The 69833-nt window shown below is 50.2% G+C and overlaps 4 protein-coding genes across 7 annotated transcripts in view; 1 reads left to right on the top strand and 3 right to left on the bottom strand.

Moving 5' to 3' along the window:
• The window catches only part of ADNP (activity dependent neuroprotector homeobox), a 21877-nt gene extending 10372 nt beyond the window's left edge, over positions 1 to 11505 (bottom strand). Inside the window, exons 1-2 of one of the 4 annotated variants that reach the window (XM_036395493.2) lie at positions 11231 to 11505; positions 423 to 579 (exon numbers count right to left, since the gene is read on the bottom strand). The gene's annotated coding sequence lies outside the window, so the exon portion shown is untranslated. Of the gene's footprint in view, positions 1 to 422; positions 580 to 8604; positions 8723 to 9457; positions 9536 to 11230 lie in introns of those variants that run through there. The other 3 variants (XM_036395492.2, XM_036395495.2, XM_036395494.1) reach the window with 3 other exon arrangements.
• A 7256-nt stretch (positions 11506 to 18761) lies between these two features.
• DPM1 (dolichyl-phosphate mannosyltransferase subunit 1, catalytic) lies at positions 18762 to 24933 on the bottom strand. The gene is made up of 9 exons (XM_036395829.2): positions 24820 to 24933; positions 24001 to 24100; positions 23302 to 23335; positions 22820 to 22896; positions 22684 to 22709; positions 22305 to 22400; positions 21734 to 21802; positions 21336 to 21450; positions 18762 to 19227 (listed from the first exon to the last, which is right to left on the bottom strand). The coding sequence occupies exons 1-9, from the start codon at positions 24924 to 24926 to the stop codon at positions 19123 to 19125; spliced, it is 729 nt and encodes a 242-aa protein (XP_036251722.1). The 5' UTR covers positions 24927 to 24933; the 3' UTR covers positions 18762 to 19122.
• A 58-nt stretch (positions 24934 to 24991) lies between these two features.
• Positions 24992 to 27011, top strand: MOCS3 (molybdenum cofactor synthesis 3). Its single transcript, XM_036396002.1, has one exon. The coding sequence runs from the start codon at positions 24992 to 24994 to the stop codon at positions 26582 to 26584; it is 1593 nt and encodes a 530-aa protein (XP_036251895.1). The 3' UTR covers positions 26585 to 27011.
• Positions 27012 to 35585: 8574 nt separating this feature from the next.
• On the bottom strand, positions 35586 to 44933 carry KCNG1 (potassium voltage-gated channel modifier subfamily G member 1). Its single transcript, XM_036395557.2, has 4 exons — positions 44374 to 44933; positions 41223 to 41335; positions 39157 to 39961; positions 35586 to 38673 (listed from the first exon to the last, which is right to left on the bottom strand). Exons 3-4 carry the CDS (start codon positions 39913 to 39915, stop codon positions 37903 to 37905), a joined length of 1530 nt encoding a protein of 509 aa, XP_036251450.1. The 5' UTR covers positions 39916 to 39961; positions 41223 to 41335; positions 44374 to 44933; the 3' UTR covers positions 35586 to 37902.
• Between the last annotated feature and the right edge of the window lie 24900 nt (positions 44934 to 69833).

The raw sequence follows: 69833 nt of genomic DNA, 5'->3' as shown, positions 1-69833 counted from the left end.
ATTCAAATAAGTAATGCCATATTCCAAGGAATAACTTAAAGGGACATCCAACTTCAATTGCAGATCTTTGAACTTTCCCATCCCAAGTCAGGGTGTTTCCCCCAGTTTGTTTAGCATTCCAGAATCATCTCTCTTGCAGTCTAAACTAGCTTTCACTTTCACCTCTGATGGTTTTAAACCGACAGAAGAGGGAGAATTTTAAACTAGGAAACCAATTAATCTGCAGTGAAGCTGCCAGAGTGATTGAACCCAAAGCCCCCCAACCTCTCAATTTTTCTAGAATGGAGTTGGTGTTCCTTTAAGTTCAAAATGTCCAAACCTCAGAAGCAAACAGTCAAAACTATCCTTTTTTTGCCCATACTTTGGCAAATGAAAATCTTTACTCCTCCCCATCTCTGCAGTACTTCTGAAGAGGCATTTACCTCCAAAATGAATGGTGCTTGGGCGTCTCACACTCATTGGACAAGTTTCAAGCACAAGCCTCCAAAGCCAATTCTCCTTGCAGAACGCCCCCTCAGGGCTCCGTTACACCCCCTGGGGGAGCCCAAAGCCCGGGCACAGAGGAAGGCTCATATCCTGCTGGACAGAACAGAGAGCAGAGACAGGAGATAAGAGGCGTGATAAGGGCAGTGTCACATTGACAGGTACGAACCGCAGCCGTGCCTCGGCTGGGGCTGCAGCAGGTCTGAGCTCCAGGTTTGTGCCGATTCTGCTGGGGGACTCTGCGGGGCTCAGACTGAGCTCAGGTAGCCAGGTCAGACACCCAGCAGTGCAGAGCCTGGGAACGCTCCTCCTCACACTCCATCCCCCCCTGCACTGCTGCGGCTCATCCCCAGGAGCACCTCACCCGAGCCAGCAGCACCACAGCACAGCTGCACCTGGCACCTCGGGGACACTGCCAGCGTCCTGGCACCTCAGGGACACTGCCGGCACCCTCGGACACTGCCAGCGTCCTGGCACCTCAGGGACACTGCCGGCACCCTCGGACACGGCCACCACCCTCGGACACTGCCGGCACCCTCGGACACTGCCGGCACCCTCGGACACTGCCGGCGTCCTGGCACCTCAGGGACACGGCCACCACCCTCGGACACTGCCGGCACCCTCGGACACTGCCGGCACCCTCGGACACTGCCTGGGAGGCTCCCTACAAACAGGTCCCACCTTACATGACAATGGGACATCAAACAGGGCCCAGGCACAGCCCTGGGGACACACATTCCTCTGGTAAGCACTAAAGATTAAACCTGGCAGAGGAGGGGAGTTTGGGGAAATGGCATGTAAATGATCACACTTTGTGCGAACACTGATTCCTCTTCAAGTGACATCAGCCACGGACAGAAAGTCAGCCTTGCACATACTGGAAACGCAACAGGTAACGTTAGAACCACAAAATTTGAAACGACCAAATCTAAAGTTTACAAAAGCAAAACTTGTTGAGTCATTAATAATTACTCTGCCAGGGAGTAAGGCAATATAAATTGTTAGATTTAATCTCTTGATTACTCAGACAGAACAGCCTCAAGTACAGAGTGCTTTTCTTTGGCAAGTACACTTCCAAGACAAGACACTACAACATTTTAAGAAATTAAAAAAGACAACATTCTTAAACTACTTCACATGGCAGCAAACCTGAATATTGGAATATTGCGTGTGCTTTACTTAACAGCATCACCCATTCCCTCAGCCACCCAAAGAAGGGTTATGTTGTTTCACACTGGATCATTTTCTGACCAGAAGGCAGACTTTGTGTCCCTGTGTGTGTCCAACAAGTCCAAATGAACTCTCTCCCAGGGAGTCCTCCCTGCAGCAAACACACTTCTGGGTGAGGAGCCATCAGCCTCGAGAGCAGATCAGTGGCAATTACTGCATCAGGCTGATGACACTGAGCTCAGGGAAGTACTTCATCCCATGCTGGGTCTCCCAAACACTGAGGATCATTTCCCCGTGCTGTGCTGCTGACAAGGATCCCCAAGCATCTGGCATGCTTCTTATGTCATCCAAATGTCTTTGATTTTAGCCAGTATTGTGCCAGTATTTCAAGCTGAAGAAGTTACTGGTTTATACCTAACAGCCCAGGACAGAATCATACATCAGAGCTGGCAGCAGCTCTGTTTCCCTGGGCAAGATGAAACAAGACTTGGTTTCTTGATACTGTGTATTTTATTTCCCTACTCCAGCTGCTTTTGAAACAAGGTAACTTTTAACAATTTGCCCAGCAAACTGCCTTTCATAGCCTGCTCTAGAAGCCAGCCACCAAACAGATTTGCAGAGAAGGCTGGTAGTGCAACGCTAAGTGAAATCTCTTAAAATACAGGGAAAATATGCAAGAAAATGAACCTGTGGTTCCCACAGCAACAGAAAAGCTGCCTCTCTGTGTATGCAGGTTAAATGATGCTCTGTGGTGTGATGGTGTAGAATATTCTATATTCACATGAGGACAGTGATGGCCTGTCCCTGAGACCTGACAATTCCCAGACAGCTGAGCAAGGAACAGTGATAGATGGGAAGCACAAGGGTTATCTCAGGGAAGAGTGAGCAAGTGGAATAGAAGTATCAGAAAAAAAGGTAACAGAAAAAAAGGTATCAGAAAAAAGGAATAGAAGTATCAGAGAGAAGAGAGAATTTGGGAGAACAGAAACTACTGAGAGCCCTCCTGAAAGTAAGAGTTGCAATTAACTCTCTCTGCTCCCTGTACAGAGAGAGTGATTGAAGAGTCTCTTCCAGCACACCTCTCACTGGCTGACATTGAGAATTTTCACTTTCTTCCCCAGGACTCTTCCCTTTCCTCCTTACTGAAGCATTTCTGGCCTAGTTTTGCAAGGGCTGTGCACCCACACTCCTGGGAGGGTAGTGAGAGTTGCAGTTCAGCAGCACACCTGAAATGCCAGACACGGAGGGCTCCTTTGCCATGCGCTGTGATCCTGGGGAGGCTGTTTTGTAACAGTGGCGCTTCCAGCTGAGAGCCCTCCTCTCAGAGCCCTGCCCCTGGCCCACCTGCACGGGAAGCTCCCGCCCCAGGAGCAGGGATGCTCCAGCTGCTCACAGCTCAGCTCCAGCGGGATTTGGGGTGCAGAGCCAGCGCCTGCTGTGAGTGAGCCCCAGCCCCCCCGCTCGGGTGCGTACCCAAAACAGGACTGGGCACACAGAAGAGGAATCAACACAAACCCCGAGTGACGCCCTCTGGAAAGCCCAGCTCTAGAGCTGAGGATATCACACTGATGGAAAGCCCCAGCTGCAGGCTGCTACCTGGACAAAGCACTGTAAGACCTGAGCCATCTGTGCACAGCACACACTCCAGCTCTCCCTCACAGGCACACAGGCAGTTTGTTAACAGCCCCTCTGCCAAAAAGCCAAGGATTTAAAAACATTAAAAACCACTTCAGAGACCAGATCAGCAACTTCCAAAACCAGTTTGAAATTGTGTGTCAAAACAAAAGGACCATTTCACACCACTTCTCAGGGCATCCTACACAAACATGGCCTCAGGAGAGAAGTCCATCTAAAATGTGGTACTAAAGAAAACCCCACCTTATCCTTGGGAGGAAATTCTGAGACTAAAAACGTTTAACATCCTGTTTCAGTGGTTACAGGCAATTTTCAGCAAAGGTTTATGAAACTCTGGTTTATACCTTTTTGTTTGGGCTTGCTGCCTAGCCTCAGCTTGACTCTTGCATTAAGAACTCCCAACCTGCCATCCAAGGAAGAACTATGGAAGGCAGTTGTAGTGAAAGGAATCAGTAAGGCTGACACGCCTCAGTCTCCATTCATTTTTTATTTAAAGGCTATAAAACCACCTTTTGCAGTCCTGCAGACAGGGATCTCCTAAGTCATTCACACACTTCTCATTCTTGCTCAATTTCTGGAATTTTCCACTGGAGCCCGAAGCTCCATCTGGTGGGTGTGGACACTCACTGCAAAACTACTCAGGAATTAACTGTTTCCTCATCAACTTCGGTTCAGCAGGAGTCCTGGGCACTGTGGCATCTCTGTGCCCCAGTCTGAAATACAAAATGGTCAAATTTTGATTGCTCCGGGAACCCCAACTCCTTATTTCTGTTCTGACGAACAATCTGCTTCCCTAGGCTCTGCTGGGAACTCCTGGTGGATTTTCTGATTTTGATTATATAGGCTGAGGTATGTAAAGAATGCTGGTAGCTGCAGTTGAATGTTTTCTGAGGGATCTTTTCAACACACCTGATAAAGGCCACATCAACCTCTGGTGCATTCTGAAACGCACTTTGAAATCATGTTCATTCTCTAGGGCACAAGAAATCCTGAATTAGAGACACTCATAGCTCCAGAATCATGCTTGCACACCTCCTGCCATCTTAGAGAATATCTTTTGTGGCTGTTCAAGACCTCCACAGATAAATGTTTATATGCACACAACATGGGCAGTTCAATCAATATTCAATACACATCCTCAGTGCGAGAGCCGGGCTTGTTCAGGGCTATTTCTAAAAGATTTTGGTGTGAAATGCAATAAAGCCTGCACATCTTGCAGAAATTTGAAATCCAGGCTGGAGATCATTGAAGCACAAAGGATATTATTTGCTTACACCATGATATCCACACCTCAGTGATCAGGAAAAACAGCTGCATGAATATGCTCTATAATTCCAAAATAATCCTCATCTAGACTGTAGCTAAGCATGAGCAATCCCAGAATAAAAAGAATTTTAGAAACAGAAGCATGATTAATGAATGAGCAGTTACCATTTAAATTAAATCAAGAATCACCTTTAAATTTTCAATCCAAAGCTCACAAAAACATTTGTGTAATTAAACAAAGCAGCACAGTGGTTGCTGTAAAACGTGTAAGAACAAAGCAAATAATCAATATACACGTAATTTATGATTGGATTACACTGACTGGGAAACTGCAGCCAGATTGGACTGCAAGTGAAAATGGTCCCCTGCCCTCTGTGTCATGTTTCCTGACATCAGCATTGTGTCAACAGCCAGAGCAGAGCCCTGATACAGCCAGAGGAGTGGTTTGGGGCAGAGCAGCTCCTTCCCTCACCCAAACAGCAGTGCTGGGCTCCAGCCAAGCCCCGGGGCAGCAGGAAGCAGCTCCAGCCCTGCCCTGGCAGCTCCCACACACACAGACACAGACACAGCTACACACAAACACTCACACACAGGCACAGATACACACAGGCACAGATACACACAAACACAAACACTCACACACAGGCACAGATACATTGACACACAGATACACACACACACAGGCACAGATACACACAAACACTCACACATAGGCACAGATACACACAGGCACAGGCACACATACACACAAACACAGATACACATGTACAGATACACACAGACATAGATACACACAGACACACTCAAACACAGATACACACAGACACAGCTACACACACACACACAGGCACAGATACACACAAACACACACAGGCACAGATACACTCAAACACAGATACACACAGACACAGAGATATACACACAGACACAGATACACACACACTCAAACACAGATACAGACACAGCTACACACAAACACACACACAGGCACAGATACACTCAAACACAGATACACACAGACACAGAGATATACACACACACACAGACACACACACACACACTCAAACACAGATACACACAGACACAGCTACACACAAACACACACACAGGCACAGATACACTCAAACACAGATACACACAGACACAGAGATATACACACACACACACACACTCAAACACAGATACACACAGACACAGCTACACACAAACACACACACAGGCACAGATACACACAAACACACATACAGGCACAGATACACTCACACACACACACAGGCACAGCTACACACACAGGCACACTCACACACAGTTACACACACACACAGGCACAGCTACACAGGCACAGGCCCTCAGGTATTCACACCCAGAGCGCAGAGCAGCCCTGCTGTGCCCTCAGCACACAAACCAGCACACAAAAGAGCACAGGGATACTTTCCCCAGCTCATCCCCAGCCCCGCCAATGCACGCTGTCTCAGACAGCAGATCCAGCAGATACTGGAGGGATCTCGCCAACTGGCTGCATCTGAGTTTTCCAAGGGTAAAAATAGGCACTGAAGGAGGCTGGTGCCGCTTGTTTTCCCTTGCCTTACACTTCACACACGCGAGGCACAAACGCTGCCATTCCAACACGGGGAAAGGCTGTAAACAAGAGCTTCAGCTCAGTCTTCCACTGCATTTCTTACCTCTCCCTCTCTGTCTAAGCACAGCTCCCAAGGGCTCCAGTCCCTGCCTACATTCCAGTGTTAGCCCACCTCAGCTACTGCTGGCTCCCATCTGCCTCAGGAGCCTTCAAAAGGCAAAGGGCTTCATAGCAACAGCAGCAGCAATGGGAAACAAAACAAAAAAGATCACAAACTTGAGTTTGACTATTTAGGTGAAAAAGCATTTTAAGACCACTATCTTGCCCACTTAGACTTCCAGAGCCATTTTGTCCCCTGACTGCTGCTGCTATGAAGCTGCACCACCAACAGCTTCCTTGGCCCAGCTGCAGCACGAGCACAAGCTGTGAGAGCCAGAGTCCCATCAGAAATCAATGCACACAGAGGGAGAACAGGGTGAAAGAAAGCATTGGCTGAGACCTGGGAGAGGAGCTGGGGCAGGGAAGAAACAGCCAAAGGTGAAGGCAGGCTTGAGAGGAGGCCCTTTCCTCCACCTGCAGCCCTGGAGGAGTGGGAGTGCTCCCTCAGGGAACAGCTGCTCACACAGTTGCTTTATTTTTGTTTACTGTTAAGTGTTTTAGATACAACTTGAGAAGTAGATGTTAAATGAAAGATTTTTGCCAAGTGATCTGCATACATCTGCAGGTGTGATGTGTCCACAAGGTCAACTACACAGGCCTTGACTCAACAGCTACTGTCAGTTTTCATCTAAATAATCCTTAATGCCACCTTAAAAAAAACCAAAACAAAACCAGTAAGGATATAATGGCGGTAACTGAAAGTGACTCACTGCAGAAAAAATGGTATTTACTCCATTCTTACTCCAAACCATCAACCCTCATTCACATTCAAGAGCACTACAGGGAAATCAGAGACACTAAATACAAGCTCCAGTTTGCCTTCTGACACCAGAGCTGCCGTGAAGCTCTGAACAATGCAGTTCTTGCCTGGAGGCACACGGCCCTCAGGTAGATAAACAGGAGTTACACCCTCTCCAAAGCCTTTATTCAAATCTGGAGCACCCATCTGATTCTAAACCAGACTTCAGTTCTTCCTGAAAGCTCCAAAGGAACAGGCCAATTTGGCCATCCTGCCTAGGAGAGCAAGGGCATTCTTCCCAAACGTGTCAGGTGAGGCAAAGGAAACCTCCCACATATCCTGAAAGTATAGGATTTCTTTTTAGTAAAACTAAATTAACATCAACAAGAGTTCTTGTTTTCCAATGCAGAGACTCAGACACCTTTCATTGTCATCTCCATCTCTTACACTATCAAGAAACACCACTAACAACAGATTTATTTATATGAGCAGAACTATCTCCACATTAAAAATTATCCTGTTACAATTATGTTCATAGGAACCATTACCTATATATATATATATGTGTGTGTGTGTGTAAATCTGGGCACAGAGCAGCTCTTGACTCAATAGAACAAAAAAATTGGTGTGATGCTTGTTTAGATACAGGCCAGCATAGTCAGCTGCTGCCTTTTTAAACAAGCATGGTGCATGCATCTTAAAGAAAATAATCCTGCTACATGTAGCATTACTAATGTACAATCTCAGCTGCACTAATGACTTTTAAAAAATTGTCAATTTTACCCATGCAGGTAGAGCAGCTCCAGTGGCACCTGTGAAACAACACTGAGCAGCTGCAGCCCCAGAGCTGTTCCCTGCCTCTCCTGGCACCTCTCCCACAGTCTTTACACTAGTCCTCCTCAGATCTGATACTGCTTTGTTCATTCCCAGACAGAATTTTGTCTCCCTTAAACACTTCAAGTAGTGGAGCAAAGATGACTTTCCCTTTCTGAAAATAAAACCCCACAAAAACCACCCCAACACATTTCCTATGAAGCTGCTAAATGTTACTTGCAGCTACCTCAAAACAAACACATCAACCCAGGAGCACCATCTTTGCTTCCACAAAATCACTTGTTTCAATTTCTTTCTTTGCATCAATCAAATCAGCTGCCATCTTAATAACAAGCTATAAAATACATATTTGGACCATATCTCTTATGACTACTGATAAGATTCTGATACATTTCCGTATTCCAGGAATTCTACTGTAAACTTCAATGTTTACTTTCAGTATTTATGTTATTACAGAGTGGCAAAGCTGAGCTGGGAATAATCAGCTGTTATTCACCCTGAAGTGTGTGAGCAGCCCCAGAACAGTGTCCTGCCTTTCCCTCCAGCTCACAGTGCTCAGAACAGCACAGGGACTTGGGCAGCACCAAGTGAGAGTTCACACTTAACCCACAAACTGTGGCAAGAACAGGGACCCCTGTGTTGTTATTGGCAGGGAGAACTTCTGACCACTGGCAACTTCTGCCCTGCACACACAGAAAATCCATCCCGTCCCTGCTCTCAGCCTGAGGCGCACACACACCTTCCTGGGGGCTGTGCTTGTGCAGCTGATGCTGAACGCCGCAGGGCATGAACTCTCCAAAACAGTCAGGAAGTTCCTCCTCAGTCTTCCTCTCCCGTGAAGACTTTTCACTGCCAACTGTGACTCCAGGTCTGTCTCACCTGCAGGCAAAGGAGTCACCTTTCACCTTCCCCTGCACACCCAGCAGCAGCAGCCACCTCCCTCAGCCTAACACAAGTGCACTGCAGGCTCTTCATGACAACACACCCTGAAGCAGAAACAGTGCTAACCTAAAGAGATGCCTTCTACAAACCCTTCTGATGGACCAGCACTTCAATTCAAAAAAAAAAAAAAATACTTTTAGTAATGGGGCACTAAAACGGTATTAGTTTTCAATGATCTCAGAGATGTCCCCTGGGAGCATCTCATGTCTGTTGGATACCAAAAAGTCACTCTTGAATGCTAGCTAAGAAATAATGCTAAGTTGAGCAAAGGGCAGCTAACCACCAAAAACAGTGCAAAACCATCTAGCTTAGTGTCAGTTTTGGAGAACAGGTTATTTATTGTGTGTCAAAAAGGACATCTCTAGCTAGACTGAAGGTGGAAATATTTGCTGTAATAATCTTCAGAAAAGGTAACCATTATGTTACAACTCATCAGCATCTGATGTAATTCTTTTAACAATTCTCTTCTGTTGTCTCCTTTAAGATTTCAGCACATACCATGGTAGATGTTCATCTACTGATATCAAATTACTGCCCAACATCTGCAACTGCACATCTGCAAAGGAACCAAGCTTTGGTTTGGTTTGTTATTAAAAGCAGGAAAAAAAAGGCTTTTCTGTTTCTTAAACAGACTGATCCATCTTTCTCACCTAGAAGGATGACAACTTGTGATTATGAGTTTGCAGAGTCCTGAAGTGAAAGTTTTCCAAGTAGGAGACCCTGCAGGAGGGAGCACTGCTGAGGCACACTGCTGGCACAGCAGCCAGCTAAGGTCGGTCCGTGCTACCCTGACAGGCGGGAATCCTCTGCCTCTGTTACCTCAGACCTCCAAACAGAAATAGAAAATAGCAGCAAAAATAAATAGAAACACAGCTAGGGAGATAAACCCCACAACTTAAGAAAAAGGGGGCTTTCTCTATAACGAATGCAAACCTTTTTGACCTACCAAACGGCCTAAATACACCCAACAACCATCAACACCTGGCAGCGCCCAGTTCCGGGGGCTCTGCCCTGCGGTCCCAGACAAAGCCCCTCGAGGCTCGCCCCACAGCGAGGGCTGCAGCCCCGTTCCCGGAGTCGGGACAGCCAGCGGGCCTGGGAGCCCGGCCGGGCGGTGACAGGGGCCCAGAGCCCGGCCGGACAGTGACAGGGGCCCAGAGCCCGGCCGGACGGTGACAGGAGCCCCGGCCGGGCGGTGACAGGAGCCCAGAGCCCGGCCGGACAGTGACAGGAGCCCCGGCCGGGCGGTGACAGCAGCCCAGAGCCCGGCCGGACAGTGACAGCAGCCCCGGCCGGGCGGTGACAGGAGCCCAGAGCCCGGCCGGGCGGTGACAGCAGCCCAGAGCCCGGCCGGGCGGTGACAGCAGCCCAGAGCCCCGGCCGGACGGTGACAGCAGCCCAGAGCCCCGGCCGGACGGTGACAGCAGCCCAGAGCCCGGCCGGGCGGTGACAGGAGCCCCGGCCGGACGGTGACAGCAGCCCAGAGCCCGGCCGGACGGTGACAGCAGCCCAGAGCCCGGCCGGACGGTGACAGCAGCCCAGAGCCCCGGCCGGGCGGTGACAGCAGCCCAGAGCTCGGCCGGGCGGTGACAGCAGCCCAGAGCCCGGGCCGAGCCGCCCGGTGCCCGCTCCGTCCCCCGCCCCCCGCCGCAGCGGTGCCCGCCGCGCAGGGCGCCCCCTGCCGGCTGCCGCCGCGCAGCGCCCCGGCCGGGTTGCGGCGCATTCGGGGGGGCCGGGGGTGTCACGCCCGCGGCCGCTGCCCGGAGGCACCGGGGGTGCGCCGAGCCCCCGGCACCGCGCACGCACTGCCACTTGTCTGGGAACCCCCGCCCGGGCTGCAGCCGCCGCGGGAAGGGGGTGCGTGGCACGGGGGTATCTGTCCGGTGCGGCTGCCGGGCTCCGGGTTTGGTGTCCCCCGCCTTTGTCTCAGCACCGGGTGTCGGTAGCTGCGGCCCGGGGCAGGGATGGGTGAGGCAACGGCGCTCCATCCCGCGGCTGCGGCTCGGGATGGCAGCGGCGGATCCCGCCTTTTCCCGCGGGCAGGGACCCCTGGGCTGCTCCCATTCATCGCATCCCCGGCGCCGCTCCAGCACCAACTCCGCCGGCGGGGCCCGGTGCAGCTGCACACCGGGATGCCGGACGCGGCCGGCAGCAAGCGGTCCCGCTCCCTCGGGCTGCCGGGACACGTCCGTGTAGGGAAGGGAGGCGGCCGGGGCCGGCGGCGGGGAGGGAGCAGCGCCGCGGTCCCCGCAGCCGCCGGGGCTCCTCAACATGTGTGCGGGCGGGGAGGGGCCGCTGCCAGCTCCGCACGCCCGGTGCGGCGGGCAGGGCGGCGGGCACGGCGCGGGATGCCCGGGGGAGGGAGGGGGCGGTCGGGCGCTGTCCCCGCCCGGGTCGCACCGCGGACCCGCGCTCGCACCTACCTGACCGGGCTCTCCTCGCAGCGAGGGCGGGCTGGGGCGGGGGGGGCCGCCGGACCCTCCCCGGCGCCGCCCGGTCCCGGGGCGGGCGGGCGGAGCGGAGCCGCCGGCGGCGCGGGGGAGACAAAGGGGGAAATGACGGGGGGGGGGGTGCAGTGTGCGGGGCGGGCGGTGCGGAGCGGCCCCGGGGGCGGGGGCGGCGGTCACTGGGCCGGGTGCCCGGGGCGGGGGCGCGGGCGGGGGCAGCGCCCGGGCCCCTCAGACAATACAGCCGGGTCCCGCTGCCCAGAGCCTGCCCGGGCCAAGATGGCGGCCGAGAAAGAGCGGAAGTGACGCCAGACCCTCATTAGCATACGGGACTCATTGTCCGGCGGGAGGGGAGGGGGCCGCGCCCCGGGGGGGCGGGGGAGCCCCGGGGGTCCCCGCGGGACCGGTCCCGCCGCTCCCGCGGCACCGGGCGGTGACACGGCCCCGCCGCGGGGGGGCCCCCTCGGGACGCACCGGGGCGGCCGCGGCCATGGCGGCGGCGGCGGCGACGGCGGCGGGATCTACCCCGGCCCCGCTAGGAGGCGCCGCGCCCTGCGGCTGGGTCCGGCGCGGGGATCCCTCCGCCGCGCCCCCGGCCGGGACTACATCCCGTCCTGAGGGGCCGCCGCCGCCGGGGCGGGGGCGCGAGCGGGGCGGGGCACGTGACCGCGGGGGGCGCGCACGTGACCGCGGGGCGGCCCCGGGAGCGCGCACGGGCCTCGTGCGGCGGCGGCGGCGCCTCCGGGCAGCGCCCGGGCCGGGTCCGGGCCGCCCACCCGGGCCCCGGGACAGCCCCGCCCGGCCCCACGGGCCTCCCAGCCGGCCCCACGGGCTTTCCACCCGGCCTCGAGGCAGCCCGGGCCCGCCGTGCCCATCCGTCGGAGGTCGCGAGGATGCTGAAGGGCCTGGAGCATCTCCGTGCTCAGGAAGGGCTGAGGCAGCTGGGGCTGCTCAGGCTGGAGAGGAGCCCAGGGAGAGGGGCCTCAGCCCTGGCTGTGTCTGTGTCTCTCCCTGGGTGCAGGGGGTCAGAGCAGGCCCAGGCTCTGTTCCAGACCCACCGATGGCCCCAGAGCCACAGGCAGGGACTGATCCCAGCGATTCCCCCTGCACAGGAGGCAGAGCTGCTGCCCTGGGCAGTGCCAGCCCTGAGCAGAGCCCGGAGAGGCTGCGGGGTCTCATTCCAGAACGGTGTGGACACGGTCCTGTGCCATGTGCTCTGGGCTGGCGCTGCTGGAGCGGGGAGCTGGCACCGCCTGAGCTATCGGGCCCCTCCCAGCCGGACTGGCTCTGGCTCTGGCTCTGGCTCTGGGCTTGTGCCCATCGCAGCCTGGCCGGGGCTGGGGGGCCCAGCCCAGGGAGGGGAGGAGGCGTCGTGTGAGGCGATGGCCATGAGGGAGCCTCGCTGGGACACCCTGCCCAGCGTGCCATGGGCTGGGACAGTGGCATTGATCGGGAATTCTGTGAGGCCACACAGGAGCTGTGTGATTTGTGCGCTGCCACGCTCTGAAATCCAAATTCCTCACAGAACCACAGAATGTGCTGAGCTGGAAGGTGCCCACCAGGACCATTGAGTCCAACAACTGGCCCTGCACAGGAATCCCTCCGTGTGCCTTCACGTTTTGGGTTAACACCCTGAGAACAAGCAGCGCCCAAAGGCAGGGCTGCGATCTTTCTGGTGAGCCCTGTGCACGTGTGCTTACACACGCCTGTGCAGAGCCACTGGACATCCCATTTTGCAGCAGGAACATTGGATCGGGACAAGACCCCACATGCAATTCTTCCTTGTGGCTCACGACACTGCTCAAGATCTCTTCAACAAACGAGGATGAATTCTAAAAAGCCCTCTAGGAGTGGCAGGGATGGATGGCTCTTGTTACTTCAGAAAGAAACAAGCACTTGGAGGAGGAAGTAAAGTGTAATTCCCTTCATCCTCAGTGTTCACACCCTTTCTGGTTCAGTGACACACTGGGGCTCAGCCTCACAGTGCTAGAAAGGAAATTTGATTCCTTTCCTGAAGTATAGAAGCAGAGAAAAGTTGTCACCAATTCTTTAGACTTCATGTAACTTAAAGATCTCTTGCATTTTCAGGTGACTGGTGTCCTGACAATCTGTACATGCTGTTTATCACAATTCACTGAATTAGTGTTTATGAAGACTTTGGTGACATTTTATTGTGTCTCTGAGGCTGCTTTGGGACTTTCTGGCTCAGTGGGACATAGAAATCCCCTGCTTGTCACTGCAAGTCACAGCTGGGTTTCAGTGGGTGCTCCCATGGCATCTTCACATCAGTGGTCATAAGAGTCAGGAAGCCACAAAATCCTTTTACATGGGAATATAAATTAAAAAAAACCAGGAAATACACAAAACTTTAAACCCAAAGCTGGTGCTTTGGGTTAGGGTTAGGGTTAGGTGCTTTGGTGTTAAGGAGACCCTAGAACTGAGGTACTTTGAGAGCTCCCTGAGACACGTGTGGAATCTGTCTCCAGGAAGGAAAGCAAAGAGAGCTCGTTTGGTTTTCCTATAACAACATAATTCTGCCTTCCAAGAGTAGATACTTTTCCTCTGATGGCACAATTATTGAAGCATGTTATTGAAGCATGTTGGGAAACATTTTGAAACGTTGCTAAGTCAGCACCATATTCAGAATCTCTCAGTTGACTTCATGGCTGCTTGAGCCAGTCTGCTCCTGCCTAAAATACACAGCCCCAAACCTGAGCACCTTCCTATTTCAGCACTATTTTATTTGTGCCTTGCCACTGACCACTTTTTAGCCATCACTTAATACAAAAAATACAACAGCTGCAGAAGAACCACCCACAGACCTACTCTAAGGGCTGGAGTAAGCAGGAGTGTCTGAAGGTTGGAGGAACTGGGAGTAGTGGGACATGATAGTGCAGCTGGATATAGGAATGATACTTGAGAGGTATTTAAGGGAGTGAACACAGCACAAAGATCTCTGCAAGGGACACAACAGCTCAAGCACAGAAACCTGGAATCCAGAGAGAACTGAACAGGCTGTTGGGCATCATTCCCTGCCCTGCATTCTGGGAGCAAGTGAAGGCATCTGAGTAAATTTGTATCTTGTACATACTTATCAGAGGACAAGGTAAGAGAAGGTTGGGATGGAGATAGAGGTGGATAGAGAGTTCCCCCAGAGCAGCAATATCAGGGAGTTTCCAGCTGGAAACACTGCCAGCCATGATGTTGGTACTCAGTCCATGATTACAGTGTGGAAAACCATTTGAGAAGAGTTTAGAAACTGGAGTTTGGCCTGGGAGGGGGTGAAATTAGACCCAGATAGAAAGGAGAGTGTCGGGAGGCAGAAACGCTCAGTGCACAAGAGGGGTGGTGCAGGCAGAGGTTTTTAGGCTGGGGAGAGAACAGGAGGGAAGGGAGACGTGGCAGCAGAAGCTGGAGCAGCGGGAGCCACTGCCTGCCCCGGGGTAAAATCTGCAATGGCAGGGCTGGGAAAATGGGGGAAGGATGAGAGGGGTGTGAAAGCAGTCCTGAATGATGGACAAGATCTTGTTCTCATTCAGCTCAGGAGAGTTCTTGTGCTGGTTTGCAGTGTGACAGCTGTCAACAGAGAGCTGGGGAAGAAAGATGAGAATTTACAAAGTTTGTGTGAAAAGATTGATGGTAAAGTTAAATTCGAGCAGTGGGGAAGAAGGAGAAAAGGAATCTTGATATCATTTTTCTCCTATGTGTAGAGAGTGAACAAAATTAAACAGAAGTTGATGCTAATAGTCTTAATCTACTTTTTCTGTTGCAGAAGTGGGTATTGTTTCTCACAATACAGCCACTAGAAAAATCAGTAAAATCGCTGCATTATAAGAGACGAAGCACTTCACACCGGAGGGGAGACAATTAGCACTCCCAAGCTGAATAGGTTTAATTGCACATGTGTGGTGCTGCTGCTTCAGGTCAAAACTGCCCACATTCATCCTAGTACTAGCTCAGGAGCAGTGTCATGCTTGGGTTTTATTCAAATACAAAATAATTAGGACAACTATAGATGGTTTTACACACAACCTAATTAATTATATAATAAATACAAGTAAGTTAATCAGCATTAGGACCACTGATCTCACAATGATCTTTAAGACCCACTAAGCCACCCAGCTCCTGTGCTGCTCAGACACCTGCCAGCACTGGTGCCAGTTTCTGTTGAACAGTCAGTTCAGGGACAACTTCCCACTTTATGCTCTCTGCTTTGTTGAAATCCCTCTCAATGGCTGAGCTTTCAGATCTAGTTTTGGATTAAAAGGTGCAATTCGTTTTTCTCCCTCTGGTTCCAATATATTTCCCCCTGAACAGTAACAATCAGTCTGTAAGAAAGTTTTTAATTGCCACAATGCCTGGAGAGAGAGGGTAAAATGTGGCAGGAACAGAGGAGATGATGCTCGAGGTTGCTGTGCTTGGCACTAGTTTCTCTCTTTGCCCTGTGGCTCCTGCAGCATGGCCCAGGGGAGCTAATAAACATGTTCCACAGCAAGGAAGGGGCTGATAAGCAGTCCTGGCCCCTGCACAGCCCCTGCTCCTGCTGATCCTGGTATCTGCACTTGCCTCAGCTCTGGAATGCCAGCACTGAAATGTGTCACTGAAGTCATCCCTGCACTGAACCCAGCAGGCAATCTGTCACTGAATTCATCTCTGCCAAGATTCCCATCCAGGCTTGTACTTGGGATCCTGACAGGCCCTCAAATAAATATTATTGATTAGTCATCATTATTTTTTACTGTTGATATGCAGAAGGTTGTGGAGCCTTGCAGTTGGATTTCTACGTAGTCCACTGGAAAATCTATTTGATTGTAGTGTTGTTTATATTGGCAGTGAGGCTCATCCGTATTGCAGGCTGAGGTTAAAGTCTCAGATTTTGTCAAAAACCCAAAGCAGAAGTGAAGCTGACTCCCCTGAACCTCAGAGCAGACAAATCCTCACCAAAGAGAGCAGCTAGGGATCTGGGACTGACTCTGGATTCACATCTCAGAACAGAAATAAGCAGAACCTGGGCTCTGAGTGGATGTCCCAGCTTCAGCACCATCCTGGGTCACAGGGACCGAACTGCTGGGCCTTGTGCCTGACCCCCTAAACCCGCTCAGGGACAGGGAAATCACAGTGCCAAACGTGAGTTACCTTCTCCCCTGCGTGCAGCGTGCTGCAGCCCTGCTCTGAACTGATGGGAGCCAAGCAGCAATTAAAGCTCCTGCTCCTGCCAGATGATTGAGTGCTTGCAGACACAGATTCCTGAGAAAGTATAATAGAGAAAGTGCATTAGCAGAGTATTTGTGCCTTCCTAGGAAATGAATATGGATGTAATTAAGAAAAGCTGATTTATGTGGAACTGTAAAGCCAAGGACATAAAATGAAAAATTCTCAGTAAATGTCAAGTCAGTGTTTTGTGGCGGCCAAAACAAGGCAAGGAGAGTATTGCAATGGTATTAAGGAACTGAGAATTAAAATGCCACTATATAAATCCCTAGTACATGAATATTTAAGACATTATATGGAGTTCCAAGCATCTGATCCTTAAAGATTATAGAAGTGCTGTTCCACTCTAGTCTGTTACTAACATTTTGAGAACAGCAAGATCACAAGGCTTTCTTTTGCTAGGAAAAGCCAAATGGTTTCCATGGTGTGTGTGGTGAAATGTCTGTGTGTGCAGATCCCAGTAAGGCAGGAAACCCTGGATGTTCCTAATGCTTCCTGTGCCCATGGGATCCATCGATTACTTCCTTCAGAGCAGCTTCCTGGAGCAGGTGGGTGCAGACTGAGCCCAGTTTTTCTAATTTCAGGCACTATTGTGGTGTCTGCTCATGTCCTGATGCCATGGAGCCCTTGGGTTTGTTCCTTTATAGCACTTTTTTTCTTGATCAATCCATCACCTTTAAGCATAGTGAGAAATGTCACCTATTTACCTGAAACCTGACTGCCCTGTCACATTCCAAACTTTCACACACTGCAGCACACAAAATGCTCCTGCACTGTGCCCCTGACTGATATGTGCAAGCACCTTCCTCCAAACGTGATCTCATCCATAAATGAAGGAATTCTACCAGGTAATTTTCATCATTACAAAAGTAGCCATGGACCTTCTAAAAGCTGAACCCTAATTCACAACAGTCAGGTGATGAATAATTCATACACTGGACTTCAGTTATATATCCCTACATAAAAATGAGGAAAAGATGAACTTCATGAGGCTTAATTTGCATTCCAGGAAATGATCAGCATTATGTAAATTAAAAAAAAATCTAAACCCTCATTATTTGGTCATTAAAAATTTTCTAACTATTTTTAACTTAAAATAAGGATTTTTTCCTATGAAACCTTCAAATGAGATATAAATAGATAAAACCTACTTACTGCAGATTTCACTGACCCTTAAATCCAGAGATGTATTTCTGTGTACATGATTGCTCTGATTAGTCTGCAGCCAATGAAATTGTATATAATTTTCTGAAAAAGTACAGGCAAATGTCACAAAATGTACAGTTCAGTCACTGTGATCCAGTTACATGTGGATTCAAAATCTGCATCTTTTATTATATGAAAGCAAATTCCATCTGTAGCATTTGCTTTGGGCAGTCAGCAAAGAAGAAAGGATCAGAATCTGTACAGTCCCACTAGAGAACAGAGGACTAGCTCCAAAGCTGTCCACTAGAAAATAACCTTTATTCCAAGTTTTGTTGCATCATTTTTATCAATGTGATGACTGTGAAATATAAATTTATCATTTATCTACAGACTTTCTACATTTTTTCTAACATTAACAACTGCATCTAGTGTGTAAAGGAATGCAGACAAACATGAGCAAAACAGGCAGCATTTTTAAGATACTTGTTGCTTCCCCTGTCCCACCATTAATTTTCTGATCCAGGTGTCCACAGACTCCACAGGTATCCACAAAAAAAAAATATTTTTAATATAGATATATAAAGCCATTATTGGAATAATCTCATCTTCCTCCCCATTGCACATCTGATTGCAAGAGCTTCATCATTTCTGAGTTCTGGCTCTATCAGGCCAGAATAAAACAAAAACTTGCATTGCTCTGTTTGTACTTCCTTCCTCAGGATCTGGAGCAACTACAGCCTTCACTTTGCAAACTAGAACTTGACATCAGGAAAATCTGATTTTTCTGCACTATCTTCCCTGAGTGAATGGGGTCTTCTGTTCCCCTAAACCTGGTGAGGTCCCACTTCAGACTCTAAATGGGTTTAGTTGCTAAAGAAGGGAAGGGGAGGGACTCATCTGCTTCTGAACAAACACACAGAATACAGAATTATTCCATGCACATGGCTCCCTTTCCTAGCCAAGGAATATTCCTTCTCCCCAGTCTAGGCACAGACCACTGAGCTCTGAATTCTCTTCAACTGCCCCAGCCACGAGCACTTCTTTGGAGCTGCTTCATGACAAAGTGTACATGTGCTGAGGGAAAGGAAGGACACTCATTAGTACCTATTTAAATTAATATCTACAAACCACAGAACAAAGACAGGACACATTCCAGGGTTTTTTGGTCCTTGCTTGTCTTTATTTCAAAATTATCCTTAGCTTCTGCTGAATAATGATTCATTTCCAAATGCAAAAGATCATTTAGCTTTGTGTTCTTTATTACAATTATTCTTACAAAAATAGAAAAGCATTAGCCTTTATTAATTTTTAGTTTAACACACAGTCCATTTCTGTCGGAAGGAGCCTTCTGGGCTGCAGAATGTTTGATTTATTGTTGATGGTGTTTAATTGTTAGGTCATAGCAGGTCTCCTGGCCACCACACAAATAATCAAGCTTTTGCCATTATATGTTTAAATCTACACAGACATCAGAAAATGTTTGTCTAACAAAATTACTTTAGGATGAACTCTCAGGTTGTAGCAAACAAGGTCAAGAGCCCCTTTAGGAAGGAGACAATTTCGTTGCCTCCCAGTTTGGATTCCCCATAGACACGGTCCACAAAGGAGATGGGAACCTGTTGAAACAAGCAAAATTGGTTTTGAGGTTCAAAACCGAAACCATCAGAAATTCTGGAAACAAAAGAAGGCCCTTTGAGCTGGAGCTTGTTCAGGCATGGGGAGGAGGCAAGCACCAGGCTGGCTCCTCTGTGGCAGCTCTCACCAGGGCCTGCAGTGGTGCCCCACAGCTGGGGAGTGTGGAATGACTTGGGTTATCACCTTTCAAGCTGATCCAAGGACATTACTCATGGCTGGATGATCCACCCAGGCAGAGCACACCAACAGCTCTCAAAGCCTGCAGCATCTCCTTGTCAGCCAAACTCAGAGCCTTTGAGGCAGTGCCTCGGGAAGCACAAATCTGCCCCAGCACAGAACAGCTCAACCTCGCCCTGGCTGCGAGAGGACTTCAGAACATGACAGTGCCTATTGTACACAACCCGTTTTTATCAGTCTTTGGCCATTTTATAGATTATCTGCAGCATTTACAGGCATTTGACACATTAATTTTGGTCTCCTTCACAAAGTGACACTGTCCAGATGAACTCACTGCTCACGAGATGTTGGGAATGTTCTGCTTTCACTCCTCTGGGCACACACAAGGGACACGTGACAGAGCATTCTGCCAACCCTGTGTTAGAATATTCAACCATTTCCATAATGTTTGTCTGCAAAATTGAAATACTTCAAGAACTAAAATAAAGAACTGCAATTGTAATAGGCACTAAAAAACTGGCTTGGTGTTTTGCTGGCAGTGTCAACCAGAAATCATCTGGCAAGAGGAACACACCAATCCCCAGCCCTCTGCACGTGTGCCAGAGGGTCTCTCACAATTCCAGCAGGTCAGGCCAAGAGAGGAAAGAGCCCAGGACAAGAAGATGGGAGGAAGATGCCCAGAAAGGCAGGCAGAGACTCAGCAATGACTCTGCTGTCTTAGCAGTGTCACCTGGATGATCCCAGTGACAATCCTGGCAACTCCACCCAGCTGGACTGCAGGAAATGGGCAGAAGTCACTGAAGATAGAGCCAGGGCAGGATGGCACAAGTGGCATTTCCTGACCAGGATGAAGAATAGTTAATATCTCATCTAATGAGAGGACTCCAGTGTTACCCTTCAGCACAGGAATTGAGCACTGAGCTGTTTCTGGGCTTCTGCCTTCCTTGCACAAGAGGTTCCCCCATTGGTCTCCCAGGCTCTATTCCATGTGCTGGAGGACACTGCACACCTGGTGAAGTACAGCACAACAGGAGAGATGTGTGTGCAACTCTCCAGGTACAGCCTGTGTGAGTTCTCATCAGCCATTTATTTTAAACTGGCACAGCTCAATCTCAATTCTCAACTTTGCTGAAGAAGTATTTTTCCCTGGGATGCTGTTCCACAAGCAAAAAAGGTGGGAGAAAAGAGCTGCTTTGTTGTGAGGAAATGCTCTACCCTGTGTCGATGGAGAAATGCCACGTGTGAAGTTTAAGAAGTACAAGCACCACAATTCTCTGACAATTCATAGTCCTGGAAACAAGCTGAAGAACTGGCTCTGAGATTCTCCTGCAGAGAGATTCCCAGTGAAGCATCTCTAAAGATGCAGCAAGAGCAATTCAATGAAATAAAAAAGGCAGCAGGCTGCTGGAGATAGAGAATCTAACAATTGCATGGAGTTTTTTCATTGACCGTAGACAGCACATTCAAGGAGTTTAGAAGCAGAAAGTTGTGAGAGCTGAAAAGTTGGAAAATAACAAGGCAATAGTTGACAGAACAAACCTGAAATAGAATCAGGCTGCTGAAAAATGAAATCATTTGTAAAGACTTGAGTAGAGATGTCTGTACAATAGGAAGCAAGGGAGAAAAGGCTCAGAGCAGCTTTGTGGTGTATTTTGACTTCTTTCCCTCCTTTGAGGAACCTTGTAAAATTGTGTGCTACTGAAGGAATGGCAACAGGAAGAGGGGAATAAATAACTGCACTTCAGTTATTTATTGCACTTCAGGTCTGGCATTCACCTAACAAAGCTGAAAAATACAACTCTACACATGTAATTTCTTGGTATAAATTTACCACCTTGGCTGCTTCTTGGCAGTAGCCAGAAGTCAGCAATGTGTGTGCCCTGGAAGGAAGCACAGTGCACCCATCCCATACCTCTCCAACAGTGAATCCCAGCTGCCGAGCCCGGACAATCATCTCCATCTGGAACACGTATCCTTTAGAAACACACCTCTCCATCAGCTTCTGCAAGACCTCTTTCCTGTACAACCTGTAAACGATTCCAAAGGAAATAAAGCCTGGAGCCCAGTTTCTGGAACACAGAAATCCAGACAAGAGGAATCTGAACTGCAATCACTCAGCTCATTACTATTTATAAACTCTCTAACGAGGTCATGGGAGCAGCAGTTCTTGCAATCTAATCCACTGCTCCTTCCACCCTTTCCAAACAGATTTCACAGTCCACAGTAAAGAATGTCTGTTCTTACTCCAGTTCCTCGTCCAGCAGTTTTCTAATTTCCAATAAACTTTAGGAATTGCAAACCAGACCCTACCTGAAACTCCCTGTTAGATCTGATGCCCCTGGTCTCAGCAGGACCTGAGTCAGAAAATTGGCTCCACGACTGTGAAAGAAAACATCGATGTCAGAGTTGTTTAGTACAAGAAGATGGACACTTACTCCAGCCATAAAAACCAGGAACAATCCAGATCCACCTCCAGATCAGACTGCAACACAGCTTGTGCTCCAGATTCTTTGCAGGATAAATAAACCACCATGAACGTCTGCCTGTTCCCTGGGAGGGACAGGAGCATTCCAGCTGGCCAGGTGAGGGGTCCCTCACTCACACCTGCCAGGGCTCAGCCTCAGCTTGTTCCCTGGGTGCCTGTCCCAACCTGAGGCCACTGTTCCAACCCCTCTTCCCAGCCCACCCACGTCATCCCAGCCCTCCTTGGTGGATCTGAACCAAGGAGCTGCCAGTGCTGGGTGCTCCTGGTGTTCAGTGGTGCAGTGCCCAGCAGGGACAGCACTTCTGGGGACTGGGGAGCTCAGCTTACAGGGATGCAGTACTTGCAATTATTATTCACAAGTAACAAATTTCTGTGTGAGAGCTGAAAAGTACTAACCTGATTAACTTTCTTTTCAAATCCCAGCCATACACTCCTCCATTTCCTTTATATCTTGTTCCAGATACAATATCAAAATTGCCTTCTTTCTGCTTTCTGTAAACAATTGGTTTTATCAGAAAAACTGGAGGAATGTTTCAAAGTTCAAATTTCAAAGTAAGAACAATCACTCTTTCAGTACAAAATCTGTATTTTACAAACTTCTGAACAAATAAGAAGAGACGAAGGGTGGCTATGAGCATTATTCAAACTGTTCTCTTATAAAGAGCTACTTCAGGGAATCTAATCATTATTTTTTACCCACTATGGCACAGAATTTCATGAACTGCCTCATAAATAATTTATAAAGATCAACTTTCATACTATAACCGGCACCTACCTGATAAACTCTGGAATGAATTTTGGCTGAAATGAAAGAAAGACAGATCAGAAAAAAGGGCAGGGGTAAAATAACAGCAAGCACTGGAAAATGCATTCCAGCAGACTGTACCAGAGCAGATGACATGCAGCCTTACATGGTGGGAGAGGTCAGCATCCATGATAACAATGAAATCCCCAGTGGCATACTTCATCCCATGAATGTAAGCAGTGCCTGATGGAAACAGAAACAACTGCCCTCACTCTTCTGACACAGAAATGCACAGAGAAACTTCACCTGAGGGTGGGCCACTACTTGAAATGTCATTTACAAAGCAGCAGCTGCACTCAGGAGCCTCAGGAAACAGACTGGGCTCCAAATCATCCCCAATCCTTCACCCCCTGTCCTGGGCTCAGGGGTCAGGGCAGCACCGAGGATCTGGTCTGAGGTTCTGCTTTAGAAACACACTGGGATTTTTATGTGCATTTTTTAAGCTTGCTTGTTTACAAACAACTTGATGAAAATGTGTTTCTGCTTTTGGGCTTTACTGTGATTTTTTCTGGACCTTTACACACTGAATTAAAGTATACAGCAGATTCTTTTATTTGCTTTTACTTATCAGAGTTAATAAGAACTTACCCAGGCCCAACTTCTTTGCTCTGGGTCGCAGAAGCTACAGGAGATATAAAAAACACATAAATGACTTGACATACAGTTTTAAAAAAGACTTTGAAATTTTCTATATATTTTTTTTAAAACAATCTTCATACATGCAACTTAGTCCAAAAATACTTAAAAAAACTTGGCATTCACACAGTAACAGATTGGAAAAGTATCTGACTGCCACTAAGTAAATGACAGCATCTTGTATATAGCTGAGGGTTATGCAGTAATATATTGCATAGATAAAAAAATAAATAAAAAATTCCTGTTCTTGAGGAATGCAATGAGACAGATTAAAAATAAATCATAAGCCCAGCCCAGCTTTCATCTTTCCAATTTCCTTACTCCTGCAGTCAATTAAAATGAAATTAAATCTTATCGAAACCCCATCTTTCCCTCAGGCCTGCACCAAGTGCAGCAAACCTCAGCAGTGATTGCTCAGGAGCACACAGCAATGCACCACGGACTGACAACGTTTTGCAAACAATTCACGATCTGGCATATTTGGTCAGAATGAACTGTCCTGAGCTTACACTTTGTCTAAAGTGGTGTACAACAACTCAAGATGGGAAGAAAGGGCAGAATCCAGGGAATCCATCCCAGTTCTCAAGGACTTACAGTACTTTCCAATACAAAAAAAAAATAGAAAAAAAAATTACCGAACACACAACTCACTATTTTATCTGATCCATATATTTTTTCCAGCTGCTGAGCAATTTCCTGTGTCCCATCCGGGCTTCCATCATCTATGATGATAATTTCGAAGTCGATCCCACTGAAAGGAGAACGATTTCCCAGTGAGCAGGCGGGGCTGCCCAGGGAGGGTTGGAGTGCCCATCCCTGGAGGTGTCCCGAGAAGGGCTGGAGGTGTCCTGGGAAGGGCTGGAGGTGTCCTGGGAAGGGCTGGAGAAATCCCGGGAAGGGCTGGAGGTGTCCCGGGAGGGCTGGAGGTGTCCCGGGAAGGGCTGGAGGGGTCCCGGGAAGGGCTGGAGAAATCCCGGGAAGGGCTGGAGGTGTCCCGGGAGGGCTGGAGGTGTCCCGGGAAGGGCTGGAGGGGTCCCGGGAAGGGCTGGAGAAATCCCGGGAGGGGCTGGAGAATCCCGGGAGGGGCTGGAGGGGTCCCGGGAAGGGCTGGAGGGGTCCCGGGAAGGGCTGGAGCGGTCCCGGGAAGGACTGGAGGGGTCCCGGGAAGGACTGGAGCGGTGCCGGGAAGGACTGGAGGTGTCCCGGGAAGGGCTGGAGGTGGCACTCGGGGCCCGGGACACGGTGGGGATGGGGCACGGCTTGCACTGGATGTTCTGGGAGGGATTTCCAACCCCGTGACGGGCGGCTCGGTGCGGGTCAGGGACACCCGTGTGCGCACGGAGGTCGGCACTGCCCTCGCTCACTCCATGGCCGGGCATTCCCAGCGCCGCAGGCACCGCTGTCACTGCGCGGCCCTGCCCGAAGCCCGCACCGGCAGCGTTTATCCCTCTCCGGCCGTGCGCCCGGTACCTGTCGCTGAAGGTGCGGGCCAGCAGCCACACGACGAGGGGCAGGTTGTCGCGCTCGTTGTAGGTGGGCAGCAGGACGGAGACGCGGCCGGGGCCCCGCGCCGCCATGGCGGCAGTGACGCGGCGCCGCGCCGGAAGCGGCGGGGCCGGCGGCGGCGGCGGCGTTGGCGGCCATGGCGGGGGCAGCGGCGGCGCGGCTGCGGGCCGAGATCCGGCGGCGGGAGCGCGAGCTGCGCGGGCTGCGGGAGCGCCTGGCGGCCGAGCTGGCGCGGGGGGACACGGCCGAGCAGGAGGAGGACGGAGAGCGGGAGCGGGACGAGGCAGCCTGCGGGGCGCGGCAGCCCTCGGCGGCCGAGCCGGCGCGGGGGGACGCGGGGGATGCCGAGGATGAGGATGGAACCCGCGGGCTGCGGGAGCGCCTGGCGGCCGAGCTGGCGCGGGGGGACTCGGGGGATGCCGATGAGGAGGATGAGGACGACGAGGACGAGGATGAGGATGGAGCCCTCGGCTTCCCCGCGGAGCTGCCGCCGCTGCCGGCGCGGTCGGCGCTGAGCGCGGCCGAGATCCTGCGGTACAGCCGGCAGCTGGTGCTGCCCGAGCTGGGCGTGCGGGGGCAGCTGCGCCTGGCGCGGAGCTCCGTGCTCGTGGTGGGCTGCGGCGGGCTGGGCTGTCCGCTGGCGCAGTACCTGGCGGCGGCCGGCGTGGGCCGCCTGGGGCTGGTGGATCACGACGTGGTGGAGACGAGCAACCTGCAGCGGCAGGTGCTGCACGGCGAGGCGCGGCGCGGGCGGCCCAAGGCGCGCTCGGCGGCCGCGGCGCTGCGGCGGCTGAACTCGGCCGTGCAGTACGTGCCGTACCGCGGGGCGCTGCGGCCGCGCTCCGCGCTGCGCCTCGTGCGCCAGTACGACATCGTGGCCGACTGCTCCGACAACGTCCCCACCCGCTACCTGGTGAGCGACGCCTGCGTGCTGGCCGGCAAGCCGCTGGTGTCCGGCAGCGCGCTGCGCCTCGAGGGGCAGCTGGCCGTGTACAACCACCGCGGCGGGCCCTGCTACCGCTGCCTGTTCCCCCGGCCGCCGCCGCCCGACACCGTCACCAACTGCGCCGACGGCGGCGTGCTCGGCGCGGTCACCGGCATCATCGGCTGCTTGCAGGCGCTGGAGGTGCTGAAGATCGCCTCGGGCATGGGCTCCTCCTTCAGCGGCTACATGCTGATGTTCGACGCCCTCGAGGGCAGGTTCCGCAACATCAAGCTGCGGCCGAGGAGAGCGGACTGCGCCGTGTGCGGGGACAGCCCCAGCATCACCTGCCTGCAGGATTACGAGGCGTTCTGCGGCTCCTGTGCCACGGACAAGTGCCGGGCCCTGCAGCTGCTGCCCGGCGCGGACAGGGTCTCCGTGCAGCAGTACAAGGCGCTGCTGGACGCGCGGGCCCCGCATGTGCTGCTGGACGTGCGGCCGCCGGTGGAGGCGGAGATCTGCCGCCTGCCGCACGCCCTGCACATCCCGCTCCGCCGCCTGCAGGACAGGGACCCGGCGTCTCTGCAGCGACTACAGAAAAGGATTTGCGAAGAAAAGCAGAGAAGCGATGACCAAACCCCTCTCCCTGTATATGTTGTGTGCAAGTTAGGAAATGATTCCCAGAAGGCTGTAAAAATTCTGCAGGAGTTACCTGCCGAAGAATTCGGTTCTGTGTTAGCTAAGGATATCAAAGGGGGGCTCATGGCTTGGGCCACTAAAATCGACTCAACCTTTCCTCAGTACTAGAATTTTAAATGACGAAAAAACCACATATTTTCAGAGTAAGTTCTATAGGGTTCCATCTCTCTGTAATGGCTATATCACATGGAAAAACCAGACAGAAATACCATACTGCTTTTTTATGTTACCTTTTTTTCCTAAGAAAAATGCTTATTTTTGTAGCTGTCTGATTATTTTTATAAAAATGTAAGTCTGTCCATGAAAGTGGAAAGAAATGTTGGTTCTGTGGAAAGAATTCCTTGGTTATGATTTAATAGTAAAAACTTGGCATAACTACTGACTTGTGCACGTGATGATTGAGAATATCCTAATTAGCAATTGTAACCTGGAAAACAACAAAACACAGGAATCCTGTTATTACTCAGTCTCTGAAGTGCTTAACAAATTGAAACAGTGCATGAAATGAATAAAAAATAATTACTGTTAATCACTAGCTGCTCTGTAGCACTATCAATCTGTGACAGGGAATTGCCAGGACAGCACTAACGAGACCATGGTGACCAACACCTTTCAGTTCTGTGTAGGAGCCGTGTATATTTATGGACTGGAACAGTACCAGGGTGTTAAGAACTTCCAGAGCCATCCATCCTCCTTTGTGGGATGGCGAAGCAGTGATTCCCCAGCTTGGATAGAGAAACTGAGGTTAATTGTTAATAAGACATAAGTTTGACCCCGGAAAGTTGGTAAAACAGACAGAAAATGCTTTTATCAGTGCTTAGAAGATTGGAGAGATGGAGAGATAATGAGGAGGTGAGAGAGGGCAAGATTAGGTATTTATCCTCCCTCCTGCAAGGACAGAGACCTGTTTGCTGAGTTTCCTCCCTGTTGCTGTGGCAGTGGCACCTCCCCAGTTGGATTTGCTGGCTGGCATGAAGAGCTCTGCACATCTGGGGAGTGTCTGTACTTAACTGAATGAAAAGAAGGAGAAATAAATAGCTTCTCACCAGAGCTGCCTGAGGCCTCATCACCTCAGCATAGCAATTATCTCCTTATATTAATTAAGGTATGGATTTCTTTACTTTCTGAGGAGGAAAGAAACACCTGTCATGACTAATCTTCACATTGTACCAGGGGGAAAAAAGGAATAGTGCCATTATAATTAGTAGCTGAAAATGTGTATTTTGGTAAAATAAATTTGAGAACAGCCACACTCCCAGCTGCATTATAACATGCCATGGTTCTAGCCTTGTGAATAACAGCACTGGATTTGTAAACAGAGAGTCAGATCTTGCACTTTAGAGGACAGTGAAAACATGAAAGGCCAGGACTTCAGTGTTTGTGGTGTGTGCCCAAGAGTTGTTGGGCTGTGGAGGCACAGCTCAGTCACTGATTGGGACTGGATTCTGGGGTTTCCTCTTTTGGGAATTAGAAACCAGGGGGACTTGTTGAAATGCCTGAGCTGGGTTTACATTTTTGTGTCTTGACTGTGATTTCTCTTCACTGTGATGTCAAGAAGAGACTGGAATGTAAAAGGCAGCAGGAGCAGTGATTCTGTAATTCCTGTGGTGGGTGCTGGGTCACACATCCCTGTGCCCTCACAAAGGCATTCCTTCCAGTCATTCCAAGCAAGGTGAACCCAAGGACGTGGAGAGAAGGGAAAAGCTCTTGGATTCTAAATCTGAGTGTGTAGAAATTGTGTGTGAAGTCTCTTCCCTTGTTCCAGGACAGTTTTGCCCATGTGTTCTCCTGTAAATGCAGTCCTTGGCAGTGCTGGACTCTTTGAAGACAGGCTGAACAATCAAGGATCATGAAGTCATAACTAAGCCCAAACCATTCTTATTATTGCAGGCTTATCTTTTGTTTTGACTTGCTTTAATTCTTCAATTCCAAACACGTAGTGGTGTCTCTGTTCACTGGGAGAAGCTCTCCTTAGAAATTCTAAAGAAGCACTAAAATTTATGATTTGCATTGCTGCCAAGGCCCTGTAGAAAGGCTGGGGAGTGCTGACACTGTGGATGGAGGGGAGCTGCTTTGCCAGGGGGCTCTGAGCGTGGCTGGGCTCTGTTGTCAGGAGGGAGGAGGTCAGGACAAGAGCTTGGCCTTTGCCCTTGATGGCTTGGGGTTGCATTTTCTAATGAAAACTTCACTGTTCAAAGCAAAACTTTGCATTAGGTCCTTAAAACACTCCAAGCATAAGTTTATCCTTTTTTTTAAATGTGAAAGTTTTGAGCTGTCCTTTGTGAAACTACAGCAAGAATAATGTGAGGGTTGTGTGCTAGGTGGCACTGCAAGTTAATAAACCACAGCTCTCCCGAGCTTGAGAGATGCAATTCAAGCTTAGCAAGAGCTGAGGTCCCTTGTACAAATCCATCATTGTGCAGCTCTTTTGAAAAAGACACCAGGGAAATAAAAGAAAATGGAGATGAATATTAAAATGGAGATAGATGGATGAAGATAGCAAAATTTGGAGCAATGTAAACAACAAAAAGCACCCACCAACTGATTTGTGGCATTAACCCTTTGTGGTTTGTGTTGCTCGGTTAAATATAACAGCCCTGCTGCTCTACCTCACTCTGCAGCTTCAACATCTTGGTGGGGAAATAGGTACAGGGCAGGAAAAGAAGCAGAGAAAAGCAGAATAAGGCAAAAGACAGAGAAGAAATGCAGTTTACAAAGTTTTATTCTGCACTCCTCTGGTGCACATCACTTTCCCCCCAGTCTCTGCTCTGTGTGTGTTTGTTGAAATCTTACTCCAGTGAGCAGGTTCCAAGGAACCAATTTAACAAGGAAGTTCTAAAAGTTGTAATAGCTCAAATTCATGGACTGTGGGACCTGGACAAGGCAGTGGGGCCCTGCACCTGCTCTGATGGGAGCACTGACAGAGCTGCACCCTCTGTGCTCCCCTGACAGCAGCAAGGCAGCTGAGACACTGCTCCACCACAGGAAAAGAAAATCACCTCTGTTTGCCCATTCTGCAGGCTTTTAGCCTTGACTGTGCTCGTTTGATCTTGTCTTTACAATATATTCCATGTGACTGGTTCAGAGCCAACTGAAATGTACCTGCACATGGTGCTGCTTTGCCCTCTTGTTCTTTTCATTGCAAAGTACCTGCAATTTGCTGTTTCCTACTCTTGCTAAGAACAAAAAATAGCTGCCCTCCAAAGTGATGGCTGTCATGTGAACCTTGGCAGAAAAGCAAGCTGCTACAAATTCAGTCTAGTCCTGCTGTGGTACAACTTTTCCAGCCAGAGAAGAGACTATTCCTGGTCTGCATTAGGGATGATTGAAATGAAGGTGTCCACTGGGATCAGGGTACAGCTGACAGGCTGTGACAGAGCTGTGCCCAGCCCAGCCTCTGTCCTGGCCCTGGCCCCCTCAGCTGGGTGCTGCTGTCCCTCAGGGTGCTCTGGCACCCTCAGCTGGGTGCTGCTGGCCCTCAGGGTGCCCTGGCACCCTCAGCTGGGTGCTGCTGTCCCTCAGGGTGCCCTGGCACCCTCAGCTGGGTGCTGCTGGCCCTCAGGGTGCCCTGGCACCCTCAGCTGGGTGCTGCTGGCCCTCAGGGTGCCCTGGCCCCCTCAGCTGGGTGCTGCTGGCCCTCAGGGTGCCCTGGCCCCCTCAGCTGGGTGCTGCTGGCCCTCAGGGTGCCCTGGCACCCTCAGCTGGGTGCTGCTGGCCCTCAGGGTGCCCTGGCCCCCTCAGCTGGGTGCTGCTGGCCCTCAGGGTGCCCTGGCCCCCTCAGCTGGGTGCTGCTGGCCCTCAGGGTGCCCTGGCCCCCTCAGCTGGGTGCTGCTGGCCCTCAGGGTGCCCTGGCCCCTTGCTGGGTGCTGCTGGCCCTCAGGGTGCCCTGGCCCCCTCAGCTGGGTGCTGCTGGCCCTCAGGGTGCCCTGGCCCCCTCAGCTGGGTGCTGCTGGCCCTCAGGGTGCCCTGGCCCCTTGCTGGGCTCGCTGGGGAAGGACCAGCACAGGGATGTTCCTGCTGGGAGAGGAAGCTGTGGTTTGGCTCTCAAGGTGTTCCTGCTGTTGCTAGGAGACCAGATCCCTGCTCTGAGGAAAGGTTATCTCCAAATTTAAAATGGCTGCTTAGCAAGTCGTCTGGGAAATGAAGTCTCTTGGGCAAATGGGCATTTACCTGCTCGGGAGCAGGGGAAGGAGTCATGGAACCACAGGATGGTTTGGGTGGGAAAGGGCCTTAAAGCTCATCCCATCCCAACCCACCTTCCACCAGCCCAGGTGCTCCCAGCCCCAGTGTCCAGCCCGGCCCCAGACACTTCAGGGATCCAGGGGCAGCCACAGCTTCTCTGGGCACCTGTGCCAGGGCCTGCCCACCCTCACGTTAATAAAATCTTCCTTATCATTAGTCTGAATCTACCCTTTTTAGTTTAAATCAATTCCCCTTGTCCTATTGCTCCAGGCCCTGCTGAAAAGTTCTCATTTTGTGAAGCACACTTCTAACTTCACCATGTGAGGGTTTGAAATGATCAAAAAATCATTAAAGTGTTTAAACTTGCTCTTTTTATATGTATGTCTGTGGACACATATGTATGTGCAGAGCCAGAGGTGTATTCCGCATGGGGGACAGAAATGTTTTGGGCAGAATTTATTGAAATAATTTCCAGGACTTGCATGTTGTCATTTCAAACACCCTTCTGAAGCTCTGCTCTGTTTCACTTTACTGCTGGAGTAGTGGGAGGTAGCAGGTGTGACAGTGACTGGAACTCATTAAAACTCTCTACAGCTGCCTTGTCATCTTCAATTAGATGAGTATCTTTTTTTTTAATCACTTGAATTAGATTCTATATTTTCTTTTATAAATAAAACCATAACTTACCAGGCTGCTCTTGCACCAGTGATGGCAGTATTTACATTGCCCATGTGACCTGGAAAATCTTCAGTCACACAAATTGCATTAGCCTTTTGAAAAGTATCACTTGTCATTATTGCAACCAAATAAATGCTGCAGAACTATTTCCAGGAGTTTCCCCCTTGCAGAAGTGATGGTGATGGCATCTTCATCCTCGTTTCCTTGCACCTTGGTGATGGCATCTTCATCCTCCTTCCCCTGCCCGCTCTGGAAAGGAGAGGCCGTGGCTGCAGCGCAGTGGATCGAATGTTTTCATTTGGATTTTAAAAAGAACTTCCCAAAATACTCCATGCACCCTTTCGGAGCGGGCCGGTGCAGGATGGAGCCTTAGGACAGGAGTTTGCCGGGAGCGGCCCGTAGATGGCAATGTGAGATCCTTGCATAGGGCATGCTCCTGCAAGGATGGGAGCCTGTCCCGGACTCACAGCCCGGGTTTGGGGTGCTTCCCAGCGATTCTTGACTCTTCCAGCAGCACGGAGCCCCCTCTGGGTATTTGGGGCACTGTCCCTCTACTAGTGATAAATACAATTATACCCAATACAGAAAACAGCCAGAGCTGCATTTACAGGGAGCACTTGTCCTTTGGCTTTGCCTGTCAGGAACGTGCAGAAATGTAATTGTACCTCATCCCAGCGTCCCAGCATCCCAGAATCCCAGAATCCTAGAATCCCAGCATCCCAGCATCCCAGCATCCCAGAATCCCAGCATCCCAGCATCCCAGCATCCCAGCATCCCAGAATCCCAGCATCCCAGAATCCCAGCATCCCAGCATCCCAGAGTCACTGAGGTTGGAAAAGACCTCCATGAGATGCTTTGCAGCCTTAACTTTGCCCATGGATGTTCCCCACAAATATTCCTCTCCAAAATTAAAGTCACCTGCAATTGTTCTGTTGGGTTGGGTTTGCATGTGGAAAATATTTATTATTGATTCCCACAAATGTGCTTTTCTTTATGAGTGAAAGAAACTGAGTCATCTTTTCCTTGGCTGACCTGGAGCTGCCAGCACTGTGAGAGTTATGGATGATTCCTCTCAGCTGCTTTGTGACATGAGGAGCATCACTAATGAGAATGAGAGCAGCACTCCAATTGATCATTCAGCAATTCTGTGTCAAAACTTCATTTCTCTATAGAATTAACTATAGAAATCTATGCTGGTGCCTCCTTTGTTCCTGAGCTGGGCACCATTAAAATGATATTGTTATCTTTAACAAAAAGATAAACATTATTATCTTGCCGACCACTTCACTTGCATGACTGAGAGCTGTCAAATGAGCTGTAAAGTTTCTTAAAGAATCCCAATCTGCAGATGATGGCTGGGAATTTCTTATATTCCAGGTCAGTCCCTTGAGCAGGCTAATTATTGTGGTTTACAGCCCAGGTTTTCTGGACCCACACTGAATGTAGGAGTTAAATTATGACCCTAATTAAGGGTGGCTGCAAAGCTGCTGTCATTAATGAGGGGACCTGACAAAGGAGGTGCTGAGAACTCAGCCTGACAGAGTTACACAGGTTTCTGTGCCCTGCCTGCTTCTGGTGCTCCAGCTCCTGTCACAAGGGCTACAGGGACAATGAATGAATATTTATAAAGTGTAGCAAATATGCTCTAATTACCCTAATTGGCCTGCTGTGGTTCCAGTTACGGCAGAACTTAATTTCTGTTCAAGTGACATTTGCTTCTGGATTAGTTCCTGCAGGCAAAGAAAAAGTAAAAGTCTTGCTGAAGAGGGCAGAAGATCCCCTGATATCCTGATCCTGCAGTTCCTTCCCCATGCTCCTGGCAGGCTCATGGCTAAGAACACTCCTCATCTCGTTAGGGATTTCTAGGGAGCGTTTCAGAGATGTGAGGCACTGGGAAATGACAAAGAAAAACAATGAGCAAAAAGGGAGGGAGGACTAGTTTTATTATTAAAAATTAATAGGCCAAACTCTGAACACCTTCAGGGTGGCAGCGCACAAAATTCTCCTTGACTTTACTGGTGGTGTAGAAGTGTATCTTTATTGGTGGTGCATGGTTCTGCAGAGTGACCGACAGAGGAGTCCTGTCCTGAGGGCTCCCACAGAGCTGCTTCCATTCAGGGAACACCTCTGCCATCTAACCTGGCCTTCACCCTCCTTTGGCTCTGCCCATGACCGTGTCAGGAAGGCTGAGATCATCAGGGATGGTTGAGATGCCACAGAGGGTGTGAGTGGGTAAATCCAGTGGTTTGCAATTTCTGCTGCAGCAAGAGAACTTTGGAGGTGCATTTTTGTTGACGGGGCGACATTCACCTGCTGAAAAGATGAATGACTCTAGTTCCATGCCTTCAGATCTTTTGGGATTCTGTAGGCTGCACTCTCTGTGTCTGGGATACTCCAGATCCACCAGCTCACGGGACTTGGGATCTTTTCCTCCCTGTATTTTGCTACCACTGTCATATTTTGGATAAATGGATATTAAATCCACTGTCAAATCTTGCATGAGGTAGCCAACAGAACTATTAACACGGAAAAAACGGGCCATGCAGTATTGTACCAACTCCTGGTAGTAAGTGGTGAGTAGTGACTGTGGAAATGGTGACACCTGTGACACCCCAGCCAGAGTCAGCTGCTCAGGGCAGGGGTCGATGGCACCGACTGGTGTGAGCAGGGATTGATGTCATGGTCTTCAAAGTCACATTTGACACTTCTTTTATTTGTTTCATTTCTAATTATTCTAATTCAAATTCCAGTTATTAAACAGTCAATTCACTCTAGAATTCAATTCACTTAGATTAGTCAACTCACTTAGAATCATCTACTTCAGTTTTCAGCCTGTTGCAAACCCCAAAGAGGGATGTGAAATTTTGCAGCAAACAATGTTGCTTTGCACCAGGCTGAACCCCCAGTGAAATCCTTCCCACACGAGTCAGGGATGTGTGGAGCACACCAGGTTTCCTTCCAGACGTGCCTCTGACCATGTGGGAACCCGTGACTCAGCCCTGCAGGAGGTTTTTGTTTAATTAGACATTGCTAAAGCCTCTGACTGTGGAGCTCTGGGGTTCTGGATTACACTGGGAACATTGGGAAGGGTCACATGGAGACGAGCTCTGAATATTCCCTACAGAGAACTTTGGAGGACCTTGACCTGCAGTGAATGTGAGCACAATGAGAATGGCTTCAGCTCCTTCAGCACCTTCCTTTCAGCACCTTCTCTGCTGTGCTCTTAGAGCAGCCACGTGGCTCTGCCTTCATTCCTGTGCTGCACCCACCAAGGGGCTTGTGTTGGTTTTGAGGCAGGAGGAGGCTGGAAAGGGAAGGATTTCGGGGAAAGTAATTTAATGTGCCACCTTACCTGGAAATTCTGCTTTCAACAGGCACTTTTCTTTCTCGGTTTTTATGGATCCTTTTTGTTCTCTTCTGAATTTGACAGATTCTTTGTTAAAATATTTTAAAGTTCTGTCCCAAAGAGCTGTGACTGTGATTCTAGGAACAACATGCACGGAAGAGGTGTCCCTGTACAATCTCATACCTGGGTTTTCCTGCAGGGGGATAATTTCCTTTGCTGCTGCTTTCTGGCCCTGCTCAGAGCCCAGCTGTGCCCCAGCCCCACTCCCTGTGCCACCCTCCACCCCTCTGTCCCTGAGGGAGCCTGGGGACAGGCAGGACAGCCCATCACTTCATTAATCCAAGGAGTGCAGCTCCAGCTGTGGGATTCCAGCAGGCCAGACCCCCAGAGCAGGAATCAGAGCAACGCCAGCCCCTGCTGCTGCTGCTGCTGCTGCTGCTGCTGCAGACAGACTCTGCCCTGCTGACTTCATCAAAGCACCCGATGTGCCTGCATTGGAGCTGTGCTGGCGGCTGCACACGCTGGGAAAAGCCAAACAGGAGTGACAGCCCTCAGCTGTGTCCCAGGAACAGCCAGCTCTGAGCCAAGCCATCATTTCTATGGATTTGACTAAAAACCCAGACAACAGAGGGCAGAGAGGCATCATCTCTGAGACCCCCAGGAAAGCAGCACTGGGGCTGTGCTCTGGGGCCTCCCAGCTGGATTTATTTAGCACAAGGACCACAGCAAGAGTTCCCCCTGTAAAACACACCAGGAGGGTCACAGCCACTCAGTCACACACGCTGAGCTGGTCACAGGCACCTGCTCCACACAGGGTGGCACATCCCCAACAGCTTCCCTGGCACAGCCTGCAACGGGCAAGGTGCTTTCACAGCTCTGCTCAACCAACACCCAACTCCAGGGTGATGTTTTTATTTTATTTTTATTGGACAAGGGCTTTAGAATCAAGCTCTGGTTGTGGGATAAAAAAAAAATTAAGTGATACATGAAATAAATGAGCACTAATGTAAAGACAGTGAGAAAATGGATGGCCCTACAGCATTTATTAGCTAGCAGAACATGGAAATGAGCTTAGGTTTTATTTGGTAAGTCTTGATTTCTCCCTATATTCACGTACAGCTCCTTATTTATGGCTCAGCCTGTCAAACACATTCTTAGATAAGCAACTGTTGCTCACAGGACTAATCTAATTACCAGTTCTTTTTATAACGAACGCTGACACAAAGGTAGAAGATGCATAGCACTTGTGCTGGAGCCAATGCTCCAGATGATCAAACAGTTCTGAAATTTCAAAAAAATGGGGAGAAGAATTTTTTGTCACGATGTTCCTGTTTTTTGTCCAACTCTAATTAAAGATGAAGAACAAGAGTGAAAAGCTGGTTCATTTGCAGCTTTGGCACAGAGTTAATTGCCAAGAGTTTAGACTGGGTATTTTAGCACTCTGCAGTAATGTTCCATAGGCACATTTCCCTACCACAGGCTGGAGAATGCTAGAGCCCTAATTATTTGTAAAGTGCATTTTAAAAGTTTTGGAATTTTCCTTCAGGAACAAACATTTCAGAACAGCTTCAAATTTTGTACGTATTTTAAAGACATTTGAACAGAAAATCAGCGTGCTGTAGGTTTGGCCAAACGGCACAGACCGAGAAACTGATTTTACTTTTTTTGGAAGGACAACGTTGTGTCCTTGGCCTTCATTTAAACCATAAACCAATATGCATTCTGACGTTTCTTGCAACCTGCTTCAGAAATGCCAATAAGAAATAGTATTTCTGAAAATTAAGACAAAGAAGCACTGGTCAGTGTGATGGGGACTTCTAAATTCCCCAAGTTCTTAACTGCCTGTAAGTAATTTCACTGAAAAAGAGTGGGAATTGGTGAAACTCTTTAAATCAGCTTTTCTTTACCTCTAAGCACACATGAAATCAAACAAGTGGATTTAATTAGTTTTTAAGTTCTGGAGTTTTTCTCCTGAGCTGTTCTGCAGGTCAGGGTCAGTCCCTCTAAAATAAAGGGGGTCTGTCATGAACATGCACAGAACCTGTGCCAAACCTGTGTCCCTGTGCTAGGGACAGAGCCTGGACCGAGATGAACAATACCTGGTTGTGCTTTAGGCTGTTCATTGCTTTCCCTGTCCTGTTTAAAACCCTCCCCATTACCAGCAGGGGGGTACTGATGGCAGAGCTGAAGTGAATCCTGTGCTGAGCCCCTCCTGACAGAGGACAGGGAGGCACAGAGCTCTCTGCGCTCCCCTCCACAACTCAAATCAGATTTTCTGCTTCCCTCACTGGCAGCTTCCCACGGGCACAGAGCTCCTGCTCCTGCCACACAAGTGACAGCTCGTGGGAAGGGTGGCCCCAGTTTGCCCAGCAGCGCTGGGGTCCCTGGAGGCTGCCCTCTCCCAGTTCCCCGGCAGAGCTGAGGGAGGGTGAAGCTGGGAACAGATGGTGGGGAAGGCTGGCATCTCCTCATGCATATTTCACTGGGTTTGCAGCTAGTCACCTCTTATAATAACATCAAGTGCTACAAAACTCCAAGGCTTTGTTCCTTGGAATGTTGCATTCGATGGCATCGGATCAATGCTGTAACATCAATTAAATTTTGAAGCTGGTGAGCTCTGAGTATTTACATCTTTAGCAAGGTTAGGCTATAAGCAGCTCGATTCCTCTGTTCTGCTGTGGTTAGGGCTGACTTGCAAAGAAAGAGCTGGTTCTGTGCTGAGTGACGAATCTTACGTGACGTTTTGTAAAAGCACAATGGGACAAACATCTGTGGTTATTTCCATTACCCTCTAAGGCGTGTTACTGGGAGACAATTCAGCCATTAATTCTGATCTATTTACATTATTTATATACAAGAGGAACGAGAAAAATGGTAGCCTGTTTAATGATTATGTACATTGTGATTCGGTTGGAAAAATGTGTATTACAAATGGCAAAACAGCCTGTCAAGTGCATAATTATATGTTGCTTTTTTTTGTTGTTGCCAGAGAAGTTTTAATTCCTTAAATCCCACTGCATGATCTCAGTGAAAGTTCTGCCCTATACATTATATGGGGGGAAGGAACAGCATAATAACAGACCTCTTTAACCACATCAGGCCCCGGCTAGAGCCCCTTCTCTTCATTTTAATTTGAGGATTACCTTTGTAAGGTGCTTCCAGAGCGAATCGAAAGATGGAATCTGATACAAGGACAGCAAGAGAAACAGGAACGTAAATTTCACTCATTGTCCCTAGTCTCGGAAGAGAGAGTGGTGAACAAAACCTCACTGCCTTGTGACTCATTGCTCATCTGCGACTTGGCTTTCAGTAAGAACTGTGCTCTCCTGTACATGATCCTCTCCTGCTCCTGCTTCAGCTCCAGGTAGGAGCGCGAGAAGGTGTGGAAGATGGAGGTGACTGGGAAGGCCATGAGGAGGATGCCGCTGAGGATGCTGCTCAGGGCCACCACCTGCCCAGGGATGCTCCTGGGCACCATGTCCCCGTAGCCCACGGTGGTCATGGTGATGACGGCCCACCAGTAGCAGGCGGGGATGCTGGTGAACTCCTGCGAGTCGGCCATCTCGTTCTCGATGACGTAGAGCAGGGGCGCGAAGAGCGCGATGGCCACGCACAGGAAGAGCAGCAGCAGCCCGAACTCGCGCGTGCAGCGCCGCGCCGTCAGCCCCAGCGTCTGCAGCCCCAGCGAGTGCCGCGCCAGCCGCATCACGTACAGGATGCGCAGCGCCCGCAGGATCCGCAGCACCAGCCCCACCTTGTCCAGGTAGATGTTGCCCGAGCTGGGCTTCTTGGAGCCCTCGGAGCCCGTGTCCACCAGCAGGGTGATGTAGTAGGGCAGGATGGCGATTATGTCTATCAGCGTCAGCGGCCTCCGCAGGAACGCGAACTTGCTCCTGGCCTGGATGAATCGGAGCAGGAACTCCAGGGAGAACCATGCCACACACACGGACTCCACAATGAAAATATTGTAGCACATCTGGGAACACTCACCCTGCGGGAAAGAGGAGGAGATTGTAATCGGCTCTGGGTAATAACTGTTTTAGTCGGTGCGGTGACAGGAGGAGAGGCTTCTGTGTTGGTTTTTTTAAACCCAAAATATTAAAGGAATTGAAGCTGTTGCTATGGGGAAACACGTTGGCAGCTTGGAACATGCTAAATGCAAAACTTAGAAAGGCTCTGCTTATTCCACAGAAGATACTGCTCGGGAATTTCAGGCTTTCTAAGTAGCAAATACAAAGTCTAACAAGGTAATATACAGAAGAGTGCTAAGAGAATTTCCTTTGGACATAAAACTGGATGTGGTTAATTCTCTTACAACTAATTGAAGAGTCATGTAACATTTTAAATATTCTTCACAATATTTCCCCCCTCTAAAGACAGCTGCAAAATCCCCATTGAAGTCAATAACCTCAGACCTTGTACTTGCTCTGCTCTTCCCAGCACATATCACTTGGCATCCTGAAAGGTAACTTACCTTTTCCTCCTCCTCCCTCAGGTCAGGCATGGTGCTGATGGATAAGTTCACTGCTGTAATAGTTACAAACAAAACAGACAAACACGCAAACACCTTTCCAGGAAGGCCAGACTGGGGCCTTTCCACCATGTCTTGCAACTTTTTCATGCACAAACTAATTTTTGTCTCCTCTACTGTTTCACCTGTTGTTTCATTTTCTAGGAGGTCATCCTCCCGTTCACTAATCTCTGTGAGCTCCTCCATTTTTTGCAGGTATCTCCTTTTACAACACCAGTCCAAGTTGTCTTCCTCAATGCCCCAGTAGAGCAGCTCCTCCTGGAAGGACAGCGCGCACATCTCCCGCAGGAGCCGGAGTTTGCCGACCCGCAGGAAGGTCAGGATCGTCCTGAACGCCCCCGGGTTGCGGTCGAAGAAGAACTCGTTGCACGTCACATCATAATCGTCACAGATGTTCAGAATGTCGTCAAAATTAGTGCAGAACTTGAGCTGTCCCAGACGTGTGAGGGGGAACTCGTCGAGCGTGGTCCAGGGGAGCAGGTACTTGATGCCGCCCACGTTGATGATGATGTGACGCTTGCGGTCGTCGGGGTGGAAGCCTTTGAGGAGATCCTCCTGAGGGTGGATTAGCCTGGCTCTTTGGTAAAACACTCCCTTGAGGGTTTCAGATTCTGGAAAGAACGTGTGGTTGAAGGAAGCATCTGAAGTACAGCTCAGGGCACTATAGTCATAGTCGGAGTTCTCTCCAGGCATAAGAGTCATCTTGGAAGACAACTTTGCATCCCTTCACTGCTCCCGCAAGTGTCTTCTGGAACAGAAAACAGACATGGGGGTGAGGAAGTGGCAGGCTGCTTTCAGGTTTTGGACAAGTGTGGCGCTTGGAGCCCAAAAGCATTTCTGGATGATGAGAGCAATTGGAAAGGAAACAGCAGTGGCTGAGCGTGGTCAGGCCTTTCTGGGCAGGCTGGGTCTGTCCAGCTGGGCAGCACTGACCCCATGCCAGGGGCTGTGCCTGGTTCAGGAGCTCTGCCTGGCATGTTCACCACACTGGAGGCTTCTCCTGTCCCAGATACAGCGGCCTCAGTTCACAGCAGGTAAAGATGGAGACCAGGAATAATTCCTTCAGGTGGCAGGATGTTCCTGGTTCAGAGTGGAGGTATAAAAATGATGACAGTATCACGTTAGTGACACTAATCTGTGAGCACACAGAATTCAAGTGTGTTTTGTAGAAAATTTAGTTGTATAATTTTTTAAAGTATTACTCATAAAACTTTTGAGTATTTTAGCACCCATGAAATATATAGAAAGGATCAAAAGTCAATTATGTTGTAATTCAGTGAATACACACTTCTAAAAACCAATTAGTACAAAACTAATTTCTAAAAGGCCATCTGGAAACAACCTGGGGGAAAAAAGCTCACTTGCATTGGTGATCACATAAACATTTGTACAGAGTTTATACACAATTAATGACATGGCAACTCTCTTTTTATGGCCTCATTTACAAAAGATTGCACAGAAAGACAGGATTTCCATACAGAGCTTGGAATGTTTCCGTTATCACTGACACCCTACATGCAGTAATAGGGCTTTGTCCTTGCAGTACACTGAGCCAAGCTGCCTTTACCTCTGATTGTAAGAGCCCAAACATTTCTAATGACAGCTTGGAAAATCCTGTTCAAATTCAGCTCATGCAACACTGGCGTAAAGTCCAGGGAGTGAAGAGAACAGAATTCAACTGGGTATCAAGCACAGGAGCTGGAAATGTTCAAACCTCTGGCCTCCCTAAGTCACTGCCCTTCAGGAGTCAGCCTGGAATCTGCTCCTGCACAGGAGGCTGTGCAGCCCTGCCCCAAGACCTTTTATCTGCACACTCCCCCTCAGCTGAGTGCACGAGGCCCAGAGTTTCACTGCATAAGAGTATTTATTTATTAAGGAGATTGTACAATAGAGAGACATTAAATATGCACTGGTATTTTGGCTTTCTGGCCTCGGGTTCACAGGAAAGGAATAAATATTCCAGTTGATTGGCTTCAGTAGAGTTTTGTTCTTGTCCTGGCTGCACTTACCTCCCCTTGGATGGGCACCCCAGGGACACAACCCCTGCTAGGGCCACTTGCTGAGCCACAGAACCTCCTTTTCAGAAGCTGGGTTTATAAACCACACCAGGAGTGGCACATACCTATTAAAGAAGAAAAACCCATGATTACACAACAGCAAAGGACTCAAAGCACAGCTGCACATCAGTTTGAGCGCTCTCCTTGCTGCAAGGGCACTTACAATGCTTCAATTAAAAACTCTCTCAGTCCTGCTCCTGAACTTCCCGGGGGTTTGGGCTGAGCAGAGCAGCTCTGTGCACACTTACAGGCCAGCTTTGGGTGGAGAGCTATTTCCTGACTCCTCACTCATCCAGAATCACACAATGGTTTGGGTTGGAAGGGACCTTAAAGCTCATCCTGTCCCACCCCTGCCATGGATCAGCAGAAGAAGTGCAAGCCATGGTTTGATATGGAAACCATGGATATTTGTGTAGGGCTTCATCTCCCAGACCAACTGGTGTTTTATTTAAAAATGCCTTTTCCCTTCTGCCTCAGCCATGTCTAAAGCAGGGCTGGTCCAAACAGAATGAAGATTATGACTGATATAAGATATGGATAAGTGGGAGCTGTTAACCACTTTCCCTTCTGTAATACCAGATGATGTTGGTTAGCAACAACTTATCCTCTGAATCTCAGCCAGGAAAAATGAGGAGGCAGCTCATCCCTGTCACTGGTTTGATCTCCCAGCATATCCACAGTTGACACAATGGGAAGAAACGGAGAGAGGGAAATGTAAATGTTCTGCGTGTGTCAGACACACGCTGTAACCCTGAGGCAGCAACTGTGAAAGAGCAGAGCAAAGAAAAAGGGATTTCTTTCTTCACTGCCAGCTCCTCGACCTGTGTGAGACAACAAATTGGACAAATGAATCCCCTGTGTGCCACACTGAGTGGCTGCACTTAGGAAGGGCTGCTCCTTGCTTTGCCATAACCAGAGCTGGCAAGCCTACAAATCCCACGTAGGATCTGCTGCTCCACATGGGTTATTTTCATGTTCTCTGCCTCAGATACACGCAGCATCATATCTACAGGGGAAGAGTAGGAGGAGATAAAGGACAATAATAAACGTGGCCTGACTTGAAGGAAGGGAGAAAGGAGAAAAAATAAACCAATGCACTTCTCTGTGTGTTTCTTCTTTTCCTTCTGAGGGTGCCTCGACAGAATGATGGTCAGCATTGCTTTAGGAGGAGAGGGATCTAATTGATGGAAGGACTCCTTGCTGTTGAGCTTAAAGCCCAAGCAGGCTGCTTTGTTCCTCCATTGCAGCCTGATGACACTGGGGAGAGCAGGCAGGAAATGCCTCCAGGAGCACACGGCAATGTAAGGTCACACAAACACATCAGCCCAGAGCCCCAGCCTTCCCAGCAGCTACACGAGGTGAACTTTAGGGCTCTCTGTGACAGTGAAATCCTCTGCTCTGCTCTGCTCTGCTCTGCTAAGTCAGGCCCAGTGTAAAAGCCCTCCTGGCCTGAGCTCTGAGCAGCATTCTGCCCTTGGAGTGCCTGGGAGCCAGGCAAGCCCAGCTCAGCCTCCTGGCTGCCCTGCTGGCAGTGTGCTCTCCTCTTGGGCAAATCCCTTCTCTCTGAGCACCACTGCCCTCATGTTCTGTAAACTTACTGGGGCAGGAACTGTCCCTTCCTGCCTTATCCACCCTGGGAATTGCTCTGGCTTTTAGAACCTGCAGTAACACAGAATAACTGGCCTAGGGCAGGAGCTCTGGGTGCCTCCAAGGGGTGGATCGTGCATGGCAAGTAAGAGAGGACGCGTTTTCAAAAATCTGTCCTGCACAAGATGATATCCATTATGTCTGGTGAAGAAATCAAATTAGAAATCCGTGCTGCCCTTACTTGCAGCCAAAATTCAGGAAGGATGCCAGACTCCGAGGCAATGGGAAAAGAATTATTAAAGATGCCCTTCTGAGAGAAGGAAATAGAACTCATGAGAAACATGACAAAATTCCACTGCAAGTGTTGTTCCCCCCCCAGTGTCCGCTGCAGTATTTTGAATTCTGCAGTGCATCTCTGATGTAATCAGAGCTCCTGCAAGGAGTCCTGCTCCTGCTCCACGGCACAGACAATCCAAAGTTGTGCCTGGATGATAACAAGCCTGCAAACAAGATGCAGAACTCCCCCCATGTCTCTTCTATCAATTCCAGTGCCTGCAGCTCATCTCTGTTGCTTTTTACCATTTGTAAATTAAGTTTAAAAAGACATTAAAAAAAAGTTTCAGATTTCAGTGCAGGTTGAATATGAATATAGTGAATTTTTGGAAAGAATTCCATAAGGAACAATGCAATGATCCCATCTCCTTTAGTCTTTCCTTAGTTAAGCAGGCAGCATTTCCAAGCAGTGCCACACTCAGCTCTCTCCTGGCACAGGATTTCTGTGCTGTGCCTCACTGCCAGGCACCTCCTGCCACACTCCTGCAGCTCTTTACAGCCTGAGAACAGACCTCAAACTTCAACTCTGCTTGCTAAACTGCACTTCCACCCAAATCAAAGTAAAACTTAGAAAGGTCAATGTATAACATGAAATAAAACTCTCCTGAAAAGCAGATAAGCTGAAAAAAATATTGTCTGTCTTGCTCTCCTTGAGCTGGATAGTTGTGGCACCTTATGACAACCTACAAAGAGAATTATGTCAAATATGCTACTCACTGTTCGGTTTAATAAAGCTGAGCCTTCTACTACTGATAATAATCAAAGTGAAATAACTTTGCAGACAACTTATACCCCCAGGAGAATGTTCTGAAATACATCAGGATTAATAACTGCAGTTACTCTCCTGCTGTGAAACATTTATATAAACAAATTTTAGCAAGTCACATTCATAGCAATCTCTAAAACATAATTTTAAAAAGTAAAGGATTTGACATTTACTTGTACAGATAAATATTTTGCTACCGAAATTAAGATACGTAGTCATGGAAGAGTTCTTTCATGCTCGTCCTGTCCTCGACCCCTCCCCAAGTCTTTCCCAATGAAAAAAAATCTACCGGAAAGACATTGCCTATCAAGAACAGTTCGCTTGATGTGCCTGTCAGTCACCAACGAGCAGAAGTCAGTAAATGCACCAACATAAAAGACACCCCTTAATGATTTAGAAATGAAAGCTATAAAGGACCTTCAGCTCAGGCAAGGCGGCAGCAGCGGGACCCGCGAGCCTCCATGGTGCGCTGAGAGCCCCCGGCGCCGGCGGGGATCGGAGCCGCAGCAGCAGCGAGCGGCGGGATGAGCCCGGAGCGCCGTCAGCCTCCTCCGCGCCGGGGCCGGGCCAGGGCACGAGCGAGCCGAGCGGAGCCGGGGAGCAGCCGAGCCCCTCCCGCTGCGGGCGGCCCGGCTCCGGCGGGGGATGCCGGCCGCTCGCCGCCTTCCATCCCTGCGGACGGACACAACCTGTTGCTGCAGCCGAGGGGCCCCGCCCGCTCCGGGGGCCCGGCGGCTCCGGCCACCCCCGGCCGGGCGCTGCCCCCGCGGCTCCCCCGGGGCCGGGCAAGTTGCCCGAACTCGCCTGCGAGTTGCCCGGGAGGCGGCGGCGGCGGCGAGCGCGGAGCCCGGGCTGGCTCGGAGCGGCCGCTACCGCGCTGCGCCCCCGCCGGGGCCGCGGGCGGGACGGGAGCGCTCCGGGCGAGCCCCGGCCCCGCGCATGGTGCGGCACCGGCACCGGCACCGGCACCGGAACGGCCCCCGGGCAGCCCTGCCCGCACCGCCCGCGCCGGACGAGCAGCAGCGGCGGCGGCAGCGGCAGGAGGAGGAGGAGGAGCTCCCGGAGCCGAGGAGGAGCGCAGCGGGCCGGGGCCGCCCGCAGCCCTGCCCCGTGCCCAGGGGGCATCCCGGGCTGCCCGCAGCTCCCGCAGCCCTGCCCCGTGCCCAGGGGGCATCCCGGGCTGCCCGCAGCTCCCGCAGCTCCCGCAGCCCTGCCCCGTGCCCCCTGGGCATCCCGGGCTGCCCGCAGCTCCCGCAGCCCTGCCCCGTGCCCAGGGGGCATCCCGGGCTGCCCGCAGATCCCGCTGCTCTGCCCCTGCCGTGCGCACCGGGCGGTCGCTGCTTGCAGAAGTGGGATTAGGAGTAAAAGCACAAATCCCATCCCGTCTGTGTCCCCGATGTGCGCAGAGGCTCCAGCAGAGCCAAGCCCGTGCTTTGTTCCCGGGGCGCCCTCGCAGCTCAATCAGACCCTGGGTCGCTGTCACAGACTTGGAGAATATTGCCTCGCTCTAATTTTAACGGCATTTGTTTGACATCTGGGGGGAAGTTACTCCGTGCGGATGCAATCTCCACTTGAAAGCACGAGTTGAATCTCGGAGCCAGGGTTAAGGAGCCAGCAGCAGCTCAAGCTCTGTCACAGACCCGAGTGAACGCTCCCATCCCGTGCGCTGCTGTCGCCCCGTGCGTGCAGAGACCACCACCCCTCCGGGCTCTGATCTCCCTTCCCTGCCCAGACACCGCTCCCGGAGGGAATTTCTCGCAGGTGATGTCCCGCAGCTCCGTGCGGGATGGGGACAGACACCTCAAAGGGACAGGGGCCGTCTGTTCCTGTGGGCATCGTGCCCTTCACCCGGAGCACTGCGGGGTCTCCGTTCAAGCCAAGTCCTTTGTTGCTATGGTAGTACAAATGAAAAATCTATACGATGGTAATTTTAGCCAAACACCTCTTTTCTCCCCCTAAAGTAGACGGGACTGTGGCTCAGGATTGTGTGGGCACGCAGTCGTGCTGATTTTCCTCAGCCGGAGCTGTTGAGCAGCAGTTGTGCTCAGGGCTGGCAGCTCGGGCTGCTCTCCCCTGATATTGCACAGGATGCTTGTTTGACTTTGGAAAGGTTTCTGAGCAGGCTCCCAGCCTTTAGCAGGGAGGAGATTGGTGTCACTGGCCATACTGATAGACAGGTACGAGAGTTTTGGCTTTTGTACAAGAGTCTGGAATATCTCGCTAACAAAAGCCTGTATTTTAAAAGGCTTTGCTGTCAGAGAGGAAGGACATACTAAGTAGGGTCTCCCAGGGAGCAATCTGGGACCAGTTCTGGTCAGTGTTTGCTGTAATAACTTGGGTGACAAGATGGAGGGCATTTCTAGAAGATGTGCAGTGATTCCAGCACGGAGTGCCAGGCTGAGATTTCAAAGGACCCCGAGGTACTGCAGAGCATGTCTGAACTCAACACAGTGAAGCTGTAGGGGAGAAAACGATATGGTGTGCCACAAAGGAGGAATATCACCCGTGAAATGAGCACTGTGAGGGGCACACGCGGCAGAGGAGACTCAGGCTGGAGCCTTGGCCCGGGCAGGGCTGCGGAGCAGCCGCTCCTGCAGCGCTCAGAGCGGGAGCAGCGGCCCGGAGACATCAGAGGGCGGCATTCCCGATCCTGCAGCGCTCAGAGCGGGAGCAGCGGCCCGGAGACATCAGAGCGCGGCATTCCCGATCCTGCAGCGCTGGCCGGGCCCGGCTGGGGCGCTCCAGGCGTGTCACTCACCCTGCCAGGGAGATGTGGGCAAAGCAGAGAGGAGAACAGCAACCACAGCAGCGAGAGGCTCGGAAATGCAGGCTGTGTGCAAGGCTGGAATTCATTATTTGAGCCGGAAAAGAAAACACAATGTAAGGACTCAGCAACTGTCTTCGAATGTATAAACACATTTGCAAAGATGACAGTAAACACTTGTCCTCTGACCACAAGTGATGGGACAGAAAGCAATTTGCTGAAGTGCAATTAGGGAGATTACTTTAGATATCAGGGGAAAAAAAAAACAAACAAACCAGACAAAACGATTGCCCTGTGAGTAGATGGAGAGTAGCTGGAATCTCAGGAGGCTGTAAATCTGCTCGGTGGAGATTTAAAGAAAAGATTGGGTAAAGAGCTCTCAGGACTGGCTGTGACCATGCCTGGGGCAGGGGAGATTTCCAGCAACCTTCACTTGCCAGCCCTGATTTCTGTGAGTTCTGGCTGCCCATGGAGTTACAGCAATCCTAAAGGAGGAGGCACAAAAGGACAACTCACTGCCCCCCCATATGATTAATGCAGAGTCTTTCTGCTATCCAGTAAATCATCCCTGACTGTGCTGTTTGGATCAGGATCCCATTTCCATCTGCAGACAGACAGAGTGGAACTCTCCACTGCAAGTAAGCAGTTCTCAAGTCCAGTTTGGAGCAGTAATGACTGAAAATGGTCATTACCATGGTCAGTGTTGATATGAATGCCCTGCAAACCTGCTTGGCACCCACTGCAGGACTCCCCCTCCTCTGGACCCTGGCTTGGCAGGTTCAGGTGAGGCCAAGGACTTTGTGGACACCACTGGGAGGAGTGGCTGTGAGGTCACTGACTGGGGCCAATATTAAATCTTCCCTGCTCAGGCCTGCCTCACCCCATCCTTCATGAGCACAGAATTCCTGGGGAACCAGAGGTGGTCCCTGCCCCTGAGGGTGACCAGGAGTGCCCCAGCAGTTTTTCTGCAGTGATCAGCTGTTCATGGAGGACTGGCCAAGGATCCCCAGAGTCAATCAACTACTTCGTGCTCCTTGAGGAACTGGCAGTGCTGCAGAGAAAAAAATTTAATCCCACTTTCATTACTTTTATAGCCTGTGGCTGCTTTTCCTTCTGTTCCTTTGATTGCTGACATTGAAATCCTATTCTATCAGTTTCTCTGGCTTTTTAAGATAGTTCCAGCATCATTCTGCACTCAGGTGGATTCCACGCTCAGGAGCAGTGCTGCCAGCAAAACAGGGAATTTCAGCTTCACAGCACCTTTCACCTCTCACCTCCCAAACAAATCAGGAGGCTGAATTCCTTTCTGCTGAAGAGCTGCACTCATTTTGGGCACTCAGGGCAGGAAAGATCCCCAGGCTGGAGTGTGTTTGTGTTCAAAGAGGGCCTCCAGGATGGTCAGTGCCAGGAGCACCTGCTCTGCTGGGGCACTTGTGCAGCCGGGAGAAGGGATGGCCCTGGGGGCTCCTGAGGGCTTTCCAAGAGGGCTGTGCCAGCCTGGATGATTTGGGTGGGAGGTAATTGCTGTTTGCACTATTGCTGCCATCCCCTGAGGTCAAGGAGGCTGCACTGAGGGCAGCTCTGGCCCCTCAAGGGGAGCAGATTTCCTGCAGCTGGACCCCATCCTCCTCTCACTGCATGCTGACACATTTCCTTGCTGATTTGGGGCCCATGCAGGCGGTTTTGTTGCTTGCTTCTCTTGTCTGTTCTCATGAGCAGCTCCATTACTCTCAGTGCAGCGCCTCTGCAGTGCACCTGCCTATGGATAGAGCCCTGCTTGAGGTAAACATGAATTTAATCCCCTCATGGTCCCTTTATTGCCAGCTGAGGGGCTTTGGAGGAGCTGTGGGTGCCCACCATGGATAAACTGTGTCTGTCTCAATGGGTGACTCAGGCTCAGTTCCCTGTGAGGGCATTTTACAGAATTCTGGCACTGATGTTCACTTCTGGCCAGCAGGATCCCACCTGCAGCCACCTGGATTGGATCACGGAAGGTCTGCAGCAGAGAGGGGATTACATTGAGATATCTTACTGTCACCTTTCATCATTTAACAGCTCCTGGGGCCTTTCCATTGGCAGAGAAGCTTTCCTTCAGCCTTATTCCTTGTACAGCTTGCTGGGAGCTGTGTGTTTGTGCACAGGCAGCACCAGGCTCTTCTCCCATTCTGCTTCTGCTTGTCCTTGCTGCAAATCATCCAGGAGAGCTCCTGAGGAGCTCCTGCACGTCTGTGTCGCGTTAGTGGCACTGGGGGAGCGAGGAGTAACACATCCCTCCTCCAAGCACCGCTCTGGGGACGCTGTGTTTGTGTTTGCAAGGTGCCCGGTGCGGCTAAAATTAATTTACAAACCCTTGAGAATCTACTCCAGTGCCTCGTGCTGCCAACCTCCCCCATATTCCCCTGCAGATCCTCGGGGAAGTGTCTGGATCCTCCCCTGGCTGGATGGGGAGTGCTGGCCCTGCTGCAGAGTGCCTGAGCAGGCTGGGACAGCGGGATCAGCATCAGCCCCAGCTCTGCCAGGAAAACGGGAAACGAGCAGGAAATGAACTGGAAACCAGGCAGAAGTCAGGTGCTCAATTGGGCAGAAAACTCTTTAATTTGGAGAAGTGGAGAGGGGTGGATGAGCTCAGCCAGCCTGCCCAGGGTGGTTTCAGCGGTGCAGCTTCTCCTCCTCAGGGCTATCTCAGGTGCTTGGCTGAGCAGCCTCCGCTCCAGTCCAGGCTGCATCCAGCAAGGAAAACCCTGGCAAACACTGGGAGTGAGGAGAGGAGCCTCTGCATGCCTGTGTCTGTGTGCTTAGCACAGCTCCTGCCTGCTCTGAGTGTGGGATTAACTCCCCAGCAAGGCAGGAACAGGGGAATTTCTGTCTGCAGGTGATTCCTGTCCCTTTGGATTCCTTTGCAGCTGGGGAATGGGATTGTAACTGTGGCTCTGAACCAGGAACCAGCCTTAAAAATGTCTGTATTCCAAAATGTTTGGTAAAATGCAGAACTTCGAGTGTGTTTAAATAACTAATTTATATTGTGTATCAACGAGAGCAGTGGAAAATGTTTACAGGAGAGGGAGGTTCTGGGGCTGAAAGGAGCTTCAGGGAAGTGCTGTATTGAAACTGTCAGGACCAGTGGATTATTTATCACTGCTCTGGCAGGCTTCCAAAAACATATCACGGTTTTTTTTCAGATTACTGCACTGAAAGAGCCTTGCAAGGATCTGAGAAATGCCTTCCCAAGCATGTGCTTCAGCAGCAGCAGCAGCGTTGTTCAGCTTTGTGAGTGAGAATGGATAATGCTCCTAAACACTGCTCCTAAATACTGCTCCTGAATACTGCATTACTGCCTGTGCCTCAGGTTAGAACCTGAACAGAGCCTGTGCTCTGAAACACTTCAGGGGCAAGAGGGTCCTTGAACCCAAGCTAAATCTGCTGCTTCCCTGATGATGGATCACTCAAACTGCCAAATGGCACCTGGCACACAATTTCCAGTCATTTATTTCTGTTCAGAAATATACCTAAGAGATCAGCTTCCATTACGTCTCTTTTTCTAGCTCAGTCGGTTTTTAATGCTGGTGATATATTCAGTGGATGGGAAATAATTATCTTAGTCATAATACTTTTGATTCATACAAAAATATATATTGTGTTGAGCTTTTAAAACTATTTTGACAGTATAAAGGAAAAAATTTATTAGGCAAAAGCCATCGTGCATGACTCCTGTAATTGCTGTTACTAAAAGCTGGGGGGATGCAGTAGAATGGAAATGATTTTATCTCAGTATTTCTGCAAGTAAGGCAGTGGATGGGACAAGGGGAGATGGGACAGAGAGATTGGGGAAATTCCTGCTCAGCCTGGGCTGATTTCCCTCTCTCATTTGTTGTGTCTGCACAGCAGAACATTCCCACCAGCAAAGAATGCACATGTTCACTGCTGGAGAGCTTCCCTTTGGAAAGGGAACCCTCTGGAGAGTCACTGGTGGAACGGGCCCAGGAGAGCTCTCAGGCTGGGTGGGAGGTGTGGAGAGCTCAGTGAGGAGCAGGCAGAGCTGTAACCACAGTCCCACACCCAGGCAGGGCTCAGGGGCTGCTGGCACAGGAATGCCCTGCTCTGTGCCCGGGCACAGCAAACTCACAGGAATTCCCTGCTCTGTGCCCAGTCTGGGGCTGGGCACAGCAAACTCACAGGAATTCCCTGCTCTGTGCCCAATCTGGGGCTGGGCACAGCAAACTCACAGGAATTCCCTGCTCTGTGCCCGGGCACAGCAAACTCACAGGAATTCCCTGCTCTGTGCCCAATCTGGGGCTGGGCACAGCAAACACACAGGAATTCCCTGCTCTGTGCCCAATCTGGGGCTGGGCACAGCAAACTCACAGGAATTCCCTGCTCTGTGCCCAATCTGGGGCTGGGCACAGCAAACTCACAGGAATTCCCTGCTCTGTGCTTTGCTGAAGGGACCTTGGTGGAGTTTCCTTCTGATCTCTTCAATTCTTTCTTTGTGAAAGAGGTGCAGCTCTGTGCAAGTCCCACATACATGAACTTGTAATGTGTTTACCTCAGATAAACCTGGGAGCACAAATAATACAGGAACTAATTAATTTTTAGCTGTATGCAGCTCTGAAAGAAATGCTTTTGATCCTGCTTCTAACATTTCCCAGTGGGTTACTCCTTTTTTTGGGAAGTATATAGCTCCATAATATTATTTAAAATTATATTATAATATATATTTTATAATATATGTTATATATATAATAAAAAATATATTATAATATATATATTCTAATATATATTTTATAATATATCTTTTATAATATATATAAAAATATATATTATAAAATAATATTATTTTCGGGAAATATATAGCTCCATAATACTGTTTCCTTTCTAAAATAGTAAATAAATCTTCCACATGGTGAACTTGAACATCTCTTCTGCTAAATCCAGACTACTAATTTCACCTTATTATAATTCAATAACTGCTGAAACTCTTAACAGTTGATAAAAGAAAATGCAGTAGAGGCTAGGTAAGATATCTCATGGAGAGGTTTATCTTTCCTAGTATGTGATAAAATCAATATAAACAAATTCAAAGTTGAACCTGAGTGTGATTCTTATAACTCAGAAGTGGAACCCCACATCCAAGAAGCAAGGCTTGCGCAGTGCAGTTATTTTACCTAATTACTGCTCAGCTCTAGGACTCGCTTGCAGTGAAATCACCACAAAATGCAGACCAGCTTTCTGCTTAATAAAATTCTTCCCCTTCTCATTAAGTTTATGAAATCTTGCTCTGAGAATAATTCTTATAGAAGTCATAAGAATAAGATCAGGTTCTCCACTGGCAGCCTATTGTGGGTTAGCCATTCACATTTACTGCACTTCTGAAGCTGATGGATCTATCTAAAAATAAACAATACTTTTGGGCATTTCCTGTCTGATTGAGCCCTCCTGGCTGCAGGCTGCAGCTGCAAACCCTCGGAACTGGGGCATGGCAGCTTTGGGCTTGCTTTGCCGTTGGAATTCGTGCCTGAAGTGCCTTGGAGTCAGCGGGAGCTGCTCCGTCCTGGCCGGGGCTCAGACACACCTGGGGCTCCTCTGTCCCTCCTGCTCTGTTGCTCTCCTGGCCTCCAGAGCTTTCCCTGCTCTGTTGGCACAGCGTGGACAGAAGGGGAGTTCACAGATGATCACAGTTCTTTTAATTTGGCATCTTTTTTGGCTCAGATTGTGAGCAAATTGAGGTTTAATTAGCACTGTGGATTGTTTGTCCTCGTGCAGCAGCGATGGGCTCTGCTGCTGCAGCTCCTGAAGCTGCCACCAAACAAATAAAGAAGAGTAATTTTCCAGCATGAGCCCAATAAATCTGTGCTTTTTGCCACTTCTGTGTTTAATCTGGCAAAGGAGGGGAACTGGGGGGGTGCACTGTAAAACTGAGTTCTCTGTTGGATCTCATGGCTGCTGGGAACTGAAGAACAATGCTAGCATTTGTTGTTTCTCTCATGAAATAGATAAACCAGCACTGTCTTGACAAATCTGTTGAAATAACTCACAAATGGATGGTTCCTCTGCAGGAACAAACACACTCTGAGGTCACTCTGCTCCTCTGCATCTGCAGGCATTCCAGGACAGCAAAAGGTAAAGATTCATTTGATTTTATACAAATTTAAGGAAAATCTCCATATTTTCAGTCTTTAAATGATCTCTGCAATGCCAAGTCATGGCTATAACAAGGTCTGATTGCTCTGCTGATCAAATCTTAGCTTAGCAGTGCTCTGATAGAAAGATATTAATGAGTTCTTGGCTGCTACTCTTTTTTTCTGTCAGACAGGAAGATGAACTGGAGCAGTTGAATTGGGCAATGGGCACTGGAGCAGCAGCAGCACAGTGTGGGGCAGAGATCCCATCTCCTGTCTCTTGGTAAGTGCCTGAGCTGTCCTCTGGAGGGGAGGGCCATGGCCAGGGATGCAGAACAGGACTCACTGCAGTGTGGGCTTTTCAGAAGTGCTTCACTGGGGACATTGGGAGTCACCCAGGTAGTTCTGCAATTGTAGTGTAGAGTGTGCAAAATTGCTTTAATAATTAATTCAGGCAGTTGTTTTTATGGATGTGCTGTGGGGTGTTTGGTACTGAATTCTGCCCGAGTTTGTTTTTCAGTCTCATTCCTCCTGGTTTATGGTTTTCCAGCCACTGGCACCTTAGGAAACTGGAGCAGTGTTAGCATTGTCCAACCTCTCTATACAGCACTCCAGAGAGAAGCAAGAGGAAATGGAATAAATCAGCTCAGGCTGCACTGGCATTTCTGTAAGAATTCCACGGGCTGGCACAGCTCTGCAGGACAAGCAGCAGGTGAAGAAGCTCTTACTGCTTTTAAAATACAGTGCAGGTGGGACTGCAGCTGATTGTGCCAGCAAAGGGGAGCTCAGGGCTGTTATTTCTCATCTCTGGCATTTTGCTAAACTCACCTGCCAGGGAGAACACAAGAACGAGGGTGCAGGGTGGTCCAGCAGAGATCCCCTTGCCCTCCTGCCCAGAGTGCCCTGCCCGGGATGGGACAGGGACAGAGGGACAGGGATGGCACAGGGACAGAGCCGTTCTGCTTGCAGCTCTGAGGCAGGCTGAGCTGGAGCAGGCACTCACACCCTGCCCTGGCCTTGGCTTGCAGTTCCACTTGCAGAGGTTGCAGAGGTTGCAGAGGAGCAGTTGCAGAGGAGCAGTTGCAGAGGGTGCAGAGGTTGCAGAGGTTGCAGAGGAGCAGTTGCAGAGGTTGCAGAGGTTGCAGAGGAGCACTTGCAGAGGTTGCAGAGGTTGCAGAGGAGCACTTGCACAGCTCCCTGGGCTGGGCTGGGCTGGCTCTCTCGGGAGGGGGCTGAGCACACACCGATTCCATTTTAATTACAGACATTACTGTTGGTCTTTTCCTCTCTTGCTGGAAGTAGCAGTACTTAGGCACTGACCTGGAGACATCCAATTAGCTCCCTCTGAAAGCCACCACATAATGACTCGTTAATATCTTCCCTGATGCTGCGTTGTAGGCAGGAATAATTATTTGCTGCACTCAGAGTATGACTTCGTTCTGAGTCAGTGGATAACTTTGCTAATTCCTGGAAAATGCTTCTGTGTCCTGCTGTGAGCCACAGTTATTCCTCAAGAGCTGATGCAATGGTTTTGTCTGTATGGGGAGCTGCAGCCCCAACGCCCTGTGCAGGGCTGGGGCCTGTCCAGCCCTCTCTGGAGGAGCAGAATTCCTTCCTTGTCCATCCCACAGCCATTCCCAGTGTCCATCCCAGTGTCCATTCCCAGTGTCCATTCCCAGTGTCCATTCCCAGTGTCCATCCCAGTGTCCATTCCCAGTGTCCATTCCCAGTGTCCATTCCCAGTGTCCATCCCACAGCCCATTCCCAGTGTCCATTCCCAGTGTCCATCCCAGTGTCCATTCCCAGTGTCCATTCCCAGTGTCCATTCCCAGTGTCCATTCCCAGTGTCCAACCCACAGCCATTCCCAGTGTCCATTCCCAGTGTCCATTCCCAGTGTCCATTCCCAGTGTCCACCCCAGTGTCCATTCCCAGTGTCCATTCCCAGTGTCCATTCCCAGTGTCCCTTCCCAGTGTCCATCCCAGTGTCCATTCCCAGTGTCCATTCCCAGTGTCCATCCCACAGCCCATTCCCAGTGTCCATTCCCAGTGTCCATTCCCAGTGTCCATTCCCAGTGTCCATTCCCTGTGTCCATCCCACAGCCATTCCCACCTGCCCCGTTGCTCCCAGGATTTGGGATGAACCCTCCAGTGATGCTAAAATCTTGCAGCATTCTACCACAAATGCTAATTCTTGTTATTTTGGGCAGGAAAAGCTTCCCAATATTTTCAGTGCTGCCTGGACAGTTCTGGCTCCTGCTCCAGAGGAAGATGTGCTGTACTCCCTGTGAGAGTTCCCGTGGCTGAGTTCTTGCTGCTCTCCTCTAGCCCAGCTTCCCAGAGTGCTGCCCTGAGCACAGCTTATTGCATTTTTAACCAACTCCTAATCCCCCCTGAAAATCCCTTCCAGTAAATAAAGCTTATTTCAACAGACCCATCACACCCATGCCAGAGTTACCTGCTCTCCTCTTGGAGAGGATCTCCTCACTGTTTACATTTTTTACACAATAAAATGAAGACATCCTGGCACAGCTGAGGTTTCCAGCAGGGCAGATTTGTTTGTCTCTGTCTCTGAGCACTTTCCCAGAGCACCCTGAGCCCCAAGGCTGGCAGGTACAAATGAAACCTCTGGAATGATACAGTTCCTCCCTGCCATGACTCAGAACAGGTTTTCCATCAAGCTGAAAGGATAACCAGGGATGAGAAGGGTGGCAGGATGCCAGAGGGATGATCCATGGGGCGAGGAGGAGACAGGAGGCACCACCCAGAGTGTGGAGCTGAGCGAACCACGGCCAAGCAGCTCAGGGCTGTCCCTGGTCCTGCTGCCCAGGAGAGGGGGGCACAGCACAATTCCATGGTCCTTAGCAGCACTCCAGCACTGAGTGCTGCCCCTGGGCTCAGCTGCTGCTCCTCAGGGAAGAGTCCTTGGATCTCTGGTGCTCTGGGCACCTCTGGGGTCCCAGGCTCGCCAGTCCCAGCCATCAGCCTGAGGTGCTGCTCTGGAGCAGGGGATTTCTGGGGGCAGGAGCAGCTCCAGCTGTGCTGTGCAGTACCACAGGGCCCAAACCCTGCCAGGTGCTGCCTTCCAGCTCCGGGCTAAGGCAGGTAAGTCACAAACACGCCTGGAGGGACGAGTGCTGGACCACGTTCTGCCCAAGCTCAGAAGAGCTGGGGCTGATTCTGGCCTTACTGGCCCATAGATTTTGTTTTCCTTATGCCTGTGACACTTTCTGGTTAAAGACAACCATAATAATAACAGATTTAGGTTTGCTTTAATTTTTCTTACTCCAGTATTTTCCTGCCTAAACCTCTTGTGAGATATTCACACTCCAGGGTGAATCTGGCCCTCAGGAGAGGCAGTTTAGGATGAGAGTTGCTATCTGAAGAGGAAAAAGTAAATTTACCCCCAGAAGGAAAGGAAACAAAGGCAATATTTATCCACAGTGGTGCTGCTATAGAGACCAGGCCTTTTCAAAGAGCAAGAATAAAGAGAGATGTGTGCTAAATTATCTCTGCTTGCTTCTGTCACTGGCAGTCAGGTTACCATCAGTGCCTGCTGCCCTGCCTCTGAACAGCTCCACCACTACTTCTTTAGAGGTTTATACTTACAAAAAACTCTGGATTTGTGCGACTGGATGAGTTCATTTTACTTTGACAACGAGGTTTCAGCTTTCAGAAAAAAAGCTTTTCAGTCTCTTTCCCAGACTCCAAATTAAAAGAATAATTTGTCACGGAAAAGTACAAAAATGGGCTTAAGGAGAATGAAAGTAACATTGATTTTTTTCTCTGGATAAAGATGTACGTCAGGAGTTGAAAGGAAGAGATGCAAATGAAGGAGCTGATGGAGGCACCTCTGCAGATTGCGCACATTCCCTGAGTCTTTGTTTATTTAGGGATGCAGACTGAAAATAAAACAAATGTGGTTCAGGTTTTTGAGTGGGTTTCCAGAAACCTTTCAGCCAATTCTCTTTTATCCTATTCATAGCCTGTCAGCATCAGTAGGTGTAGAACAACAACCCTGCACTGCACTGGGCCTCTGTGAGGGCTGTGTGAGGCACAGCTGTGTTCACACACCTGGGAAATGTTCCAATGGCTCAGCTCACCTGGGGGTGCCAAAACCAGCCCTGGAAGGAGTTTTCCTTCCCCTCTTGTTCACCATCCATCCATCATCCATCCATCCATCCATCCATCATCCATCCATCCATCCATCCATCCATCCATCCATCCATCCATCCATCATCCATCCATCATCCATCCATCCATCCATCCATCCATCCATCCATCCATCCATCCATCCATCCATCCCCCATCCATCCATCCATCCATCCATCCATCCATCCATCCATCCATCCATCCATCCATCCCCCATCCATCCATCCATCCATCCATCCATCATCCATCCATCCATCCCCCATCCATCCATCCATCATCCATCCATCCATCCATCCATCCGTCCATCCATCCATCATCCATCCATCCATCCATCCCCCATCCATCCATCCATCATCCATCCATCCATCCATCATCCATCCATCCATCCATCCATCCATCATCCATCCATCCATCCCCCATCCATCCATCCATCCATCATCCATCCATCCATCCATCCATCCTTCCGTCCACCATCCATCATCCATCCATCCATCATCCATCCATCATCCATCCATCCATCCATCATCCATCCATCATCCATCCATCCATCCATCCATCCATCCATCCATCCATCCATCATCCATCCATCCATCATCCATCCATCCATCCATCATCCATCCATCCATCCATCCATCCATCCATCCATCCATCCATCCATCCATCCATCATCCATCCATCCATCATCCATCCATCCATCCATCATCCATCATCCATCCATCCATCCATCCATCCATCCATCCATCCATCATCCATCCATCCATCATCCATCCATCATCCATCCATCCATCCATCCATCCATCCATCCATCCATCCATCCATCCATCCATCATCCATCCATCCATCATCCATCCATCCATCCATCCATCCCTCCATCATCCATCCATCCATCCATCCATCCATCCATCCATCCATCCATCCATCATCCATCCATCCATCCATCCATCCATCCATCCATCCCTCCATCATCCATCCATCCATCCATCCTCCATCCATCCATCATCCATCCATCCATCCATCCATCCATCCATCCATCCATCCATCCGTCCGTCCATCCATCCCTGCAGGGCTCACGGGGGTCACTGCCCATGACTGAGCAGGGCAGGGATGCTGATCCCAGGCTCCTCCCTGATGATAATTCCCCATGCCCAGGGGTTCTGAGATGATTTCTGCTTTCTGTTCGTGTTTCTTGTCCTTTGACCTGTGGCAGAGGGAGCAAAGTGAAGTGCAGGGTGATTCCTTCCTGCCGTACGTGGGCATACGTGGAAGATTTGGGATGTTTTATTATCCAGCTGCAGCTGGTGTTTTCTTTGGTTTGCTCTGGTTCTTGGCATGTTTTATAGCAGTGTCTGGAAAATCAATTTTTCTTCTCCCAGCTACAAAGCAGTACATGTGTTCTTAAACAAAACCCTGTCATTCTGACCAACATCTTTAGTTTTTTCTTCCCTGGTGTTGTCATGAAATCTACTTCAGTCCCATATATTTGCTCTTTAATTTTAGTGTTGCTTTTAGGGATCTTACTTAGTTTGAGAACACTGTCAAACAACAGATTATACGAAAGGGCTGCACGTGTATCTAGTGTTTCTAGAAAAGGGTTTGCTTTATTTTGATTATGCTCTCTAAACTGTAAAACTTCACTGGTTTCTTTCTTCTCCCTTCCTTGTTTACTACATATCTTCTTGTTTAAGGAAGTCAGAAGGGTTAGTGGTGAGAGCCACAGTTTAACTGCTCCTCAGATGGGGATTTGTGGGAGAAAAAGGACCAGAAATGCTCTCCTGCTGCCCTGCTAGGCTGCCAGCCATGTCCCTGTGGATGCAGAGGTGCAGCTCTGTGCCCATGGAGGGGATGTGTCTGTGAGAGCATCCAGGGCACCCCCAAACCAAAGCGTACTCAGCTGATTGAAGCAGAACGTTGAAAAGGCGTTTTTGTAATAGCAGCCTCTTAGATTTTTCTTTAGACCTTTAAGGCAACCTTAAAAACCAAATTCTGGGAGAGAGCAGGATGTTGCTCCATGGACTCCCAGCAGCAGGGCTGTGCCACGTGCTGGCTCAACAGTCCTCAGAGCATTTTGGGGGCTAGTCAAAAATATTTCCATGAAAAAAGCCTTAATGTTGTTTTACTTTTCAGAAGAATATGTTGATTTCTCTTCAAAAATCAGCATCTTACTGCTGCATTTTTGGTCACACCTGTAGCCGTGCAGGGCTATTTAACCCTCGTTACTGAACAGCTGAAAGCAATTTTTGTGTGTGGGGACGTGTGCTCTTCCTGCTTCCCTGCTGCTCCCCTTTCCCACAAACACTCCCAGCGCTGCTCTCCTCCATGCCCTGTGTTGCTCTCACTTTCCTGGTTTTTATTTTATATTTTTTTAAACTCCAGTAACACTTAAAATTCAGGCCAAGCCTGGAGCTCTGCAATGGAACACATTCAGCCATCCCTTTTCAATTCCTCCCATCAGAAGAGGCAGATTCATGAGCTGCTGCTGAGTCTGGGAGGTGAATGAGGAGGACAGCCCGGTGCAGGTAAGAATTTCAACATTCACTTGAGCTTCTGCTGTTTCCTGTGCTGCCACCTCTCTCCTTGGGCCCAGCCCCGTCCCTGAGCACAGAGAGGCTTTGAGGGCTGTGGGTGATGGAAAGGAAGGACAGAGCAGGGGCAGCTGCTGCTGCTGGGGAGTGCTGGGCTCTCCCTGAGGCTCCCCTGCAGGAAAGCTGCACAGCTCTGTGCTTGTCCCTGTGCACACCTGTGGACAGGTGCAGCAGCTGGCACCTGGCTCCAGCGCAGGTAATGCTGCTCCTGGCTCCAGGGGAGGCACCAACCCTCCCTGAGTCCCCGTGGTGCAGAGGCAGAGCCATTGTTGATGATAACAGAGCTTTTGATTCCCTTTCTCCGTGCAGACCTCAGTCCTGCAGATAAGTGCTGTCAGGGAGGGGGTATTAGTACATAATACAATTTCTTGCTGCTTGTCTCTTTTTATGAGAGCTCTTCATCTTGTTACCAGGCAGTCAATGCTATTAGAACCAAGCATGCAACCCCAGAGAGGCTGATCTTCTCTGCCCAGGCTCATTTGAAATTATACTGACATGAGAGTTTGGGTGATTTGAGATTTATTTATAGCTCTTGTGATGGCACCAGCACACTTGGAGCTGGCTCAGGGCTTTGAGACCCTTTGGAGCCTCTCTGACTTGCAGAAGCTCCCATCCCTCTGCTGCAGGGGAAATGGGGACCTTGGTGGGGACATTGCTGGTGCCAGGTCAGCTCCCTGCACAGTGGCATGGTGGGTGCCCTGATGGGGTTTGTGAAGAGGTCTTGGCTGGTTTGCTCTTGGCAAGAGAGTAAATTTGTCTTTCTTTAGTGCTTTGTTTTCCCCTCTTTGTTCACATCCTAAACAACAACCATCCCAAGGGTTTCCAAAGGTCCTGCGCCTGCTGGGGCAAAATGACCTTGGGAAAAGGCAGGGGCAGAGCTTGGGGAAATCCAATTTCCTGCAACGAACCCTGTGCAGGGCATGCAGAGCTTGGGGAAATCCACTTTCCTGCAACGAACCCTGTGCAGGGCATGCAGAGCTTGGGGAAATCCACTTTCCTGCAACGAACCCTGTGCAGGGCATGCAGAGCTTGGGGAAATCCAATTTCCTGCAACGAACCCTGTGCAGGGCATGCAGAGCTTGGGGAAATCCAATTTCCTGCAACGAACCCTGTGCAGGGCATGCAGAGCTTGGGGAAATCCAATTTCCTGCAACGAACCCTGTGCAGGGCATGCAGAGCTTGGGGAAATCCACTTTCCTGCAACAAACCCTGTGCAGGGCATGCGTGTGCTCACACACGTGCAGGCTGGGAGGGTGAATCCATCTGGAGACCCAAGGGCTCTGGGCTCATCCAGGGGCAGGGAGCAAGGCCATGGAATGCACTGGAACTAAAAAAATAAAAGGTGTGGGGGGGAAGTGTCCAGAGCAAGTAGAGAAGCCCAACCCTGAATGGGCATTTCCTATTTGGATTCTGAGCCCCGTGGGTTCAGCCCAGTCTCAGTAATGAAGCTGATTCTGTGAGACTGCACACAAGCAGGAGGGTATTTCACAAGATGGGCTTTGTATTCAGGTCCCACAGGATCAGACTGAAAAGGCCTTAAACCTCCTTCTCTCAAGAAATTCAAGTCTAGCCAAATATTTAAGAAGCAATCAGGGATTAACAAGCACCTAATTTATTCACTGTCTTAACAAAACAGGCTTGATACTTTTCACTAGTTTGCTTCTCAAGGGTTGCAAACATAGCCAGTGGAGATTGCTAATAGGAAATGTCACCTGCTTTATTATTCTATTTCTTTGTGTGATTGGACTGCAGGGTAGTAGTTTTCATCTGTATTAAGAATGTAACTATTTTCCAGCTTGTGTGCTTAGAGTTTTCCTAATAATAATTTTTTAAAAAATGCTTACAAGAGGTTTTGTTAATGTATGAGCCTGGGAATAGGTCACAGTTTGCCACCTTCTGCTTTTGCCATTTGGAACAGCTAATTTTGTTGCAGGAATTGCTTCTGGCTCTGGCGAGCAGCAGCTGCAGTGAGGTGCAGCAAAGGGGCCCCTTCTGAGGCTTTTCTGTGCCTTTCAGAGACTGGATTATTATTATTTTTTTTTTCTGTGTTCATTACTGCTTCTCTTTGCTTAGGGGAACGACCCTACCCAGTACCAAACTCCATTCTCTTCCCAAGGGCACCTTTGTGCTTCCAGACAGTTCTGTAAGGCCCTGATTGGTGCCTGGTTAAGGAGAGCTCTAATGACCCCAGACATGGAAATGTGCATTTCACAGGGTGGTGCTGCTCTCCTCTCACTGTGGGGAGTGGATCCCTGCCCCAGGCAGAGCCTCCAGGTACTGCTCCTGGAAAGGAGAAGGAAAACGGGCCCTGGCTGTAATCCCAGAGGTTTTTATTTTTGTGGGTTGGATTCAGTTTAGGACTGAATGAAATAACTGCGCTTGTTAGGAACTGTTGGATGGCACCGGAATGTGAGACCTTTCTGGTCTGGTACTTAATTTCTTCTTGGCAGACCCAAAGTTCTGCCCACTCAATGAAAAGATTATAGTGAAATGATGCCTTTGCAATTCCTGATTTACAGATTGCTCATTAAATAATCTGAAGTGTTTGAAGGGGATGTAGGAAATGGTCTTCATCAAGAGGCAGTGCCCTTGAAAATCTGCTTTTAAAACAGTGATAAAAGGAGAGATTTAGAGCTATGGGGCAATGTGATGATGTAAGAGGTAATTCATTCTATGAGACTTATTTTCTGTCTTCATTAGAGCGGCTGTTAATTGGTTCTTAAGTGCTACAGGTTTAGGAAGTTTTGGGTTGGTGAGACTTCCCTTCTGAGATGCTGTTTGAGCTGCAGCAGTGCTCCAGGCCTTGTACCTGGGACAGGTGTTCACTGTCCCCTTGGTGCTTTTTAGGGGCAAACGAAGACTTGGACCTTGACCTAAAACGTTCATTAAAATGATTTCTTTGCATATTATCTGGTTTATATTTAGCATTTCTTGAGCATGTGCAAGCAGCTCCTGGCTTGAGCAGATTCCAGCCTAAGGCTTTGCAAGCAGAGGCCAGGGTGAGCAGGACCTGTGTATATGAATGAGTAAAATTCACTGTAACTCACAATCTGTCAGCAGAGGAGCTTTAAGGTCACTCTCCAATTGTTGCCCAGGCCATGTAAAGCTATTTTGCAAGTCTGGTGGTATTTTTCAAAGCTCAGATATTTCCTTATCATCATGGCTGGTACATGGCTCCTTCAAAATTCCAATCCTGGGCTATCCCAAGTAAAATTTACTTATTTGTTGTAGGTTATTCTGTTGAGTCTTTAGTGGGAACAAGGACACTATCACTCTGCTCCTGAAAATGATTCCTTAAAGACATTTGAGTCTGGACTGTCTCGTTGTAACACCTCAGGATGAAGCACCAGGAGCTGTGTGGCTGCTCCTTCTGTTCGTAGCAGGTAGGAGGGGGCAGAGTGTGAAATGGGGAGGGTGTCAGATTCAGTGTTATTCCACTGCATAGTTACAGAAATATGAAATAATTTAAAATGCTCCAACCAGTGCTGGAGGATGAGCTTGAAGACTCAGATTTTATCACCCAGCCCAGTGTGGTGTTTTCATGTGGGATCTCTGTAAGGAATGGAGCAGAAGTGACCCTTCCATTGGGATACCAGGCCCATCTGCAGGACCTCTGTGCTGCACTGGCACTGACTTCCCCTGGATTCATTCCCCCTGTGGCAAAGCCCTGCATCTCAACGCCCTGAGCACAGGGAATGTGAACCAGCCCTGGCTGCACTCCCAGAAACGGGAACTGAGCAGGAATTGAGCAGGGCTGCCCTTTGAGCCCTGGTTAAAGGCACTGGGGCCAGCAGGGAGTTTCAGCCTCACTCCTTCAGTCTCAGCACCCTGGCTGTTCTGGTTTGGAGGCTGGTTTTGACTGGGAACCCAAACACAATGGCACCTGAGCAGCCAGTCCCTTTGCCTGCCACGTGCAGTGCTCAGAGCTGTTTGAGCAGGCTCTGAAGGACAGGGCTGGGCACTCTCCAGGGCTGCTGCTGGATTTGGAGCTGATGGGAGAGTCAGTCCCAGCTTCCTCCCTTCGGGTGGCACCTCTGCATGGGGGTGTTGTGTTTGAGCCAACAGTGAGGTGCCAAAAGCTGCCTGGAGGAGCAAAGGTTCCTCCTGAGGAAGACAGGGCAAGGCAGGGAGCAGCCTGCTGGGGCTGCTGGGGCAGTGAATGTGAGCATCTGCTGCTTGCTGGGCTGGGGCTTAGGGTGGAGGGAGCTGGGAGGGGAAACCAGGGGAGAGGGTGGGAAAGCAAAGGTCAGGAGCAGTGCCAGGGCTGGAGGGGCACAAAGGGCTGCTGGATGAATGGGGAGGTACTGAACAAATAGTCATTAAAATCCCAGCTGCTGTGTAAATGCCAGATCAGAGCTGTGATCTTTTTGCAGACTCTCCTTGGAGGTGAGTGGGAGTCTGGATGTTACCCTTGGGAATGTTTCAGCCCAAATAGGCTCAGAGCCAGGGGGTTCAGAGCTCTCCCTGGCATGGGCTGAGGTCCCTGGGACACAGCCCAGCAGCACCCCAGCTCTCTCTGAGGTTCCAGGGCCCAGGGCTGTCTCCAGCAGGGGAATTTCACTGCTCTCCTGCAGATGAAGGTGTCCCTCTGGCACTCTCCTTCCAGCAGTCCTGGGCTGTCTGGGTTTCTAACCTGAGCACTTCACTGCTCTGGGGAGTGGGGCATGGGCTGTGTGGGGACAAGGCTGCTCGCCCGTGGCAGGGAGGATTCCACACCCCGATAAAAACTGGGCTGGGTGCCCCAGGGCAGCCCAGGGTGCTGTGCTCACCCTGAGGCTCCCAGGGCAGAGTGCAGGGGCTGGGGAAAGCACTGACAACTTATTTGCTGAACACATCTCTAGTTCTGTTTCCATGGCAACCCTGATGTGAAATGTGTTGCCAGAAAAACATTAGTTTCTATAGAAACATCTTCCCTGTGAAAAGTTTACTTTGTAACACATGATACCTAATATTAGTTTTTTTTAAGTTGAACTGCCCACGTGTGTGCTGGGCTCAATAAACAGATCATTGCACTGGGGGTGACAGAGCTGGGAAGGGACAGGGGCCACCTGTCCTCCCCTCAAAGCCTCTGCTGGCCTTGCCTGCCCCACGCTGAGCAGCAGTGGAGGCCACGGGAATGCTGTGTTAGGCAGGATGTGATGGACTCTGGGCATTTCTGTGCCTGAAGTATTCGTTGAGACCTTTCATCTTGTGGAACATCAGTAATTTTGGTTTTCAGTGGATTTAATTTTTTCATATTTAAGGAAAAAAAAAAAAAAATCACAAATCCTGTCCTGAGTTACTGGGCTGCACACTCAGACTCTCCAGGACCTGAGCCCTGGGGGAAAGGTTTGGCTGCCTTTGTTAGGCTCAGTTCTAGGAACAGCTTCCTGGGAGGGAGGCTTGAATCTGCTCCTTCACAGAATCCTTTAGGGTGGAAAAGGCCTCCAGGGGGGTTTCAGTGCCACCAAGGCAGCAGCCAGCAGCCACCCCACAGGGAGGACTGAAGGCACAGTCCAGGAGGGAGGAAGGGAGGAAAGCTCTGTCCCAGAAACGCACGAGGAGGGGCTGGTGACTGGAACTGCCTTGGGAAAGCGGCCCTGAGCATGAGCAGAGCCCAGCACACTGAATTTCCTCCCCATTTCTGCTTTAGCTTTCCCCATGGCCTTCCCAGGTGATGGCTGCTCTTCATGCACAGCTTGAGCGTCGCTGGCAGCTGCTCCTTTTTGGCACCCCAGGGATGCAGGGGCTCCTGGAGAGGAGGATATTGGCTGGAGGCACTTTGTGGATGGGCAGAGGAGACTCCAGTCAGGAGTTCAGGGGTTTTGGGGTTGTTTAAAGCGTGAGCAGTCCTGGGCATTCCTCTGAAGATCTGGGGGTAAATCCCAGCGTTGCTCCATTAATGTCCATGCACAAGGGAAGGAGTTCTGCACTGGGAACTTCAGGACAGAATATTCTAATTTGGGTGCCATAAATTATACCCATGAATAAGCATGTCCTGGTTTCTCAGAGGTGCTGAACACTTTTAATTCTATTGACTTTGGTGGAAGCTGGAATGAGCACAGTGCATGCTTTGGATAAATCATGTTATGTAACAGAAAAATGATGGTAATTTATGTCCAGGAATTTTTCATCCCAGCACTGAGCTCTGTTCCTTGCAGTTGGAAAGAATGGAAAGTTTGAGGAGTTATGCTGAGAATTAATTCACCTGCCCTGGCACCTGCACAGCATTTCTGGTACAGGACACCTGCCCTGAGCTGGCCTGGAGCTGACCCAGAGCTGGGCCATGCAGGGGCAGTGCCAGCCCAGGGTGTGACACCTGGAGCCTGGGATGTAGGAAGCCCTGGCACAGGAGCTCTGTGCCGTGTCCCAGGGGTTTGGATGCACAAAGCCCTGGCACAGGGGGTCTGTGCCATGTCCCAGTAATTTGGGATGCAGGAAGCCCTGGCACAGGGGGTCTGTGCTGTGTCCCTGGGGTTTGGATGCACAAAGCCCTGGCACAGGAGCTCTGTGCCGTGTCCAAGGGGTTTGGATGCAGAAAGCCCTGGCCCAGGGGGTCTGTGCCATGTCCCAGTAATTTGGGATGCAGAAAGCCCTGGCACAGGAGCTCTGTACCATGTCCCAGTAATTTGGGATGCACAAAGCCCTGGCACAGGGGGTCTGTGCCATGTCCCAGTAATTTGGGATGCAGAAAGCCCTGGCACAGGAGCTCTGTGCTGTGTCCCAGGGGTTTGGATGCACAAAGCCCTGGCACAGGAGCTCTGTGCTGTGTCCCAGGGGGTTGGATGCACAAAGCCCTGGCACAGGAGCTCTGTGCTGTGTCCCAGGGGGTTGGATGCACAAAGCCCTGGCCCAGGGGGTCTGTGCCGTGTCCCAGGGGTTTGGATGCACAAAGCCCTGGCACAGGAGCTCTGTGCCATGTCCCAGGGGTTTGGGATGCAGGAAGCCCTGGCACAGGGGGTCTGTGCAGTGTCCCAGGGGTTTGGGATGCAGGAAGCCCTGGCCCAGGGGGTCTGTGCCATGTCCCAGTAATTTGGGTGCACAAAGCCCTGGCCCAGGGGGTCTGTGCCGTGTCCCAGGGTGGCAGCACTGCAGGGGGGTGCAGGGGGTGCCTGTGCCAGGCCCTGCAGGGCTGGGCTGTGAGCAGGGGCACCGAGCATTTCTCATCCTCCAGCATTTGCCCAGGGCTGCTCCCTGCCAGCCCTCCTGGCCTGCCTGAAGAAGGTGAGCAGGGCCTGGGTACCCTCCCAGTGTGCCTTCAGCAAGGGTGCAGGGAACATCAAGTGCAAATTAAAAATAGCACTAAAATGAAGTGAGGAAAGCAATCAGAACACCTAAAATCCAGCACTATCTTTAATCATAAGTGGAAAAAAAAATATGTATTGAGTGTTGTTTGATCACAATCTAAACACAGCCTAAACAACTCTTTGAATTTGTAAATGACATGCAATAGAGGTATTTTTAGCTCATGTTGCTCAGATCTTGAGGAGGATTTTTGTATGTTTTAGCTTATCACATTTCTTGCATAATAAGCTCTAGTTTTGCACAGCAGTTTAATTTTCTGTGAGCCTATTCTGTATGCAAATAACTTTTCTTTTGTGGTCTCCAGTTGCAAGACTATCTCCACACTGAGTGGATTTAAGGTGAAAAGACCTTTACTGAAGGGCAAGATTGTAATCTGCTGCTTTACCTGGTTTGCATTTCTCAGGCATGTTGTTACCATCAGTCTGCTCGTGTTTTGTTCCCTCTATTTGAAATTCCAGTGGAAGTGGCAAAACTTCTGGCATCTTTGGGAAGTGCTGAAAAGCCTCAGTTTTTGTTGCATGTTCTGATTGAGATCTGCCCTTTTTACTTCTCATATATCTGCCTGCCTGTGCTTGGCAGGGCCCGTCACTTTTGTGCGAGTGGAAAATGCTCTTTAATAAAATGGATAACCTGGGTTTCTGATGCACTCTGCTGCTGGTAGGGCAAGAGCAGCTGAAAAGCTCAGCCTTATCTTCAGGGCACGCCAGGCTGGGTTTTGTCTCCTGGAAATGGATGGAGGACTGTGGGGTGTGGATGTGGGACAGCCACAGAAGCCATGCACAGCTTTGCCATGAAGGCAGGGCCATGGACAGCTGCTTTGGAGCCTTTTCCAAATAAACAGGTGCTCAGATTTAGTTTTACAACAAAACAGAATGAATTCTCTGCTCCAGGGACCCAAGGGCCAGGTGTTTGTGTGCTGTGGGCTCAGAGGGCAGGGATGGAAGTGCCCAGGGCTGTGTGCTGGGAAGGAGCCTGGGCAGACAGCAGGAGGAGGTGGACTTGGGCAGTGGGGCCTTTCCTCAGCAATGCTGAGCCTCAGGCAAGCTCCTCTCCCTGCTTCTCATGGAGAGCTGGAGCTGTGGGGCCGTGCCAGTGGAACAAATCTGCCTCTGGTGACCAATGAACCTGGAGCTGCCAGGGGTGAATGCCCAGGGCCCTCTGTCCCAGGGTCTCAGGGGATGTGCTGCCATAAGCAGAATGGGAATCCTGGTTTTGACCAATAATTCCATTCCCACTTGTATTTAACACCTGAAGCACAGCAAACAGCACTGACAGAAGCGTGGCTCTTCCTCCCCCGCTGGCAGTGGTCAGCCCCAGCAGAGGCTGCAGAAATCAGCTGGACTGACTGCACAATAAATACCAGGGATTTGGCAATTGCAGTGCAACGAGAGTGCCTGGAGAATGGGAGGCTTTGTTTAATTACAGAACTGGCTGGGCTGGGAGCTGCGTTCAGCACAGCTTTGGGAACAGCACTGACCTCAGCCTGGCCCTTCTCTACCTGTGTGCTGCTGTCCATTTGACATTTGGGGATCTCTGCCATCCCCTGATTCATGGAGTTGTCATAGGAACTATTCCCTAAGCTGTGCTCTGACTTTTTCCATGAGGCACTTTATTGTGTTATAAAGTGTTGACAGCAAAGCACAGGGATAGATTTTTAAATGTCACCAAGGTAACTACTGGCATTCAATTACAGTTTGAGATAAAGATGAATCCCTTCTGCAAATGGGACTGTGTGAAAGTCAAAAACTCTGCTGAGGATGGGGCTGATTTGTGACACAGCAAAGAATTCTCCTGTCACTCTGCAAGGTTAATTGTGCCTGTTCTGGTTTGTGGTAACACAAATGGGGCTGCATTCTTCAGCTGGTGTCTTGAGAGGCACTGATCCCTGCGCTCCAGCTGTTTGGGGTTTGTTCTGTTTGAGAGGCTCTGATCTCTGGGATCCAGGGCTCTGTTTGGGGTTTGTTCTGTTTGAGAGGCACTGATCCCTGGGCTCCAGGTGTTTGGGGTTTGTTCTGTTTGAGAGGCTCTGATCCCTGGGCTCCAGGTGTTTGGGGTCTGTCCTGTTTGAGAGGCTCTGATCCCTGGGATCCAGGGCTCTGTTTGGGGTCTGTCCTGCTCAGAGGCTCTGATCCCTGGCATCCAGGGCTCTGTTTGGGGTTTGTTCTGTTTGAGAGGCTCTGATCCCTGGGATCCAGGGCTCTGTTTGGGGTCTGTCCTGTTTGAGAGGCTCTGATCCCTGGGATCCAGGGCTCTGTTTGGGGTCTGTCCTGTTTGAGAGGCTCTGATCCCTGGCATCCAGGGCTCTGTTTGGGGTCTGTCCTGCTCTGCTCTGTCTCTCTGTGGCAGGCCCAGGGTTTTTCTTGGTGATGCTCTGTCGCACCCAGCCTGGCTCTGCTGTAAAGGGCATTTCTCTGGGCTTGCACAAACACCCCAGAGAGCAGAGCAGGACTTGTCTGCAAATCCCTTGGCACCTCAGATTCTCATTCATCTTCAGCCTGAGAAGATGAAAGTGCCAGGACCTGTGGGGATTAGGGAGAGTGGACAGCTGGGGAAAAACTTGTGCTTTGGAAAAGGCTTTTGGAGCCTGGGAAAGAGGTGGGAGTGCATTTGTGTGGGATCTGAGGGGTCAGGAGGGAGGGGAGAAGGGAAAGCACCAGCAGGGTGAGAGCCTGGCAGGGAAACCGTGGATGGCTTGGGGTTGGAAATGGTGCTGGAGCTGGGCTTTGGGTGGGAGGGCTCCCCCAGGCTCTGGGCAGTCCCTGGAGGGCAGGAGGCCCCTGGGAGCTGTGCAGGCTCTGAAGAAATCACCCTTAACCCCAGGGCTCTCATGGTTTGAGGCTGTGGCCTTGGAAAGGCTTCTTCCTGCCAGTGTTGCTCCTTCCCTCACTCCTCCCCCCTTATCTCTTGTCCTTAGCATCTCAACATCTTCTCTCAGTGATAATCACTCAAATTTAGCCTATTATACATTCATTTTTCTCTCC

The sequence above is a fragment of the Molothrus ater genome, chromosome 17, assembly GCF_012460135.2.
Source record: "Molothrus ater isolate BHLD 08-10-18 breed brown headed cowbird chromosome 17, BPBGC_Mater_1.1, whole genome shotgun sequence".
Lineage (NCBI taxonomy): Eukaryota > Metazoa > Chordata > Aves > Passeriformes > Icteridae > Molothrus > Molothrus ater.
This window is presented reverse-complemented; position numbering and strand designations above follow the sequence as displayed.

What these genes read in the sequence shown, in the direction of transcription:
- DPM1 (XM_036395829.2), bottom strand. Translation starts at nt 24,926, where the DNA reads ATGGCGGCGCGGGGCCCCGGCCGCGTCTCCGTCCTGCTGCCCACCTAC. An exon ending in TATATGGATCAGATAAAATA is followed by an intron (nt 23,336 to 24,000) that starts GTGAGTTGTGTG and finishes TATCTCCTGTAG; the next exon opens with CTTCTGCGACCCAGAGCAAA. An exon ending in ATGCTGACCTCTCCCACCAT is followed by an intron (nt 22,710 to 22,819) that starts GTAAGGCTGCAT and finishes CTTTCATTTCAG; the next exon opens with CCAAAATTCATTCCAGAGTT.
- MOCS3 (XM_036396002.1), top strand. Translation starts at nt 24,992, where the DNA reads ATGGCGGGGGCAGCGGCGGCGCGGCTGCGGGCCGAGATCCGGCGGCGG.
- KCNG1 (XM_036395557.2), bottom strand. Translation starts at nt 39,915, where the DNA reads ATGACTCTTATGCCTGGAGAGAACTCCGACTATGACTATAGTGCCCTG. An exon ending in TGAGGGAGGAGGAGGAAAAG is followed by an intron (nt 38,674 to 39,156) that starts GTAAGTTACCTT and finishes TCTTTCCCGCAG; the next exon opens with GGTGAGTGTTCCCAGATGTG.